Source organism: Ambystoma mexicanum, chromosome 6p (assembly GCF_040938575.1).
Source record: "Ambystoma mexicanum isolate Mex_15411 chromosome 6p, UKY_AmexF1_1, whole genome shotgun sequence".
Lineage (NCBI taxonomy): Eukaryota > Metazoa > Chordata > Amphibia > Caudata > Ambystomatidae > Ambystoma > Ambystoma mexicanum.
This window is the reverse complement of record NC_090935.1, coordinates 302506425-302578513: the sequence shown is the minus strand read 5'-3', so window position 1 is coordinate 302578513 and position 72089 is coordinate 302506425.

Below are 72089 nucleotides of genomic sequence, written 5' to 3'. Positions count from 1 at the left end.
GTGGGGGCCTGCTGGCAGGTGCCCCTGACTGCTGTGGGGTGGGGGTGCTGGGGGACATGAGTAGGGGCCTGCTGGCAGGTGCCCCTGCACTGCTGGGGGGTGGGGGTGCAGGGGGACATGAGTGGGACATGAGTGGGGGCCTGCTGGCAGGGGCCCCTAACTGCTGGGGGGTGGGGTGCAAGGGGACATGAGTGGGGGCCTGCTGGCAGGTGCCCCTGCACGGCTGGGGGGTGGGGGTGCAGGGGGACATGAGTGGGACATGAGTGGGGGCCTGCTGGCAGGTGCCCCTGATTGCTGGTGGGTGGGGGTGCTGGGGGACATGAGTGGGGGCCTGCTGGCAGGTGCCCCTGACTGCTGGGGGGTGGGAGTACAAGGGGACATGAGTGGGGTCTGCTGGCAGGTGCCCCTGACTGCTGGGGGGTGGGGGTGCAGGAGGGCATGAGTGGGACATGAGTGGGGGCCTGCTGCCAGGTGTCCCTGACTGCTGGGGGGTGGGGGTGCAGGGGGACATGAGTGGGACATGAGTGGGGGCCTGCTGGCAGGGGCCCTGCACTGCTGGGGGTGGGGGTACAGGAGGACATGAGTGGTACATGAGTGGGGTCTGCTGGCAGGTGCCCCTGACTGCTGGGGGGTGGGGGTGCAGGGGGACATGAGTGGGACATGAGTGGGGGCCTGCTGGCAGGTGCCCCTGACTGCTGGGGGTGGGGGTGCAAGGGGACATGAGTGGGGGCCTGCTGGCAGGTGCCCCTGACTGCTGGGGGTTGGGGGTGCTGGGGGACATGAGTAGGGGCCTTCTGGCAGGTGGCCTGCACTGCTGGGGGTGGGGGTGCAGGGGGACATGAGTGGGACATGAGTGGGGGCCTGCTGGCAGGTGCCCCTGACTGCTGGGGGGTGGGGGTGCAGGGGGACATGAGTGGGACATGAGTGGGGGCCTGCTGCCAGGTGCCCCTGACTGCTGGGGGGTGGGGGCGCAGGGGGACATGATTGGGGCCTACTGGCAGGGGCTCCTGACTGCTGGGGGGTGGTGGTGCAGGGGGACATGAGTTGTTGATCATATTGCAAGGTGACATGTGCCTTGGCTGGGAGGCATGCCCATGGTGGATGGGCTGCCTGCGGGACATGACCAGGGGTGCAGGGTAGTCCCCTGTGGTGTGGGCTGCATGCAGGTGTCGTGGAGGGGGTAGAGGGGACACATGGGGGACCCACACTGCCAATTCACGTGTAGGACTCCACGCGCACCCCCGAAATACACGTTCCCCGCTCTGACAGCAAAATCGCGTGTGAAACTTCCCACGCACCCCTAAAATACATGCACCCAGGCCAATCGCGTGTGAAACTTCCCACGCACCCCATATTTACACGTACCTCGCTCGCCCAAGGCCAATCGCGTGTGAAACTTCACCCGAACCCCTGAAATACACATACCCCTCTCGCCCAAGGCCTATCGCGTTTGAAACTGCACGCGAACCCCTAAAATACACGTACCCCGCTCGCCCAAGGCCTATCGTGTGTGAAACTTCCCGCGCACCTCCGAAATACGCGCACACACTATTTTTCACACAGCGGGTGTCAGTGTTTGTCGCGTACCCTTTGCATGTCATTTGTCCTAGAGGGCCACAGAATGGGATATTCATCATGGCTGTATATACGTCCTTTTTGTTAGCGCTCATTTTGGCGCACATTTCTTTCATGTGCAGGGACGCTACCACCTGCCTTCGTGTGGCGGACGTGTTTAGGCCTGTGCGCGTCTTTGCTGTGCGCTGGTTTGCCCTATTCAATTCCATGAATACGTGTTGTAGGCGAGCGTGTGGGCGTTCCGCGCATTTGCCTCCTGTACTTCCCCCGTGACGCCCTCATTTTCACGCATTGTTCCCCATTCCGCGTGTTACGCCCCGTGTTACGTCTACTTTTGTTGTGTGTGCCGCGCTATGTGCACTTTCGCTGTGCGCTTAGCGTATGCGGTTTGAAGACGTGTGCGCCAGCGTGCGCCACGCAGTATTTTGGCGCACATCCTGGAATTTCCTCGCGCACAGACTTCCATGAATCGCTGTGCGCGGGTTTCGCTTCGACTTTCGCACTGGCACTGCAATTTGCACGCTTTCGCACGCTTGCGCCGAAAATTTCAGCGCACATTATTTCCATGAATCGAGTCACAATTAGAGTCACATAAATTACCTGCAACTGTAAAAAGCAGTAGGATCTGTCACCCAAATATGTAGGCAGTAGGACTGCTTAAAAAGCAGTAGCCTACTGCCTAAATCAGTAGGGTTGGCAAGTATGAAATATTAGCATGGGAGCAGCTGTCCGGATCCAAGTCCACCTCCCCTTTCTCCTCACCTGAATCCTCCGAGGTACGTACACAAGGATCCGTCTCAACCTTGCCTGGCTTCTCCTTAGTCCTTGGAACCTTGCCTTTCTGTGTTCTGGTCTTCTTTTCGTGAAGATAAGGTCTGGCCCCTCCAGAGGCCACCTTGACAGAAGAGTGGACCTATCACCGGGGAACCCCGGGGGGCCAGCCTCAGCTCTAGGAAAAAGCCTGAAGGCAGAAAAAACCCTAGTCCATAGATGGGTTCGGAAGGCAGGTCTTTTAGATGGTACAGATCTATAATTTGCAGTTCCAAGATGCCAGGGGTGATGACGTAGTCAGTGTAGCTGAAGGCAGGAATCTTAGAGGCTAAAACCAAGATACGGAGTAAAGGGGTAGCAGACCCTGTGATAAGGGTAGGAAAGGGAAGGTATAGAAAAGAAAAGGAATACAGAAGTTAGAAGCAACAGGAAAGGGACTACCGTACCAAATCAGGGAGAAGGCAACAGGAATGCCTCAAGTAGTCTGAAGCAGTGCTAAACCAACGCGGTGAAACGGAAAGGAACAACTTGCCAGAAGGTATTGCGCCGAGAAGGTAGAAAAAGGTAGAATAAGCAACAGGGGCTTAAGAAACGCCGAGGCGGCAAGCACAGCGCTTCCGCGTCTGTTAAAGAAAGCAATTACCAGTCAGAAGGACTGAGAGAACAGCCGATAGCAAGTCCAGTAAGGAAGCTCCTGTTCCCGGACGCGGAACACGGTGCGAGAAGCACCCTCGCGGCCGGGGTACCAGGTAGAAGTAAGGTAGATATGAAAGTTTAGAGCAAAGGAAGAAATAGGGAAGCGGAGAGGCACCGCAGCAGATATAACAGTGGCACTCGTGACCACAGAGCAGAACTGTAGCGAGCACGAGGACAATAGAAAGGTAATGGACAAGGGATACAGGGAAGGAACAAGGTGAAATAAGGACTAGGAGGGTAATACACAGGGTGGCGATAATTCAAAGTCGGAGCGTTGAGAAAGTGAAACAACAGATAAAACGCGCCGAAAAGTGGGAGGAGCCGGATTATATAAGCTCCAGCGCCATGTTGGGTAAGGACTAGACCGCTCACCCTCGGAACCGCCAGCGATACCAATGTTTCCAATCTTGAGTCCTGACAGTGTACCCCTTTCCTCTCGGGGTACCCCCCGGCTTGCCCGGGTGAAGGCGATGAAACTTTCTCAAGAGCCTAGGGGCATGAACATGGCTTACTGGTTCCCAAGACTTCTCTTCCACGGGATAGCCTTTCCAGTGAACCAGGTATTGGAGCCGACCTCTGTGGTATCTGGAGTCCACTAGGTATGCTACTTCATACTCTTCTGGAATGGAATGTACCTGGGTTCGACTCTTGCGGATGGGTCTAAGGAACGGGTCCACCTTGTACTCCTTGAGCAAAGAGACGTGAAACACCGGGTGAACCCTTTTGAGATAGTCAGGAAGTTTGAGCCGAAAGGCAACCGGGTTGACCTGTTGGAGAATGGAAAATGGTCCAAGATAACGGGGGGAGAACTTTCCAGCATGAACCCATCTAGGAAGAAATCTAGTTGATAACCAGACTAGTTGTCCTGGTCCCCATGTAGGATTGGAAGCTCTGCTCCTATCTGCCCATCTCTTCTGTGATTGTTGACTGAGTTGGTGTGCCTTCTTGGCGAGATTATGAACCTCCTGAAGTTCCTGTAAAACGCCGTCCAAAGCTGTTATCTTAGTGGCTAGGGAGCCAAACCCTGGTAGGTGTTTGGGATGAAACCCGTAAGTGCACAAAAAAGGGCTCATTTGGATAGTTGTATGCAGGGTATTATTACAGGCGAACTCAGCTTGAGAAAGGAAACAATGCCATCTCTCTTGTTGTGTACTGCAGAAACACCTTAAGTACTGCTCCAGGTTTGCGTTTAACCTCTCGGTTTGTCTGTTACTCTGGGGTGGTACCCCGAAGAAAGGGCTCTGTTGATACCCAGGGCCTGGCAAAGCGAAGCCCAGAATTTGGACGTGAACTGGGGTCCCCGGTCAGATACAATGGTCTGGGGTAGACGGACTATATCTCGGAGGAAGTTATCAGCTGTCTCAGAAGCAGAAGGAATTTGTTCAAAAGCTGAAAAATGGGCCAGTTTGCTGAATGAATCTATTGTGACCATAATCACTGTCATACCCTCAGAAGGGGGAAGATCGACGATGAAATCTGTAGAAATATGTTCGCATGGTCGTGACGGTAAGGTATGTTGTTGTAGGAGTCCGAGCGGTTTACCGGTTCAGTATTTGTTAGAGGCACAGATTGAGCAAGAGGTAACATACTGATATACATCAGTCTTCAATTTTGGCCACCAAAAGCCTCTTTGCAAGAGTTCATAGGTCTTTCTGATGCCCGGGTGACCCGACAGGGGGGTATCATGGCACCACGAAAGGACGAGCTTCTGGAGATCCTTGGTGGGAATGAATAGGACGTGATCATGATAGTACAGTCCATCCTTGCCTTGGATGACTGTGGCGGGTAGTTTTGCACCGGACTGATAATGAGGTATCAGATCTCGGAAAAAGGAGACAGTGGAGGCTAAGACTTTGAGATTTGGAAAAAGGCGGTCATGTTCATTGTAGGTTCCTGAACTGTCCCCGATACTTCGTGATAAGGCGTCTGCCTTCTTGTTTTCTGTGCCTGGGATATAGGTTATTATGAAGTCGAACTGTAAGAAGAAATATGCCCATCGAGCATGTCGGGCATTGGTGCACTCCATTTGTTGTAGAACTCGGAGATTGCGGTGGTCAGTTCTGATCACGAAGGAATGGGTTGCACCTTGTAAGAGATGCAGCCATTCTTGGCAGGCTAACTTGATTGCTAAGAGTTCTCTCTCTAAGACGGAGTAGTTCCGTTCACTACTGGTGAGGGTCTTCGAGAAATACGCCACCGGGTGTTCGTAGCCATCAGCTGTCTTCTGTAATAGGATGGCGCCTACTGCTCCTATCGAAGCATCCGTCTCCAGGATGTATGGTATGGTCTGGTCCGGCTGTATCAAAATGGGAGTGGAGGAGAAACATTCCTTAAGAGTCTGAATAGCTCTCCTTTGTTCATCACCCAAGGCAAACTTGACTCCTTTCTTGAGCAGGGATCTGAGAGGAAGCACTAGGTTGGAGAAGGTAGGTATAAATCTTCTATAAAAGTTGGCTAACCCTAAGAAGCTTTGTAGCTCTTTGATAGTGCTGGGTTCTCTCCAATCCATGATAGCCTTGACCTTGGCTGGGTCCATCTCTATGCCTTCACCTGATAAAACAAATCCCAGGTAGGATACGGACGTGGTCTCGAACTTGCATTTTTCCGGTTTCACCAAAAGCTGGTGTTCAAGAAGTCGTTGGAGTACCTTTCTCACCAGTGACCTGTGTTTGGTTAACGACCGAGAGTATACCAGGATATCGTCCAGGTACACCACCACCGAGACGAACAACATGTCTGTGAACACCTTATCCATATACCTCTGAAAGACAGCGGGGGCGTTGACCAGGCCGAATGGCATCACCCGGTATTCGAATAACCCGAAAGGAGTGCGAAACGCGGTCTTCCACACGTCGCCTTTTCTTATTCTTAGGAGATGGTAGGCGCCTCTTAGATCCAGTTTGGTAAAATATACAGCTCCTTGCACTGCCTCCAAGATGTCTCGGATCAATGGCATAGGATACCGGTCTCTGATCGTCACCTTATTAAGCCCTCTGTAGTCAATACATGGACGCAGTTCGGCGCTGTCTTTCTTTGGTATAAAGAATAAGGAGGCTCCACAGGCTGATCTCGACTCTTGAATGAGCCCATTTTGGAGATTAGAGTCCAGATATTCTCGTAGGACCTTCCTTTCTGGGAGTGACAAAGGGTACATCCACCCGAAAGGAATCACTGCTTCAGGTACTAAGTCAATGCCGCAATCTTCTGGTCTGTTGGGGGGTAGATCACGGGGTTGAATGTCTATGAATACCTCAGAGAATTCGAGATATTGAGGTGGAACTGAGGCTATGATTGTCGAACTCTGAGTAGGAAGTGGTTCTGCTTTGGGATGAGTGGAGGAAATCATGTTGCCCATACAAGTTGACTTACAAAAGAGTGAGTTGAAGCTCACTCTATTAGCCTTCCAGTCGATGTGGGGATTGTGTTTCCTTAGCCATGGAATACCGATGACCAGAGGGAAATGGGCTGCTCTGATCTGATCGAAGACCAGATATTCCAAGTGATGGCTCATCTCCATTCTTAGTTGTATTGTTTCTGTGGTGATAGGACCAGATGACAGTGGTCGACCGTCTACGCCCTCTACCGGAATGGGAGTCATCTTAAGTTTGGTAGCTATGTGATGTTCTATAGCCCAGTTCGCATCCATGAAGTTACCTGCAGCTCCACAGTCCAGCATAGCAAGTACCTCAATGGAACTCGAAGGAGATAACCATAACCTGACTTGGAACACCATCAGGCTGTTTTCCTCAGGGTTGTTCATGGTTCTTGAGTGGTTGCAAGGGTACTTGGCACTTCCCCCGAGACTTCCCTTGCTGTAGATCGGGGGTTGAAGTTTTCCTTCCTCCGGGGTGGCACTTCCGGACAGTTTCTCAATAAGTGTTTAGCGGAACCACAATACATACATAACCCGGTCTCTCTTCTTCGTTTACGCTCTTCCGGTGTAAGGGGTCCCCGGGTAATTCCGACTTGCATGGGTTCTTCAGAAGGGGCGTTGGTCCGGGTTGCAGGAGAAGGGTTTGGTAGACTAATAGACTGAGGATTGCTCCTGGATCGTCTCTTTTCTTGCCGTCTTTCTGTTAACCGAAACTCAATCTGTAATGCCAAGGTCATCAGTTCTTGACAAGATACTGGTCGGGCTACACGAGCTAACTCGTCCTTGAGCTCGTCGTGGAGTCCTCTCCGGAATATAGTTTGTTGAGCTGAATCAGGCCAGTCTGCCTTAGCCGCTAGTCTCTGGAAGCGGGCGATGTAAGTCTGGACGTCTGTGTTCCCTTGTTCGACATACAGGATAGCTTCTAAGGAGGAGTAGAATACCTCTGTTCTGTCGAATCGTTCCTTGAAGCCTTCTATAAAATGATCATAATCAATCAAAGAAGGGTCGTTTCTGGCAACAAGAGGAGTGGCCCAAGTCAGAGCATTTCCTGTTAGATTGGCAATGATGAATCCAACCCTAGATCTTGCCGATTCATAGGCATGGGTACGGAAGGCAAAATACACACCACAGGCATCAAGGAATTCCTTCATTCCTCCCGGGTAACCATTGTACTTGCCGAAGGAAAGGGGCATCGCAGGTAGATCTCCACGGTCGTCTCTATGTAGGACTACCTGCTGTCGGAGCGCTATGTTCTCTGTCCTCAAAGCTTGGACTTCAACTGTGAGGTTCTGCATTGCCGCCACCAGCTCTTGATATTGTTCCAAGGAAGCCATGTTAGGGTTCGGGCGTTGTATTCTGTCCGGATCCAAGTCCACCTCCCCTTTCTCCTCACCTGAATCCTCCGAGGTACGTACACAAGGACCCCTCTCAACCTTGCCTGGCTTCTCCTTAGTCCTTGGAACCTTGCCTTTCTGTGTTCTGGTCTTCTTTTCGTGAAGATAAGGTCTGGCCCCTCTGGAGGCCACCTTGACAGAAGAGTGGACCTATCACCGGGGAACCCCAGGGGGCCAGCCTCAGCTCTAGGGAAAAAGCCTGAATGCAGAAAAAACCATAGTCCATAGATGGGTTCGGAAGGCAGGTCCTTTAGATGGTACAGATCTATAATTTGCAGTTCCAAGATGCCAGGGGTGATGACGTAGTCAGTGTAGCTGAAGGCAGGAATCTTAGAGGCTAAAGCCAAGATACGGAGTAAAGGGGTAGCAGACCCTGTGATAAGGGTAGGAAAGGGAAGGTATAGAAAAGAAAAGGAATACAGAAGTTAGAAGCAACAGGAAAGGGACTACCGTATCAAATCAGGGAGAAGGCAACAGGAATGCCTCAAGTAGTCTGAAGCAGCGCTAAACCAACGCGGTGAAACGGAAAGGAACAACTCGCTTGAAGGTATTGCGCCGAGAAGGTAGAAAAAGGTAGAATAAGCAACAGGGGCTTAAGAAACGCAGAGGCGGCAAGCACAGCGCTTCCGCGCCTGTTAAAGAAAGCAATTACCAGTCAGAAGGGCTGAGAGAACAGCCGATAGCAAGTCCAGTAAGGAAGCTCCTGTTCCCGGACACGGAACACGGTGCGAGAAGCACCCTCGCGGCTAGGGTACCAGGTAGAAGTAAGGTAGATATGAAAGTTTAGAGCAAAGGAAGAAATAGGGAAGCGGAGAGGCACCGCAGCAGATATAACAGCGGCACTCGTGACCACAGAGCAGAACTGTAGCGAGCACGAAGACAATAGAAAGGTAACGGACAAGGGATAAAGGGAAGGAACAAGGTGAAATAAGGGCTAGGAGGGTAATACACAGGGTGGCGATAATTCAAAGTCGGAGCGTTGAGAAAGTGAAACAACAGATACAACGCGCCGAAAAGTGGGCGGAGCCGGATTATATAAGCTCCAGCGCCATGTTGGGTGAGGACTAGACCGCTCACCGTCGGAACCGCCAGCGATACCAATGTTTCCAATCTTGAGTCCTGACAGCAGCAGTCCCAGATGGCACCCAAGGCGCCAAAACAGTGCACCTTGAATAGGGCTTTGGCAGATTCACCGCCGCATACATGCCAATATTCAGATGCACCTGGGAGGGAGATTTTCACAGGGGAATCGGGAGACTCATATTTCCCCATAGGAATGCATTGGGGATACAGTCATTTTAGGCGGGAGACTGCGAAAAATAGCAATATTTTTCACCTCAAAATCGGGAGGGTTGGCATGTATGCCTCCGCCATACCTCTCAACTCACACGTTTTTGGCAGGTGGCACCCGCCACTTAGGCAGCTTTCTCACCCACCAAGCTCCCTAAACGCCATGGGAATCAGTGGGCTTTCACCTGCCAAATACTAAATCGGGTGTTTTCACCCGCTCAAGGGCCATGAAAGGTTGAGCTATGCCTGCGCACACAAAGAATTAGCACACACCAGAGACGGTCAGGCCTCCATCTTTGTTTTTGCTTGGTGACGTGTTCCAGAATCACCACGTGAGTACCTGCGTGTGGACGCATCTGTGCGTGGCATCTGTTACATTCAAGAAGCAACGCTGAACAACTAGAGCACTAACACATGCTCTCACATACATGTCAACATTCTGAGGCACCTAGGAGGGAGATTTCACAAGAGAATTCGGGAGAAATTAATTTCCCAATAGGTATACATTGGGGCTAGAATTATTTTAGGCGTGAGAATGTGAAAAATAGCAATATTTTTAATTTCAAAATCGGGAGTCTCCCGCCTAAATCGGGAAGATTGGAATGTTTGCTCTCACATCCTGTCTCTTCTCACAGAACAATAGCCTCTGGAAGCTTGCCAGTTAATCAGTCAGATATATAGTCAATCAATTTTTTTGGAGCTCTCACCATTCTCTGAGGCCGTCTGGTTGTGGTGACATCTCTCACTTGTGTCATCTGGACTTCTTCCCCCAGTTGTATGGATTGTGGATCTTGGTCTTCATAGTTTAAGACCACATTGGCTTCCGTTTGCATGCTCCTCCTCCCTTGCTGCCGAAGGCTGTGGCGTCGCCCTTGTTGGTTTTTCTGGCTGGCTTGGCAGCTATTTAACATTAAATGAGAAATGTTTTTGCTAGTAGACTCAGCACATACATGCCAACATTCCAAAGCACCTGGGAGGGAGATTTCATCAGAGAAATAGGGATACATAGATTTTCCCATAGGAATGCATTGGGGCTATAATTATTTTTGGCGGGAGAACGTGAAAAATTGCAATAATTTTCATAGAAAAATCATGAGTTTCCCGCCTAAATTTGGAGGGTTGGCATGTCTGCCTCTTTGCGCAGTGACCATGCATCCATTGAGGAGGGAGAACCAGAACGTGCCTTGCATCCCGGAAGACCCTTCAACCAGAAGAAGAATCTGCGGCAAGATGGCCGTCGCTCATACAAACTTGCACCCATTCCCACTGCTCCCATGATAAACAGTTACCATGTGAGATACCCGCCCAGCAGACCTTATAACCCAGCAGTAGAGTGAATTCTGCCCAGAGTAAACAAAGAGACACAAGACGGAGCTGGAGACAGTTACATGGACAGACATGACTGAACAGCAAGACACCAAGCCACTTATCGTTAGAGACGTCATGACGACTTAGCCACGTCAGACATGAAGCACACGTGCCATCCACACACTTTGTACACAAACACACATTCAACTACACACAGAATACTGGTATACAGTTCTATAGTTAGAAGACGGTGACATATACATACTGCCTGCACGTTTATTATTTTGCCATTAGGCCTGCTAGAGCACTGCTGTAATGCAAGTGTTAAGTGACTTCAATTCAGCACTCCAACTAAGTCAATGCCTCGTCTGGGATGGCCAAGGGAAGCCCTTATTTATATATTTTTATGACAAGTTCATAGATCTGGATGATAAACCCTTGTATAACGGCCCTCTCTTTGAATCCCCCTGACCTCACTGAGACAAGAAGTAGGTTTGTTTTGCAAATTAAAAGATTTATTTGAAAAATTAAACAATATATATATCACACTTTTATGAATAAATTAATATTTGATAGCACACTTATGAATATGACAGTTATCAACAATGGATAATATTACACTAGCACACTTTTTTAAAATCACTTAGGAGTTGGTATAGAACGGATAAGGTAGCTGAGAATACTTTATGGTTTCAAGGAAATGCAATGATGGAAAATAATGCAGCACAGGGATAAACTGATATGGTTTCAACAAGAGATAATAATAATAATAATAATAATAATAATAATAATAATAATAATAATAATATAATAACTTTTCCCCTTGTGGCGATTCACTCCCCCCATGCAATATAAAGAGATGGAAGGGGAGAACACAATTTTCAGGAATATAATCAAATGCAATACAAATTCTAGTTCCCCCCTAGCAAGCTTAGAGCAACCGGTATGCTTTTAAAACATGCAGAAATACTTTTAATGTGATTTTCAATGCAGTGAAAAATATGCTAAAAATAATTTCAATTCCCTATAGGAGATTCAGGGTGGGTGACAGCTACTTTGAATTAGTTCAGGGCAACACTAGCAATGATTCATGAGGGATTATCAGGTTGGAAACGAATTTCAGCAATGGAAGCAAAAGACAGCTGTTTTTGACAGGTGAAGAAGTTTGAGTCAAATTGCAATTCGCAGCACTTTTTCTGACTGCGTCGAGCGCGCTTACGGAAAAACTATTAGGATCTTAGCTTTAAAATGAAAGTTACATCTCATTCCTAGCACATATGGTTCAAAAGATAGGGACGATTTAGTGGAGGTAGTTTCTCAAATTAAAGGAAAGCTCAGAATGACAAATGACACTTTCACAGGTTTGAAATCACAGAATGGACACACGATTTCTATGTGGTTCTAAATAGGTTGAAATGGATGGGATGAGATTGGTTCTGCACAGTTCTGGCTGGATACTCACACTACAAATTTGAAATAGGCCGTCAAGATCTGGTCAACAGGTTTAGACTGGATATCTGGCGGGTGGTTCTGAAGTCACAGCTATCTGGGTCAGCTCTTCCCTGCTGGTCTGGATCTCTGGTTCTGGCAAAAGTTCTTGGCACTGCCAGCGGTCTGGTATGGCCTCTCTGCAGTTCTGGATACAGTTCTGCTTTCTGGGTCTGGTTCTGGATACAGCACTGCTTTCTGGGTCTGGCACAGGGTTCTAGGCCAGAATCAAAACAGCTCGCCCGGCTGTTGAATAGTTTGGTTAGGTTGCTGGATTCTGCGGCCTCTGAAGGATTCAGATTGTGGACTAGGCCTCTCTTCTACAAGTTCTGAAGTCTGGATTCTAAGTTCTGGTTTTGGAGTCTTCTGGCAAAGCGCTTCACAAGAAATCAGTTTGAAGTGGAAAGTGAATGTCTCTACCTGGGTTTCAGTGGCTCTTTTTATTTCTTTTGAAAATGGGTGGGAAGGCTGACTTTCTATGCCCAACCCTCTGAGGATCCTGATAGGCTAGAGGATTCTCTGTCGCCTGACTGGGGAACTGAATTGTGAGTCATCCCGTGTCATGAGACATCATTTTTATGGCATACAGAAAGAACACTCCCCTTGTCACTTTGCACACAAATCTATTTTTTTGACTTAAATGCATATTTATCTATGTACAATTTGTCTAACATTATATGTCCAGTTAACATATTTTCTGTAGTGCCAAACCATCCGATCCCTGTCTTTGTAAGATGTTGTGTTCACTTCTGACACAATTCTGCCCTTTTCATCCAGAACACAATCTCTAAACTTTTCCAGAATTTACACAAATCTGCGCAAGGAATATGGGCATCAGATGATGAAGTGTCAGATTTTTAACATACAGGCATTTGGAGTAATACCCTATTTTCCGCTACTACCCCCCAGAACATACCACAGAGTCCTAACACCTCTTAAAATGTGCACAGAAAAATCACAGGAATAATGATATTGTTGATATAATTTTGACAATTTTGTACTATGAATTATCCATCTTTCTAAAATTATGCTCTGGCCCAGATGGGTGTGTTTAGGTCCCAAAGCACATGGGGGAATTTCTGGGTTGTCCCCGCCTCCAAGCACAGCTGGCTCACAGAGGCAGTGCCCCTTCCATTTCCTTCCAAGAGGAAGCCATTTACGACCCCTGATTTAGCAATTGCTTTGAGCAAAGGGAAGTTCATTGTTCTGTTTTCCTGCAGTCCCAGGCACCGCTCCCCTGATGCAATCAGAGCGATGTGATCTCCTTTTGGTGGGGAAGCAGAAGGCAGGCCAGGCCTGTGAATGCAGTTGCTGGGCAAGTTTCAACTCCTGTCAGGGTAGTTGCCGGGCAGAATTCAATCCCTTTAAGCCAGGCTTCAGCCAAAGGTCACTTTTGTTCCCATTTTTCTTCATTCAAATCAAACTTACAATTTTGACACATGCAGCTAGAACACTGATTCTAAGTTAAAAACTATGACATTTAAACAGTTGCAACCTATGTGACACTCAAAAGTAGGTCACTCATTTATTTTAAACATTTCGATTTTAGTGGCTTTAATCCCATCTCACTTAAGCTGCTGACATCCACAGCTCAGCCAGTTTTGTTATGAACAATTATTTAGGCTCTTCATCTTTCCAAATTTTGTATGCACACAAGACTTTATTCTACCAGACATCTGCTGGTGTTCAGTAAGATTTTTGAATATCTTGCAATGTTTGAAATAGGAATTTTGAGCTTGCATTCAGAGAAACAAAGGTGATTTCAAAGCGTTTTTTGAGCTAACACGCACTGCTGTATTTCCTTTGGCAGCACGTTTCACTCATGGTGCTTCTGGCCCATCACGCTCGCACTGGTGGGTGGCGGGTCAGGCGACCATTTTGGTGTCTGCAAAAACTGTGCGGTTTTCCTGGATTCTGGCGCAATTGTGGGCTTTTCGGCCATCTTGGATTTTCTAAGCCCACAGCACAAAATGGTGCAGCAGAAGAACTTGAACGTGGGTTGATACACCTGACAAGCCTCCCCGCCCGACTGCACTTTGATTTCGAGTCGAGGGGGAGTCGGGTGTAAAGGATGTTTTGACCCATTCGCTGGGATATCCGCATCATCTTCTTCCGATTCCACAGATGGCACAGTTCAGCATCTTTTCCTCCATCAGCGTGGATCGATCGGTTCTCCTTGCCGGTCCTGATGGTTGTATTGGGCGGTACCCCGGGCCCCTCGGATCTTTGCTCCCGGTCCCAGGGTCGTCCTCCTTGGTCAGTCTCCATGGTTTCATCTCTACTAGGATGACAAAGCAAAAGCGGCAGAAGCATATTCGTAGACATTTCCCCACCACTATTAATGGTGGGGCGAACATATACATTTTTTTGAAATCAGGAGACATTTGCATTCAAGAATCATAGAATTTTATAGGCTATATGTGGAATATTTTAGGGTTGGACTTGTATTACTCTGGAGCAGCCCCCTTTGGGATTGCAGAGGACTCCTCCAGTTGCTGCAGAGTGTGCCTGGGATGGTAACACTTTAGCTGATTTATAAGGACCCAATTGTCTTCCCCTTCCGCCAAACTGCCTTTGGGGATGCAGATCTTGTGGGCGACTGGGGAGATCTTGTGTACAATTTCAAAAGGTCCCTTCCATGTAGGCAGAAATTTCCACTGTTTGGCCTGGTTCCTTTGGAAATTGTATAGATAGACCCGGTCTCCCACATTGTATTCTTTCCTAGTAGTCTTTAAATCATAATGAGTCTTCATGCTATCGGCTGATCTTTCTAGGTTTCGCTGAGCATAGGCAAAAGCATGTTGGAGGTGTTTCCTTAAATTTTCAACGTACTCATGCGTTGTGGAGGCATTGATCAATGTTTGCTCGTGGGTCCTGTAAAGCAAATACTGGGGAAGCACCATCCTGCATCCAGTCATCAGCTCAAATGGTGACATTTTAGTTGCAGATGAAGGGGTAGATCTGATGGCCATTAGGACCAGAGGTAATCGGATATCCCAACTTGGCCCAGAATCTGCCACAAACTTTTTTAAGATGCTCACAATGGTTTGGTTGTAACGTTCTACTGCACCAGAAGAGGCTGGCCGGTAAACAATGTGTAGCTTCCTTTTAACCCCCAGTATCTCCCACATCTTAGTCATTACTTCACTGGTAAAATGGCGACCTCTGTCTGACTCAATCCTTTGGGGTAGACCAAAACGTGAAAAGATGTGGTTGAAGTTAGGCAGAAACCTGTGCAGTTCCCTCTGGGACCACTGCAAAAGTTTTAAGACTACAGGTGTTTGGCAGTAAACCCACTTGGTAGCAGTCTGTACCACACAGATTTACTTGGTAGCTGTGGCCGAGCAGTCAGACTTCCCTCAAGAAGAGTTAGGCAGTATACAGAGTATTCACAATAGGTCAGAAGAGCACAGTAGAGCAAGTAAACACTGATCAGAGCTTGGTATGAAAGAGATATAATACTTTATTTAAAACCACATCTAGAAAAACACACAGGCACTAATGGAAAGCAATCCAAAAACACGGTCACTAAAAGATATACACTCCCTTAGATGAATTTTAGACAAGTCTTAATTAAAGCCCCACTTATTTTCAGACAGCGGTGAGCACTTAACGTAGATGGCACTCTAATAATTTGTTTTAAAAGGGAGAGAAAAGCAGAGTATAAATTGAAACAGATCCCAACACTTTCATAAGAACAAAACAAGAGAGGGAGGCAAGTAAAACCGTGAAGTTAGAGTTCAGAAGGCCGGATCCACTTTAAGAGGATCAGAAGGAAATGTGTCCAAGGTCACACGGTTGAGGTGCCCAAGAGTCTTGAAAATGTTCAAAAAAGAGTTGGACCAAAAGAAAGGGACCCGTTAGAAGGTCAAGGCGGCCAACCCAGTCCAGAAGGTTAAGGCATTATTATTACCTTGTAGCAATCTTTAGAAAGGGAGGCCTGGCGGACACGGTACCTTAAAGTGGTGAGAAGACTCCAGCGGGGGTAGTTGTTCCTGGCAGCAGATGCAAGTCGGTGCTTCATCTGGGGGAAGAGGGGATCTCGTCGGGAAGGAAGACAGGAATCCGTTGCACTGCCAGGGTAGAAACCAGCCGTGGAGTTCTCAGGTAAAAGGAGCGGTCCTTTTGTTCGCGGTCCAGTGGTAAGTGGCTATCCGGTTGCCGGGGTGCTTGGCACGGGCAATTCGACCACAAGACGGCCTGGGATGCGAAGAGAAGAAGGTAAACTGGTTGTGCCCACCAGTCAGGGGAAGAAGCCTCTCCAGTCGGGAGATCTTCTCTGTCGTCGGGAAGTGGTGAGTCGGTTCCGCAGGGCTCCACCGGTGGTGTCGTCGTGGTAGGTCGGCTCAGCTTCTCCCTCGTCAGATTCTCAGGTCCTGTGGCGACTTCTGAAGTTCCAGTACCCAAAGCCCTGCTTTTATGCAGCACACCCCCATTCACTCAGCCTAGCTGTCAATCAAACATGCTAAGTGGTGAGCCGGCCGGCTCACCACTTGGGCCAATCACACAAGAGTGCGACTTGAGTTACCAAGGTAACTCAGTCCAGGGTGCCTAAACCCCCTCCCACACCCCATGTGGTACCCAGACAGAGTGGCACCACTTTTGGAGGCTTCTGTGGAGAAGCCCACCAAAAAGTGGAACAAAGGGCTCGACTTGGGTTGGAGTCACAGAAGAGAACACAAACGCCATTTTAGAATCGAGTCCTGGCAAAAAATACCAACCGGCGAATTAATATTAATTAAATAAACCGGCGGTATGTTCGAGGCTATGAGAATTACATAAGTAAAGTTGGTAGCCTCGAACAATGGGAAAATCCCATAGGGTTATATTCGCGGTCGAATATAAAAAGTAGTATCCACTGCCACCAGCCAAAACTCGATCAGGGCGGACGGAGACGTGCCCCCTCGACTAACAGACCCCGGGGCAATCGAATTGCACCGACCAGTACGCCCACAATATGATGGTTTGTACCGGTTTCTGTTAATAATTTGGGACTAGTAAAGCCAATGGTGACTTTACATGCCCTGGGAGACAGTAGTCAGTCCCAGGGTATGGGGTCTATGGTGGGGTGTCACTATGACACCCCTGTGTCACTGCATGGAAGGTGCTGTGTAACACACATAGTAAAAACACATGAGACCCTATGGAGTAAAGGACCCCATAGCCCATAAACCACATTAACAGTGAAAGGAAACCATAAATCATATCCAAGAGTCGGAGAAAAAGAGTCTCACTCTTGGCAGGAGAAAAAACAAACTCCAGAAATCCAGCAAAGCTGCTTGGGGACTCACTAGGTTAGGAAATTCAGCCTAAAGAGAGAATTCTCCCTAACACTCGCCCTCCCTCCCCCAGACTAAGGGACAGGAGGATTTAATCCACTCCTGGATGAATCTCATACCTCTAGTCAATGACATACATCCTAGAGAGACCATCAGCATTTTGGTGGTGACACCCTGACCTGTGCTCAATGGTGAAATCAAACCCTTGTAGGCAGATTGACCATCTCAATAGTTTTGGGTTTTCCCCTTTCATTTGCATTAACCATCTCAAGGGTTGGTGGTCAGTCTGAATGACAAAAGTAGAAACATACAAGTATGGCCTAAACTTCTTCAGAGCCCACACAATAGCAAAACACTCTCGTTCACTGGTTGCCACCTTGTTTCAGGATCCTTCAGTTTTCTACTGATGAAGCAAACGGGGTGCTCCCTACCCTTCCCATCCAGTTGATTGAGGACTGCACCTATTCCTACATTTGAAGCATCTGTTTGCACAATGAAAGTTTGATGGTAGTCAGGAGCTCTGAGTACTGGGGCTTGGCAAAGAGCCTTTTTCAGGGTTTCAAAGGCCTGATTGCATTCCTCATTCCACCTAACCTTTTTAGGGAATTTAGGAGAGGAGATGACATTCAGTGGAGAAGCTATGGACCCATAGTTCTCAATGAAATTCCTGTAATACCCAGTGAAGGCTCTCACTTGAGTCTAAGTAGTAGGTGTTGTGCAATTTTGCACAGCTTGTAACGCTCACCTGGCTCCCATGGAGGCGCTGGTCTGGTCTGGGTTGCTGTGGCCTCTTCAAGCGTGAAGCGCATAATTCGGACCACCGATTGAACAGGTCCCCCAAATCTTGCTTGTCGGGCCCGTAGGATTATCCTTCTGCAGATGAGAAAGGGGATTAACTGTCTGCCGAATAGTGTGCTTGCTCTGCCCTTCCCCCCTTCGTTCTTCTCTGATTCCTCCAAAACCCCCGGTTTAAGCTCACCTTATGGTTTGGAAGGATGAACTCTCCATCCTGCTTCTGGTGCATGGGCGCGCGTTCCTCCAGTTACTTCACTGGTTTTCAGAATGGCGCTGGCACATCCACTTGACTTTTCTGAGCAATACGCCGTAAGTATGAAGATACAAAAGTTCAAGTGTGAGCCTCCTTTTATGTTGTCTTTTCTGTCCTTTATTTCAGGTGCAGAACAAACGCGATGCGTTGAGAGGTTAAATTGCCGGTGGTAAAATCAGGTGAGTTAGTGATGAGGGCGACCCCTCTAAATGTCTTTATAATTCCCCAGTAATGTTTTTTGTCCTTTCCCCATAGGGGCCGGGGTGCGGTACTTGCCAAAGATACAGCGCCGACCCGAGATGTGGAATGATTCACCAAGAAAAGCCGGTAAGTAATATGGCTGAAAATGTCCTTTCCCCATAGGGTCCGGGGTGCGGTACCTGCCAAAGATGCGGCGCCGACCCGAGATGTGGAATGGTTCACCAAGAAAAGCCGGTAAGTAATATGGCTGAAAATTCGGCTTTCCTCTTGTGTTCCCTTGCTCACCTTTTGTCTCTTTTCTCTCCCCTAGGGGCAGAGATGTGGCGACCGGTGCTGAGAGCCGCGATGGAGCCGGGCGGCGTCTCGGGAACAGGTGAGTGAAGCGCGGCGCTGCAGAGAGCAACGCGGTGCTTTTAAATGGAAGTCTTCCTTCAGGAATGCTGGCGTGAAGATTCCGGATGCAGGTAGGAAGGTTGAATAAGTTCTTGGTTTTCACCTTTCTCTTCTCTTATTCCCTTACAGGTGTTCCAGGTTCGAGGCGGGCGTGGCTGGAGTCCAGGTGCAGGAGCAGACACAGTGAGCGTTCAGCTGCTGGGATGCAGAACAACGCGAAGCACGTGTGGCTGTCCGGGCGTGGCTTAAATAGCTTTGGAAGAAGTTCCAGGTGAGTATTCTTCCACAGCCCCACCCAAGTAACAAAATAGTTCCATCAGAAAAATAGTTCCTCCTAAGCCTCATTTGGCTTGGTTCTTCATGCAGCATGGTCTGCATCAGGTGAGTGTGCAGCATGGTCTGCTTCAGGTAAGTGCACCCAACACTTCCCCTTATGAGCATATGGCGCCAGGACTGATGTCCAACATGAGCCTGGTGCCAACGGCACCAGGACAGAGTCCAAAGAGCCCCTATAAAGATCTGCTGGGCTTTTACCCGGGGGCGTGATGCCTGCTCCCGGGGGTAGGCATCATGACAGCACTCCCCCCCAAGGCCCCTCCCAAGGTCTTTTCCCCAGGAGGTTTTGGTTTGTTCGGGAAATTCCGATGGAACCTTTTTACTAGCCGAGGTGCATGTACGTGGTCGCTGAGTTCCCAAGATCTTTCCTGAGGCCCGTACCCCTTCCAATCAATTAGATAGAAAAGTTTTGATTTTGAGATCTTAGAGTCCAAGATGTTCTTCACCTCGAATTCAGGCTCCCCATCTATCTGGACTGGCTCTGGTGGCTTTATTAATCTGGTTTCTGGTTGCACTGGTTTCAAAAGCGACACATGAACAACAGGATGAATCCGCATGTTAGCTGGTAGATCTAGCTTGACTGCCACTGGGTTAATTATAGCTTTGATCGAATAAGGGTCTAAATACCTTGGATTAAAAGTCCGGGGTCCCTTGAGAGATAAGTGTTTGGTAGCCAAACATACTTGATCCCCTATTTGGTATGGAGGCGCCTCCTTTCGATGCAGATCCGCATTCTTTTTGTATTTCCCTTTCGCATGTTGTAAGTGTGCAGTAGCATCCTTGAAGGCTTGAGTAATCGTAGAATGCAAATGGTCCACTGCAGGCATTTCGAGGCTCAAAGGTGAGTCCAAGTCTGAAGTACGAGGGTGATGTCCATATAGGGTGTAAAAGGGGCTCTGACCAGTTCCAGAGTGTATCGAGTTATTGTATGCATATTCAGCCACCCATAAAATATCCTTCCAATTACCCTCCGATTGGTGCAACATACATCGTAGATATTGTTCAAGGGTCTGGTTCGTTCTCTCCGTTTGACCATCAGTCTGTGGGTGGTAGCTGGTTGAGAGTCTTATGTCGATTTGTGCCAGTTGACAACACTTTTTCCAAAAATGAGAAATAAACTGGCTTCCCCGATCGGAGATTAGTATGGACGGGAATCCATGCAGACGGATGATATTTTCTAGGAATTCCTTGGCAAGAACAAAAGCTGAAGGTAATCCTTTCAAGGGAATAAAATGGGCCATCTTGGAAAATAAATCCACCACAACCAGAATAGTATTGTATCCATTACAAGAGGTTAGGTCCGTGATAAAATCTAGTGACAAGGTGTGCCAAGGTGCTGGTGGAATGTCTAAGGGTTGAAGAAGATTGGCGGGTTTTGTTTTTTGACCTTTGTTTTGGGCGCAAACTCCACAGGACATCATGAAAGATTTAATATCCTTTCGCCAGGACGGCCACCAGAATTGTCGTTTAATTCTTTCCTCTGTTTTGGCAATGCCAGGATGTCCTTCCATCAGAGTATCGTGATGATGGGAAATAACCAGTTCTTGCAATTCCTTTTCTGGCAAAAATAAACGTCCTTGGAAGTAAGGTAAGCCATCGTTGATTGAAAAGGCAGATCCCCTCTTGATCCAATCCTGCAAGGCTGAAGAGTCCAGGAATAGTTTTACCCGTGCTTGAATGTCTTCAAGGGTTTGTAAAGTGGTTATCCCCAAGATTCTTTGTTCGGGAATTATCAACACAGGTTCTGAGTTTGTGTCCATTTCTCCCATTCCAATTCGAGATAGCGCGTCCGCTTTGCAATTCTTACAGCCGGGACGGTAGGTGATTACAAAATCAAACTCAGCAAAGAATAAAGCCCATTGGAGCTGTCGTGAAGACTGAGCCTTGGCAGTTTTTAAATATTGTAAATTTCGGTGATCAGTGATCACGGTGATGGTATGTATGCCTGGCGCCAAGAAGATAATGCCGCCAAGCCTTAAAGGCGGACTTAATGGCTAATAATTCCTTATCGGTGATTGCATAATTTATCTCCGGCGGCGAGAACTTTCTGGACCAAAATGCTACAGGGTGCAGTTGGTTGGTTTCGGGGTCTCTCTGAGACAGGACAGCTCCCATGGCTAAGCTGGATGCGTCGGTTTCGACTATATATGGGAGATCAGGACGCGGGTGTTTCAAAATAGGTGCGGACGTAAATTTAGCTTTTAATTCCTGAAAGGCCTGTTCAGCTTCCTCGGTCCATTCAAAATGTTTATTCTTCCGCAAGAGTGCAGTGATGGGTTGCAACACCCGTGAAAATTCCGAGATAAACCTGCGATAAAAATTGGCAAAACCAAGCATGCTTTGGACAACTTTCACCGAACTAGGTGATGGCCATTTGAGGATGGCATCCACTTTCCGTGAGTCCATTCGGACCCCTTTAGGTGTCAGGATGAATCCAAGAAACTCAACCTTGGTGGTATGGAAAACGCATTTTTCCAGCTTTGCGAACAGTTTGTGCTGGCGCAATTTCTCAAGGACGGCCCTGACATGTTTTCTGTGATCAGATTCCGAAGAGAAGTACACCAGAATGTCATCGATATACACGACAACACAGACATCGATGAGTTCCCGAAGGACATCATTCATGAAGAATTGGAAGGCAGCAGGCGCGTTGCACAACCCGAAAGGCATCACCTGGTATTCGAATAGTCCATATTTTGTACGGAAGGCCGTTTTCCATTCGTCACCTTCTTTTACTCGTACCAGATGATAAGCCCTCCGGAGATCTAACTTGGTGTATATGCAAGCGTCCTTCACCTGGTCAAGGAGTTCAGGGATCAAAGGCAGAGGGTAACGATTTTTAACAGTTATCTGGTTCAATGCGCGGTAATCGATACATGTTCTAAGATCGCCTTCTTTTTTTTGGCACGAAGAACAAAGCCGAGGATGCCGGAGACTTTGACGGGCGAATGAAACCATTGGCTAGGTATTGGTCTAAATATTGTCTCAAATGCAGATTCTCCGGCTCAGTAAGGGCATAAATCCTGCTACAAGGGGGTTGTGCACCGGGCACCAGATCGATTTGGCAATCGTACGATCTGTGAGGAGGTAACGTGTTGGCCTGTTCCTTTTGGAAGACGTCCTGAAAGTCTTGGTATTCCGGATTTAGTTGTATGGAGACAGAGGTTACTGATGCTAGACTGATCTTCAGATTTTCTGGGTAGCAGGTTTGTGCACACTCCGGAAAGTTTATTCTCTTCGCTCGCCAATCAATTCGAGGATTATGTGTCTCTAACCAAGGGATTCCGAGAATAACCTGAAACTGTGGAGCCTTGATTACATCAAACACAACTGCCTCCCGATGGCCGTCCGGACCTACAAGTGTCACCTCAGCTGTGGAATGTGTTACCGGTCCCAAGGCAATTTCGGTTCCATCAACTGTGGTGATGACATCTTTGCTGGTTTTAAGACGCAGGGGAAGGTTAATCCTGGAGACCAATTCACGATCCACGTAGTTGCCTATTGCCCCACTATCGATGTATGCCTTTATTGCATGCAACCGCTTAGGCTGTTCCGGATCTACGAGGACCATTGGCACAGTGAAATGCGAGGTCTGAGAGTTTGTTTTCAAGCCCGGCAAGCGGACCCCTACGCTTGTCGGGCGGGGTCGTTTCCCGATACAGAGGTTTCATGGATTTTATCAGCGGCTCCTACCACCTTCCTGGGCGGCCTTGCCGGGCAATCTCGTAGAAAGTGTCCAGAGGATCCACAATAAAGACATAAGTGCATCTGCCGTCTTCTTTCACGTTCCTTTTGCGTTAAAGGTCCTTTAAGTCCTCCGATTTGCATTGGCTCAGAAGCTTCAGCCCCTTGAGGTTAGCGTGGGCCTTGACTAACACCCGGGTCTCAAACTTGGACCGATCAGCTTTTCTGTTTTGCAGTCTGTGATCCAATTGGACCACTAAGTCTATATATTCTGAGCATTCTTGGGGCAGATTTACAACTTGGGCCAGGACATCTTTCAGTTCTCCGCGTAGACCTCGATAAAATAACGTGATTCTTTTATCTTCTGGCCACCCAGTTTCCACAATTAGTCTATTAAAGGTTGCAATGTAGGAAAGGAGGTCTTGATTGCCCTGTCGCAGAGATAGAAGTTCGTCATCTAGAGCCTGCCCCTGGGAGTGACGAGCAAATAACCTTTCCATGCTTGCTTGAAATCCTTGAAAATCACGAAGAATTGGGTCATCTTGAGTTACCAGTGGAACTGACCAATCGGCAGCACTGCCGCTGAGATATGACAATACAAAGGCTACCTTGGTCTGGTCATTAGGGAAGACCCCAGGTCTGCACAGGAAATACAAACGACACTGAATCATGAATACGGCGAATCGTTTGGGGTCCCCAGCAAAGCGTTCGGGTGGGGCCAGCGGCATGTTTCCAGGTAGATTTATCTGCACCGGGTTACTGGAAAGCACAGGAGCGGGGTTCCCTCCGGAACGGGGTAAAGGGGTTTGTCCAGCTTGACCTTGCAAAAGCTGTCTAGCCAGGTCATCAGCTCTTTCCTTGGTTACAATCACTTCCCTCCTGAGAGCATTAGTTTCTTGACGAGCGGCGTGTACTTTGGCCTGTAATTCCCCCAGTAGTTGGGCCAACTGGTCAGTCTCAGACGTTTCCATAGCGCCTGGGTGGGAATTTGTAGGAAGGCTTCCCGTTCTGTAACGCTCACCTGGCTCCCACGGAGGCGCTGGTCTAGTCTGGGTTGCTGTGGCCTCTTCAGGCGTGATGCGCAGAATTCGGACCACCGATTGAACAGGTCCCCCAAATCTTGCTTGTCGGGCCCGTAGGATTATCCTTCTGCAGATGAGAAAGGGGATTAACTGTCTGCCAAATAGTGTGCTTGCTCACCCCTTCCCCCCTTCGTTCTTCTCTGATTCCTCCAAAACCCCCGGTTTAAGCTCACCTTATGGTTTGGAAAGATGAACTCTCCATCCTGCTTCTGGTGCAGGGGCGCGCCTTCGTCCAGTTACTTCACTGGTTTTCAGAATGGTGCTGGCACATTCACTTGACTTTTCTGAGCAATACGCTGTAAGTATGAAGATGCAAAAGTTCAAGTGTGAGCCTCCTTTTATGTTGTCTTTTCTGTCCTTTATTTCAGGTGCAGAACAAAGGCGATGCGTTGAGAGGTTAAATTGCCGGTGGTAAAATCAGGTGAGTTAGTGATGAGGGCGAACCCTCTAAATGTCTTTATAATTCCCCAGTAATGTCTTTTGTCCTTTCCCTCTTTGGTACCTGCCAAAGATGCGGCGCCGACCCGAGATGTGGAATGATTCACCAAGAAAACCCGGTAAGTAATATGGCTGAAAAAATGTCCTTTCCCCATAGGGGCCGGGGTGCGGTACCTTCCAAAGATGCGGTGCCGACCCGAGATGTGGAATGGTTCACCAAGAAAAGCCGGTAAGTAATATGGCTGAAAATTCGGCTTTCCTCTTGTGTTCCCTTGCTCACCTTTTGTCTCTTCTTCTCTCCCCTAGGTGCAGAGATGTGGCGACCGGTGCTGAGAGCCGCGATGGAGCCGGGCGGCGTCTCGGGAACAAGTGAGTGAAGCACGGCGCTGCAGCGAGCAACGCGGTGCTTTTAAATGGAAGTCTTCCTTCAGGAATGCTGGAGTGAAGATTCCGGATGCAGGTAAGAAGGTTGAATAAGTTCTTAGTTTTCACCTTTCTCTTCTCTTATTCCCTTAGAGGTGTTCCAGGTTCGAGGCGGGCGTGGCTGGAGTCCAGGTGCAGACACGGTGTGCGTTCAGCTGCTGGGATGCAGAACAACGCGAAGCACGTGTGGCTGTCCGGGCGTGGCTTAAATAGCTTTGGAAGAGGTTCCAGGTGAGTATTCTTCCACAGCCCCACCCAAGTAACAAAATAGTTCCATCAGAAAAATAGTTCCTCCTAAGCCTCATTTGGCTTGGTTCTTCATGCAGCATGCTATGCATCAGGTGAGTGTGCAGCATGGTCTGCTTCAGGTAAGTGCACCCAACACTTCCCCTTATGAGCCTGGCGCTTTTGGCGCCAGGACTGATGTCCAACATGAGCCTGGCGCCAACGGCGCCAGGACAGAGTCCAAAGAGCCCCTATAAAGGGCCGCTGGGCTTTTACTGGGGGGCGTGATGCCTGCTCCTGGGGGTGCTGGGCCTGGCCTGGTGCTCCGGGGGTAGGCATCATGACACAGCTTCAATCTTACTGGGCAAAGGCCTTATTTCGCCACCTCCTACCTCATGTCCAAGGTAGACCACTTTACTCTGTCCAATCTGGCATTTACTCGCCTTTATGGTCAGATTGGCCTTTCCAAGAGCCTGCAAAACATATCTCAGATGGCCAACATGTTCTTCCCAGGAATTGCTGAACACTGCTATGTCATCCAAGTATGCCATGCAGAAGTCCTCCATCCCTTTCAGAACCTGGTTTACCATCCTTTGAAATGTAGCAGGTGCATTTTTCAATCCAAAAGGCACAACCTTAAACTGGTATAAGCCAACTGGGGTAGAAAATGCAGTTTTCACCTTGGCATGGTCTGTCAGGACTATTTGCCAATAGCCTGACCTCAAGTCAAATGTGCTGAGGAACTTGGCTGCACCAAGTCTATCCACCAACTCATCTGTCCTTGGCAAAGGGTGGCCATCAGTCTTAGTGACTGCATTAAGAGCTCTGTAATCCACACAGAATCTAAGTTCTTTAGATCCTGCCTTTGGTACTAACACAACTGGGCTAGACCATGGACTAGTAGAGGGCTCTATTACCCCGAGATCAAGCATCTTGCTGACCTCACCTTTGATGTGGGTTCTTACATTTTCTGACATTCAATATCCTCTGATTTTGACTGGCAGACAGTCACCAGTGAGTATATCATGCTGTCCCCAAGGGGTCAAGCCTGGTGAAATTGAGAACAGGGAGGCAAACTGATTCAACATGGATTTGCACTCTTCCTGTTGTTCAGGTGTCAGATTTGAAGAGAGATTTACTCCTTCAATCTTTTTGTCTAAAGGTAAGCCTCTGAGGCTCTCTTCTTCTTCCTCTGATGATGCTAGAAGCAAAGCTCCTACATCAGGTCTGGAGACATACGCTTTTAGTCTATTGGTGTGGAAGACTGTTGGAGCCTCCTTGGGATTGCCCAAGTCCACCAGATAGTTGACCTCTCCAAGTTTACCCACAACTTTGAAGGGTCCCATCCATTTGTCTTGCAAGGCCCTCTGCCTTGTGGGAATCATAATGAGAACGAGCTGGTCCTGAGTAAACTCAACCATGTTAGCCTTTTGGTCATGCCAGTGCTTGACCAATGCTTGTCCAGCTTTCAAGTTGTCACTTGCTTCTGCCATTATTTGTGACATTCTCCTTCGGAGACCTATCACATAGTCAGTCACTCTGACTGGCTTGGGGGAAGGAGCACTCTCCAACCCCTCCTTGATCAGGGCCAATGGACCTCTGACCGGATGACCATCAAGAAGTTCAAAGGGAGAATAACCTACTCCCTCTTGAGGGACTTCTCTATAAGCAAAGAGAAGGCATGGCAGTAGAGGGTCCCACTTTCTTTTAAGGGGGTCCTCTAAAGCACCTATCATGCTCTTCATGGTTCTGTTGAACCTTTTAACCAGTCCATTTGTCTGAGGGTGGTATGCGGTTGAGAACTTGTAAGTAACTCTGCAGGTTTTCCACATGGCTTTCATGTAGTCGGACATAAAATTCGACCCCCTGTCAGAGATTACTTCCTTAGGAAACCCAACCCTGGTAAAAATACCAAGGAGGGCCTTAGCCACAGCCGGAGCTGTAACAGTCCTCACAGGAATTGCCTCAGGGTACCTAGTAGCATGGTCTACTACAACAAGTATAAACCTGTTGCCTGAGGAGGTTGAGGATCAAGGGGACCAACAATGTCAATCCCTACTCTCTCAAATGGGACTCTCACTACAGGGAGAGGCACTAAAGATGCCACACTTTGGGAGCCAACCTTACCAGAAGTCTTGCAGGTGTGGCAGCTCCTGCAGTATTTATCTACTTCAGCCCCCATCTTTGGCCAATAAAAGTAGAGTGAGAGCCTTTCCTTAGTCTTCTTGAAACTCAAGTGACCAGCCAAAGGAATCTCATGGGCTAACTGCAAGAACTGTGGTCTGTTCTCTGGGGGTACTACAAGTCGTTTGTTGTCCCCAGGTGCAGACTCCATTGGTTCACTGTAGAAGAGGCCATCTTCCCAGTGTAACCTATATTTCCCAGGCTCTTGCCCTTCAGCCTGAGCATCTGCCTGGTGGCAAAGACCTTCCAGAGTTGGACATTCTCTCTGTCCCTTACTGAAGTCTGCCCTGTTGGGTCCACCTTCTGCCAGTAAAGACTGCACCTCAGGATGGTCAACAGGACCCAGATCTGCAATGAGTTCCTGGCCTTCCACTAGCTCTTCTTCAGAGTCTAGTTCAACCACACAGGGTTGTACCTCCCTCTCAGCCTCAGCTGGAGGGGGAGTTACTGGTGTAACTTTGGACAACCTAGGGGATGTCCTTGTTGGCTACACTGGAGTGCTGGCTGTGAGGTCCTTTTTTAGAAGTTTTAGGTTTCCCTTTTCCTTCTAGTTTCTTAGAGACAGCAGCCGACATCTCCAGTGGAGTAGGAGTGATCTATTTCTGTATCTTCTCCTTGGGAGTACCTCTCATGGTTCTCTCCCTTGCAGGTCTGGTGAGCTCCTGTAACCTTTTACTAGGAGGTCTGGGGGTATGTGACACTACTCCAAGAGTTTTTAAGTCATTACCCAGCAGAAGCCTTCCTGGCACCTCACTTTGTATGCTGACAGGTATCTTCACAGGCATGTCATTACACTGGATGAGAACTGGTAATTGGGGAAGCATCTGCACAGGCCCTACAGCTAACTTGGTGAGGCGTTTGGGTGCCTTAGCAACATCCTCAGCCTGAAAAAAAGATTTGTCCACCACAGTTATGCTGGCCCCAGTGTCCCTAATGGCAGGAGTCTCCTGACCATTCACCTGGGCACTGTCCTTATAATACTCTTTAGTATTATCTGGGAAAGTTCTGTTGTTCCCACAACCCCAGAGACACTAAGAAAACACTGGCTGAGACTCCAATGGGTTCATCAGCCAGCAATAGAAAGTTTCTACCTGCCATTTGTACTTCCTCCTCTGGAGTGAAGGATAAGGAGACAAGCTGGAGCCCTGAAGGTTCACCCTTGCATCTGGTATCTCCTTTCACATGGTCAGTAGAGCCACAAACAAAGCATTTACCAAATAGTTTCTGGAATGGTGGCTTGTTCTGACCTTCTTCTGGTTTGGCACCAGGAGGTACACTAGCCTGATTTGGTTTCCCTTGTGGCTTACCCTTTTGGTTTTGTTTGGGGCCCTCTTTGGAATTGGAATTATTAGAATTCTCTTTGGAGTCCTTTTTTGGCTGTTTTCCCTCTTCCTTTTTCTGAGTAGCCCCAGAATCCTTGTGAGTGGCCCTGTTGGCAAGCCACAAGTCAGCAGCCTTAGCTAACTTCCTGGAATCTAATTCCTTTGAATCAGCCAAGTGCTGTCTGAGCTCAGGAGAGCAGGCATCATAAATTGACTGCAACATGACAAGATTCTTCATTCCTTCATAAGTGTTAACTCTGTAACCCTTAATCCATCCCTCTAAGTTTTTCAAACTTTCACTCACCCAGGTAGCCCAAGGGGTACCATCATGCTTTCTGAGAGTCCAAAACCTCTTAAGGTACTGGGAAGGGGTCTTCCCAAATCTAGCTATCAAAGCTAGTTTCACACATTCATAATCCTTCTTATCCACCTCTCCCAACTCCATTACCACATCAGTTGCAACAGGGGGAAGCCTAGAGAACAACCAGGGAAGTAACTCATTCCCTGTGATGTCCTGGAGCCCATGATTATACTCAAACATTTTTAACCAATGCAACACATCCAACTTAGGTTCATACATACCCACTAATTCCTTAGGCATCCGGGGTCTTTTGGGACTGGAACTCCTAGAGGAACCAGAGGAGAGAGAAGCATTTTCCACAGACAACTTCTTCATTTCTAGTTCATGATTAAGCTCTATTTCACTGAGTCTTAACTCAGCTTGCTTCTGCTCAGCCTTGCCATTCATTCTTCTGAACTCTAGCTCTTGGTTTCTTTCTGATTGAGCAATAAAACGTTTGTACTCTAATTCAAGCTTCATTTGTTCGAGTTCAAAATAAGCAGGGTTACATGTAGGACCTGGTATAGGCCCAATAGGTACAGCAGGTAAGGCAGACAGAGGCTCAGAGTGGCTAACTTCATTAGGTTCACTTTCCTCTTCTGACTCATTATCAAGACTTTGATTCAGATCAATACCATCACTGTTTTCTACATTTGCTGGGGGGGCGGGGGGTAGATTCTTCTGTACCTCCCAGACTTTGGTTTTCTAACAATCTTTCTATAAGTTCCATTTTCTTGCCCTTCTCAGAGAGATTCTTATGTCTACACAATAATTTTAAGCAATCAGCAGTTTTGGCAGACAATGATTCTAGGGTATAACTCTCCATAGCAGACATAGTTAGAAAATCAGCTTTTTAGTGCTAAGCTCTGTGGTTAGTTGTCCTATAGTGTTCAAAAAGCACTCTAAAGTGTATACCCAAAACAAATCTCACCGCTGTACACTAGTGGTAGGCAGAAACCTGTGCAGTTCCCTCTGGGACCACTGCAAAAAATTTAAGACTACAGGTGTTTGGCAGTAAACCCACTTGGTAGCAGTCTGTACCACCCAGATTTACTTGGTAGCTGTGGCTGAGCAGTCAGACTTCCCTCAAGAAGAGTTAGGCAGTATACAGAGTATTCACAATAGGTCAGACGAGCACAGTAGAGCAAGTAAACACTGATCAGAGCTTGGTGTAAAAGTGTCAGCACCAACTTCGAATACAGTTGTAGAACCCTTTTTTATCTCTTCAACCTCCTCACCTGTGGAGTCAAAATCCTCCTCAACTGGGCTGAGCGCTCGATGTGCCGTGTAGTCCTTTTCTTTTTTCCGAGGCTGAGCGTGTCTCCCACAAGAGGAAGCCACAGTGAGAGCGTGTAAATGCGCCCTGACCGTGTCCCCCTCCCGGGAGGGACAAGAAAGGGGGAAAAAAGCCAGAATAGGCAAAAAACCCCTGGAACCGGCAGGTATCCTGATGGTAGCTGGGCGTGTAAGCAGATGATCAACGGGAGAAGGCAGCAACAGGACCCAGTAGGAAATGTACACTCCAGCATACACCGGAAGCAAAAGTAAACAAAGCCAAAGGCAGAAAGCCGGGCACGAAGGAGGGAAAGTAGGAAGGAGGGAGAGAACAGAAGGCGGGGACCTGAGAAGGACCAGGAAGAGTAAGAGAGGTGAAAGAGGAAAGGCTCGAGGAGCAAGAGGAAAACAGCGTGTAGCAAGACCGCGGCCGCGAGGAAAAGCAGCTGACCGTGGAAGGTTGCAACGCGCTGGACCCAGGGAGAGGAGTGGTTAAATACCGCTACGGTCATCCTAGCGGAGAAAGACTAGACCGTTTATTGAACGTAGCATCAACGTGACGGAAATCAGGAAGTCCGTAAGCGGCAGCGGGGCCAAAGACGCCAGGTGAGAAAGCGGCGCATGACAGCATGCCCCCCGCCAAGGCCCAGGCCACCCGGTTTACCGGGATGTAAACGGTGAAACTTCCGGAGAAGGACAGGAGCATGGATGTGTGCTTTTGGTTCCCAAGAGTCCTCAGCATGGGAAAAACCCTTCCAATGCACCAGGTATTCCAGGCGCCCTTTCCGGTACCTGGAGTCCAGCAACCTGGATACTTCATACTCAGGTGTATCAGGTGAGTGAGAGAGAATGGGAAAAGGGCGAGCCCTTAGTGACTGTTCGGCACTCTTCAACAGAGATGCGTGAAACACTGGGTGAATTCGCCTAAGAGAATGTGGCAGCTTTAGGCGGAAGGCCACTGGATTAATCTTGGCAGTAATGGGATAGGGACCAATAAACCTGGGGGACAGCTTAGACGGGCGAGACCATCTAGGAAGGTATTTGGTGGATAACCACACCTTGGAGCCAACGTCCCAACCAGGTACTACCTGCCGGTGCCAGTCGGCTTGCCTCTTATATGCCTGGAGGCTATCTCTGAGGTTCACCTTAGCTTTGTCTTGGATGTCCCTTATACGGAGTAGTGCCTCCTCTACCGCCGGAAGTGCAGGTTTGCAGGAAAAATGGGGAATGATGGCTCGGGGGTGAAATCCATATGAGCAATAGAAAGGAGACATCTTGCTTGCGGAATGACTGGCATTATTATATGCGAACTCCGCCGTCGGCAGCATATCCACCCAGTTGTCTTGTTCCAGATTGGTGTAGGTGCGCAAATATTGTTCCAAGGTAGCGTTTAACCGCTCTGTCTGCCCATTGGTATGGGGATGATATCCTGATGATAATGCACGGTGAATATTAAGAGCGGCACATAAGGACTTCCAAAATTTGGAGACGTATTGGCTCCCTCGGTCTGATACTATCTTGTCTGGGAGACCATGGAGTCAAAACACATCTTTAATGAAAACCAATGCCATAGCATCGGCAGTTGGTATACCAGGGAGTGGAGAGAAATGAGCCATCTTGGTGAGGGAGTCGATGGACACCATTATGCATGAACATCCTTGAGACAAAGGTAAGTCCACAATGAAATCAGTAGATACATGACTCCACGGACGCTCCGGGATGGAATCTTGTTGCAGCAAACCTATGGGTTTTTTTGTGTTATTTTTACTTTGACAGCAGACTCTGCAGGACCTGACGTAACGCTTAACATCTCCCGACAAACTTGGCCAGTAAAAAGCTCTACTGATCAAGTCCAAGGTACTCGCCTGTCCCCTATGGCCTGCCGTCTGATGATCATGGCACCAGGACAATATGTCTTTCTGAAGAGGTTTAGATGGTACCCAGATCCTCTGATTCTTCAGGAACAAACCATCCTTTTGAATCATGCCGCGGGGTTCTGGATGTAAAGAGACGGCTTCTTTTATCCGTTGAAACAAGGAGGAGATAGTGGCAACAATGCGGTTTCTGGGAAACAACTTCTCCGGGCAGGATGGGGCAACCTGGGAGGAGAGAGACTTCCTGGACAGGGCATCTGCCAAAGCATTTTGGCTTCCAGGAATATAAGTGATGGTAAAGTCATATTGTGAGAAAAAATGCGCCCATCGGGCTTGTCTGGAATTGATGCACTCCATAGACTGTAGAACTTGTAAATTCTTATGGTCAGTCCGGATTACAAAAGGGTGGCTGCACCCCTGTAGGAGGTGTCTCCAAACTTCACATGCTTTTTTCATGGCCAGAAGTTCACGTTCAATTACGGAATAATTCCGTTGAGAGTAGTGAGAGTCTTAGACAGATACGCTATTGGGTGTTCCGCGTTGTCATGCTCTTGCAGTAGAACAGCTCCTATAGCTGCGGCAGATGCATCTGTCTCAACGATAAAAGGCTTGTTTTGGTCCGGCTGGCATAGGATGGGAGCGCTGCAGAAGCTCTTCTTCAAGAGTTGAAAGCTCTCTTCAGCCTGAGGGCTCCAGAGGAAAGGCACAGATGTCTTCTTCAACAAGTTTGTAATTGGTAGAACAGTGTTGGAAAAACCTGGCACGAAACGCCTGTAAAAATTAGCCAGGCCCAGGAATCTCTGAACCTCTTTGACTGAGGAAGGAGCCTGCCAATGGAGAATAGCCTCGACCTTCTTTTGATCCATTTGCACTCCTTGTGGTGAGAGGATAAACCCCAAGTACGGGACCGAAGATGCCCCAAATACACATTTTTCACGTTTGGCCAATAAATGATGTTTCTTAAGGCGCTCCAGGACCTCTGTGAGATGCAGTAGATGCTCCGACATAGACTGTGAAAAAACAAGTATGTCGTCAAGGTAAACTACTACTGAAATAAACAATAAATCTGAGAATATTCGGTCTATGAACCTTTGAAATATTGCTGGAGCATTGACCAGTCCGAAGGGCATAACGTAGTATTCGTACAGACCAAATGGTGTCCTGAAGGCCGTCTTCCATTCATCTCCTGGACTTACTCTCAGTAAGTGATAAGCATTGCGCAGATCCAATTTGGAGAAAACTGTCGCTCCCTGTACTGATTCCAATATGTCAGGAATGAGGGGCATGGGATATCTGTCCTTGCAAGTTACCTTATTGAGTCCCCTGTAATCGATGCATGGCCTGAGGTCCTTGGAATCCCTCTTTGGAATAAAAAATAAGGGAGCACCCGCCGGGGATTTAGAGGGTCTGATGAGACCGTTGCACAAGTTGTCATCCAAATACTTTCGTAAAGCGTCCTTTTCAGTCTTGGATAAGGCAAACATTCGGCCAAATGGCACTAGGGCATTGGGTATCAGCTCAATGGAGCAGTCCTCCGGTCTGTGAGGTGGTAATGCCATGGGGGCGGATTCAGCAAACACCATAGGGTATTCTTCCAATATCTTGTCAATGGAATGCACCCCTATACTCGTGGGGAGAACAGTGGGAGATATTTTTACCTCCTGGTAATGTGCCTCTTGAAAGCAGTGTGTCTGGCAATAACTGGAACAAAAATGCAAACTATTGGACTTCCAGTCGACATGGGGATGATGTTGTCGCAGCCAGGTAATCCCCAAGATTAAGGGAAAATGGGCTGCTCGAATGATGTCAAAAGTAATGACTTCTGAATGCTGAAATATAGTTAGAGGAAGGGGTTCGGTAGTCTGAACAATGAGTCCTGAGCTCAAAGGTGTGCCGTCTACTCCTTCTACTTTCTGGCCGTGTCCGCGATCTATCCGTGAAGCCCCTACTTTGTCAACCCAAAGGGTGTCAGCGAAGTTCCCTGCGGCACCGCAATCCAAGAGAGCCAGCGTCTCTACCGGGCTGCCATTGATAGTAACCTTAACCGTTATAACCATCAGGCGGGAATCTTCTGAAGGGTTCGAGGAATCAATAGACATAGTAACGTAGGGACTGGAAGACTGCCCTCGATAACCCGTCCCAACTAGGTTCGAGGGTTTGCGTTTTCCGCCGGTTTCTTGGTAAGTTCAGTACAGTTATGCACCGTGTGGCGATCAGAGGCACAATAGGCACATAGGCCCTGTTCCCTTCTCCTCCTTCTTTCTTCAGGCGTAAGAGAACGGCGAGTAGTGCCGATTTGCATGGGCTCATCGTGAGGTTTGAGCGCTGTTGAAGGTGGTGAGGAGGTCCTTGAAAAGGAGGTACGTGTCTTTCTTCTTTCTTGGCGTCTTTCTTGCATCCTGAACTCCATCTGAAGGGCGGCCGTCATCAGATCCTGCAGGGAAGTAGGCCGAGGAAAATGAGCCATCTCATCTTTTAATTCTTCCCTAAGACCTCGGCGGAACAGAATAAATTGGGACTGCTCAGACCAACCCGTCTCCATGGCCAATCTCTTAAAGGAGGAGATATAAGACAGCACATCAACTTGTCCTTGACGAATGTCCATCAAGTCTTCACCAGCTGCCATTGAGATTTCGGGTCTTTCAAAGGTTTGTTTGACATAATCGATAAAGGCATCGAAATTCTGTAGGACAGGGTCATTTCCGGTTACTAGAGGGGTGGCCCAAGCAAGAGCGTTCCCTGTCATATTAGACACCAGGAATCCAACCTTGGCATGATCAGAGGCGTAGGTGCGGGTTCTGAAAGAAAAATACACCTTGCAAGCGTCAAGAAATTCTTTCAGGGTCTTGGGGGAACCATCGTACTTCCCCGAAGACAAAGGCATAGGAGGCAGATCCGTGTTGGGGGGCTCCCTCACTGCTACCATTTGTTTTAGCAGGTTGTTTTCGGTTTTTATATTTTGCATTTCTAGAGAGAGGCTTTGTACCGCAGCAATTAGTTCCTGCACTTGCTCAGGAGTTGCCATGGTTGTTGTTTGTGGGCGTTGCAAACTGTCAGCACCAACTTCGAATACAGTTGTAGAACCCTTTTTTATCTCTTCAACCTCCTCACCTGTGGAGTCAAAATCCTCCTCAACTGGGCTGAGCGCTCGATGTGCCGTGTAGTCCTTTTCTTTTTTCCGAGGCTGAGCGTGTCTCCCACAAGAGGAAGCCACAGTGAGAGCGTGTAAATGCGCCCTGACCGTGTCCCCCTCCAGGGAGGGACAAGAAAGGGGGAAAAAAGCCAGAATAGGCAAAAAACCCCTGGAACCGGCAGGTATCCTGATGGTAGCTGGGCGTGTAAGCAGATGATCAACGGGAGAAGGCAGCAACAGGACCCAGTAGGAAATGTACACTCCAGCATACACCGGAAGCGAAAGTAAACAAAGCCAAAGGCAGAAAGCCGGGCACGAAGGAGGGAAAGTAGGAAGGAGGGAGAGAACAGAAGGCGGGGACCTGAGAAGGACCGGGAAGAGTAAGAGAGGTGAAAGAGGAAAGGCTCGAGGAGCAAGAGGAAAACAGCGTGTAGCAAGACCGCGGCCGCAAGGAAAAGCAGCTGACCGTGGAAGGTTGCAACGCGCTGGACCCAGGGAGAGGAGTGGTTAAATACCGCTACGGTCATCCTAGCGGAGAAAGACTAGACCGTTTAGTGAACGTAGCATCAACGTGACGGAAATCAGGAAGTCCGTAAGCGGCAGCGGGGCCAAAGACGCCAGGTGAGAAAGCGGCGCATGACAAAAAGAGATATAATTATTTATTTAAAACCACATCTAGAAAAACACACAGGCACTAATAGTAAGCAATCCAAAAACACGGTCACTAAAAGATATACACTCCCTTAAAGGAATTTTAGACAAGTCTTAAGTAAAGCCCCACTTATTTTCAGACAGCGGTGAGCGCTTAACGTAGATGGCACTCTAATAATTCGTTTTAAAAGGGAGAGAAAAGCAGAGTATGAATTGAAACAGATCCCAACACTTTCATAAGAACAAAAAAAGAGAGGGAGACAAGTAAAACTGTGAAGTTAGAGTTCAGAAGGCCGGATCCACTTTAAGAGGATCAGAACGAAATGTGTCCAAGGTCACACGGTTGAGGTGCCCAAGAGTCTTGCAAATGTTCAAAAAAGAGTTGGACCAAAAGAAAGGGACCCGTTAGAAGGTCAAGGCGGCCAACCCAGTCCAGAAGGTTAAGGGATTAATATTACCTTGTAGCAATCTTTAGAAAGGGAGGCCTGGTGGACACGGTACCTTAAAGTGGTGAGAAGACTTCAGCGGGGGCAGTTGTTCCTGGCAGCGGATGGAAGTCGGTGCTTCGTCCGGGGGAAGAGAGGATCTCATCGGGGAGGAAGACAGGAGTCCGTTGCACTGCCAGGGAAGAAACCAGCCGCGGAGTTCTCAGGTGAAAGGAGCGGTCCTTTTGTTCGCGGTCCAGTGGTAAGTGGCTATCCGGTTGCCGGGGTGCTTGGCACGGGCAATTCGACCACAAGACGGCCTGGGATGCGAAGAGAAGAAGGTAAACTGGTTGTGCCCACCAGTCAGGGGAAGAAGCCTCTCCAGTCGGGAGATCTTCTCTGTCGTCGGGAAGTGGTGAGTCGGTTCCGCAGGGCTCCACCGGTGGTGTCGTCGTGGTAGGTCGGCTCAGCTTCTCCCTCGTCAGATTCTTAGGTCCTGTGGCGACTTCTGAAGTATCAGTCCCCAAAGCCCTGCTTTTATGCAGCACACCCCCGTTCACTCAGCCTAGCTCTCAATCAAACATGCTAAGTGGTGAGCCGGCCGGCTCACCACTTGGGCCAATCACATAAGAGTGCGACTTGAGTTACCAAGGTAACTCAGTCCAGGGTGCCTAAACCCCCTCCCACGCCCCATGTGGTACCCAGACAGAGTGGCACCACTTTTGGAGGCTTCTGTGGAGAAGCCCACCAAAAAGTGGAACAAAGGGCTCGACTTGGGTTGGAGTCACAGAAGAGAACACAAACGCCATTTTAGAATCGAGTCCTGGCAAAAAATACCAACCGGCAAATTAATATTAATTAAATAGACCGGCGGTATGTTCGAGGCTATGAGAATTAAATAAGTAAAGTTGGTAGCCTCGAACAATGGGAAAATCCGATAGGGATATATTCGCGGTCGAATATAAAAAGTAGTATCCACTGCCACCAGCCAAAACTCGATCAGGGGGGACGGAGACGTGCCCCCTCGACAAACAGACCCCGGGGCAATCGAATTGCCCCGACCAGTACGCCCACAATATGATGGTTTGTACCGGTTTCTGTTAATAATTTGGGACTAGTAAAGCCAATGGTGACTTTATATGCCCTGGGAGACAGTAGTCAGTCCCAGGGTATGGAGTCTATGGTGGGGTGTCACTATGACACCCCTGTGTCACTGCACGGAAGGTGCTGTGTAACACACATAGTAAAAGCACATGAGACCCTATGGACCCCATAGCCCATAAACCACATTAACAGTCAAAGGACACCATAAATCATGTCCAAGAGACTCTTGGCAGGAGAAAAAACAAACTCCAGAATTCCAGCAAAGCTGCTGGGGGACTCACTAGGTTAGGAAATTCAGCCTAAAGAGAGAATTCTCCCTAACACTCGCCCCCCTCCCAGACTAAGGGACAGGAGGATTTAATCCACTCCTGGATGAATCTCATACCTCTAGTCAATGACATACATCCTAGAGAGACCATCAGCATTTTAGTGGTGACACCCTGACCTGTGCTCAATGGTGAAATCAAACCCTTGTAGGCAGATTGACCATCTCAATAGTTTTGGGTTTTCCCCTTTCATTTGCATTAACCATCTCAAGGATTGGTGGTCATTCTGAATGACAAAAGTAGAACTATACAAGTATGGCCTAAACTTCTTCAGAGCCCACACAATAGCAAAACACTCTCGTTCACTGGTTGCCACCTTGTTTCAGGATCCTTCAGTTTTCTATTGATGAAGCAAATGGGGTGCTCCCTACCCTTCCCATCCAGTTGATTGAGGACTGCACCTATTCCTACATTTGAAGCATCTGTTTGCACAATGAAAGTTTGGTGGTAGTCAGAAGCTCTGAGTACTGGGGCTTGGCAAAGAGCCCTTTTCAGGGTTTCAAAGGCCTGATTGCATTCCTCATTCCACCTAACCTTTTTAGGGAATTTAGGAGAGGAGATGACATTCAGTGGAGAAGCTATGGACCCATAGTTGTCAATGAAATTCCTGTAATACCCAGTGAGGCCTAAGAAGGCTCTCACTTGAGTCTGAGTAGTAGGTGTTGTCCAATTTTGCACAGCTTTAATCTTACTGGGCAAAGGCCTTATTTCGCCACCTCCTACCTCATGACCAAGGTAGACCACTTTACTCTGTCCAATCTGGCATTTACTCACCTTTATGGTCAGATTGGCCTTTCCAAGAGCCTGCAAAGCATATCTCAGATGGCCCACATGTTCTTCCCAGGAATTGCTGAACACTGCTATGTCATCCAAGTATGCCATACAGAAGTCCTCCATCCCTTTCAGAACCTGGTTTACCATCCTTTGAAATGTAGCAGGTGCATTTTTCAATCCAAAAGACATAACCTTAAACTGGTATAAGCCAACTGGGGTAGAAAATGCAGTTCTCTCCTTGGCATGGTCTGTCAGGGCTATTTGCCAATAGCCTGACGTCAAGTCAAATGTGCTGAGGAACTTGGCTGCACCAAGTCTATCCACCAACTCATCTGTCCTGGGCAAAGGGTGGGCATCAGTCTTAGTGACTGCATTAAGAGCTCTGTAATCCACACAGAATCTAAGTTCTTTAGATCCTGCCTTTGGTACTAACACAACTGGGCTAGACCATGGACTAGTAGAGGGCTCTATTACCCTGAGATCAAGCATCTTGCTGACCTCACCTTTGATGTGGGTTCTTACATTTTCTGACATTCAATATCCTCTGCTTTTGACTGTCAGACATTCACCAGTGAGTATGTCATGCTGTCCCCAAGGGGTCAAGCCTGGTGAAATTGAGAACAGGGAGGCAAACTGATTCAACATGGATTTGCACTCTTCCTGTTGTTCAGGTGTCAGATTTGAAGAGAGATTTACTCCTTAAATCTTTTCTTCTAAAGGTAAGCCTCTGAGGAGATCAGGAAGAGCTTCACTCTCTTCTTCTTCCTCTGATGATGCTAGAAGCAAAGCTCCTCCATCAGGTCTGGAGACATAATCTGTTGGTGTGGAAGACTGTTGGAGCCTCCTTGGGATTGCCCAAGTCCACCAGATAGGTGACCTCTACAAGTTTACCCACAACTTTGAAGGGTCCCATCCATTTGTCTTGCAAGGCCCTCTGCCTTGTGGGAATCATAACGAGAACTAGCTGGTCCTGAGTAAACTCAACCATGGTAGCCTTTTGGTCATGCCAGTGCTTGACCAATGCTTGTCCAGCTTTCAAGTTGTCACTTGCTTCTGCCATCATTTGTGACATTCTCCTTCGGAGACCTATCACATAGTCAGTCTCTCTGACTGGCTTGGGGGAAGGATCACTCTCCAACCCCTCCTTGATCAGTGCCAATGGACCTCTGACCGGATGACCATAAAGAAGTTCAAAGGGAGAATAACCTACTCCCTCCTGAGGGACGTCTCTATAAGCAAAGAGAAGGCATGGCAGTAGAAGGTCCCACTTTCGTTTAAGGGGGTCCTCTAAAGCACCTATCATGCTCTTCATGGTTCTGTTGAACCTTTCAACCAGTCCATTTGTCTGAGGGTGGTATGCGGTTGAGAACGTGTAAGTAACTCAGCAGGTTTTCCACATGGCTTTCATGTAGTGGGACATACAATTCGACCCCCTGTCAGAGATTACTTCCTTAGGAAACCCAACCCTGGTAAAAACACCAAGGAGGGCCTTAGCCACAGCCGGAGCTGTAACAGTCCTCATGGGAATTGCCTCAGGGTACCTAGTAGCATGGTCTACTACAACCAGTATAAACCTGTTGCCTGAGGAGGTTGAGGATCAAGGGGACCAACAATGTCAATCCCTACTCTCTCAAATGGGACTCTCACTACAGGGAGAGGCACTAAAGATGCCACATTCTGGGAGCCAACCTTACCAGAAGTCTTGCAGGTGTGGCAGCTCCTGCAGTATTTATCTACTTCAGCCCCCATCTTTGGCCAATAAAAGTAGAGTGAGAGCCTTTCCTTAGTCTTCTTGAAACTCAAGTGAACAGCCAAAGGAATCTCATGGGCTAACTGCAAGAACTGTGGTCTGTTCTCTTGGGGTACTCCAAGTCGTTTGTTGTCCCCAGGTGCAGACTCCATTGGTTCACTGTAGAAGAGGCCATCTTCCCAGTGTAACCTATATTTCCCAGGCTCTTGCCCTTCAGCCTGAGCATCTGCCTGGTGGCGAAGACCTTCCAGAGTTGGACATTCTCTCTGTCCCTTACTGAAGTCTGCTCTGTTGGGTCCACCTTCTGCCAGTAAAGACTGCACCTCAGGATGGTCAACAGGATCCAGATCTCCAATGAGTTCCTGGCCTTCCACTAGCTCTTCTTCAGAGTCTAGTTCAACCACACAGGGTTGTACCTCCCTCTCAGCCTCAGCTGGAGGGGGAGTTACTGGTGTAACTTTGGACAACCTAGGGGAAGTCCTTGTTGGCTGCACTGGAGTGCTGGCTGTGAGGTTCTTTTTTTAGAAGTTTTAGGTTTCCCTTTTCCTTCTAGTTTCTTAGAGACAGCAGCTGACATCTCCAGTGGAGTAGGAGTGATCTCTTTCTGTATCTTCTCCTTGAGAGTACGTCTCATGGTTCTCTCCCTTGCAGGTCTGGTGAGCTCCTGTAACCTTTTACTAGGAGGTCTGGGGGTATGTGATACTACTCCAAGAGTTTTGAAGTCATTACCCAGCAGAACCCTTCCTGGCACCTCACTTTGTATGCTGACAGGTATCTTCACAGTCATGTCATTACACTGGATGAGAACTGGTAATTGGGGAAGCATCTGCACAGGCCCTCCAGATAACTTGGTGAGGCGTTTGGGTGCCTTAGCAACATCCTCAGCCTGAAAAAAGATTTGTCCACCACAGTTATGCTGGCCTCAGTGTCCCTAATGGCAGGAGTCTCCTGACCATTCACCTGGACACTGTCCTTATAATACTCTTTGGTATTATCTGGGATAGAATTATAGACATCTAAGCTCTGTTGTTCCCACAACCCCAGAGACACTAAAGAAACACTGGCTGAGACTCCAATGGGTTCATCAGCCAGCAATAGAAAGTTTCCACTTGCCATTTGTACTTCCTCCTCTGGAGTGAAGGCTAAGGAGACAAGCTGGACCCTTGAAGGTTTACCCTTGCATCTGGGATCTCCTTTTACATGGTCAGTAGAGCCACAAACAAAGCATTCACCAAATGCTTTCTGGAATGGTGGCTTGTTCTGACCTCCTTCTGGTTTGGCACCAGGAGGTACACTAGCCTGATTTGGTTTCCCTTGTGGCTTACCCTTTTGGTTTTGTTTGGGGCCCTCTTTGGAATTGGAATTATTAGAATTCTCTTTGGAGTCCTTTTTTGGCTGTTTTCCCTCTTCTTTTTTCTGAGTAGCCCCAGAATCCTTGTGAGTGGCCCTGTTGGCCACCCACAAGCCAGCAGCCTTAGCTAACTTCCTGGAATCTAATTCCTTTGAATCAGCCGAGTGCTGTCTGAGCTCAGGAGAGCAGGCATCATAAATTGACTCCAACATGACAAGATTCTTCATTCCTTCATAAGTGTTAACTCTGTAACCCTTAATCCATCCCTCTAAGTTTTTCAAATTTTCACTCACCCAGGTAGCCCAAGGAGTACCATCATGCTTTCTGAGGGTCCTAAACTGTAACGCTCACCTGATTCCCGCAGAGGCGCCGGTCTTGACTGGGTGAATGCCGTATCTTCAAAGGTGATGTGTAACACACGGTTGGCTCTTTGGGCTGGACCTCTGTGCACTGTATGTCTGACTCGAAGAGTAAGATGTCTTAGGTAAGTGAACGCCGAGCTCTCCATCTGCCTCGGGGCAGGGTGCCGTAACCAGTTTCTTCACTGGATAAGGGTGCAGGCCTCTTGACCTCAGAGGACTGCTGTCCGTCGTTAACTGCACGAACGGTAAGTTCTGGGCACTTCAAATGTCTTAAAAGTCTTTTGTAATGATATCTCTTGTTTTGCAGGGTTCCGGCGATGGCGGATGGCGGGCTGATGAGAGTTGAGGATCGAACCCGCGTGAGGAATAGAAGCGCCTGGAAGCACGTAAGTAAGCGCTTGTAGCCTGCTTCACGATGCGCACTAACTGTCCCTTTTATCTTTCAGGTACAAGTTCGGAGCTTTAGAGAAGCTGAAGGGTGCTGGAATACCCACTGGATTCGGCGTGGGAAGGAGTAATGGCACATGAGTAATAAAGTTGCCCAAAGTCTTTAAACGCACCTTCTTTTGTCTTTCAGATGCGGGATGCAGCGCCGAAGGCCTCCGGAGCGTGCGAAGAGCTGGTAAGCTTTTGTCTTTCAGATGCCGGAATGCAGTGCGAAGACCTCTGGAGCCTGCGAAGAGTAGGTAAGCCTTTGTCTTTCAGATGCCGGAATGCAGCGCGAGGCGTTGGTGACAGCCGATGGACCAGGTAAGAGATGCGCTGCCACTGAAGAGCGTAGTGCTAACCTGTTCTTTCTTTGTCTTTACAGGTGCTGCTGAAGACTGGATTCCAGGATGGTAAGCCTTTGTTCCCTTAGGCCCATGATCAGAAGCAGAAGACACGATGAGCGTTCTGCTGCAGAGAATGCAGAATAACACAAAGCAAGATTCATCCATCGGGTGTGGTTTAAATAGCCTACTGTAGTGCTTAGGGGTCTCCTTCCACAGCCACGCCTAGGTAAGAAAAGAGTTCCTGCTTTCCAGAAGAGTTCCAGTGTTCTGAACCTAGGGAGTGGCTCCTGCCCCACCCAACAGGAAAAGTAGTCCCAAACAGAAGAGGATCAGGGGTTCAACTGGCAGGTAAGTAAGCAGCATGGTCTGCTGCAGGTAAGTCCTCCCAAGCATTATGAGCCCGGCGCTTCCAGCGCTGGGACTGGGCATCTTTATGAGCCTGGTGCCACTGGCGCCAGGACAGGGTCCAAAAGGTCCCAATTGGGACTGGCTGGCACTCGGAACCGGGGTTATGGGTCTGCTTCCAAGGGAGTCGGGCAAGTCCTGATCTTTTGGAAGCAGAGATCATGACAGCACCCCCCTCAAGGCCCCTCCCAAACCGGGCTTCTCCGGGGGTTTGGGCTTGTTAGGAAATGTTCGATGAAATCTTTTGATTAGACGAGGCGCGTGGACATATTCTGCAGGTTCCCAGGATCTTTCTTGGGGACCGTAGCCTTTCCAGTCGATCAGGTAAAATAGTTTAGATTTGGAGATCTTGGAATCCAGGATGCTTTTGACTTCAAACTCGAGTTCTCCATCAACTAGAATAGGTTTTGGAGATGTAGTTAGTCGGGTTTGAGGTTGCACGGGTTTTAATAGAGAGACGTGGAAGACCGGATGTATCTTCATGTGAGGGGGCAAGTCCAACTTGACCGCTACTGGATTTACTATGGTAGTGATGGAATAGGGACCAAGGTATCTTGGGTTGAATGTGCGTGGTCCTTTTAGAGGTAGATATTTGGTGGATAACCAGACTTGATCTCCTACTTGATATTGGGGGGCTTCCTTCCGATGTTGGTCTGCTCCTTTCTTGCATTGTTCTTTAGCCCTTTGAAGGTGAGAAACGGCTTCCTTAAAGGCTTGGGTGATTGTAGAATGCAGGTGGTCTACTGCTGGTGTTCCAAGATCTTGGAGTGGATCCAACTCCGAGGTTCGAGGGTGACTACCGTATAAAAGAAAAAACAGGGTCTTCCCAGTTCCCGAGTGGACAGAGTTATTGTAGGCATATTCGGCTATCCAAAAGATATCTTTCCAAGTTTTTTCAGTTTGTTGTAGCATGCAGCGCACATACTGTTCCAGAGTTTGATTGGTCCTCTCGGTTTGTCCGTCGGTCTGAGGGTGGTGACTGGTCGATAGTCTCACATCAATTTGAGCCGACCGACAGCAACTTCGCCAAAAATGAGAAATAAATTGACTACCTCGATCCGAAATTAGAACTGAAGGAAAACCGTGCAGTCGGACGATGTTTTCGAGAAATTCTCGGGCCAGAGTTGCTGCTGTTGGTAAGCCTTTGAGTGGAATGAAATGCGCCATCTTGGAGAATAGGTCCACGATTACTAGGATCGTATTGTATCCGGAGCATGGAGGTAGATCGGTGATGAAGTCCATAGAAAGCGTATGCCAAGGGCGAGGCGGGATGTCAATAGGGCGTAAGAGGGCGGCTGGTTTTTCCTTTTGACTCTTGTTTTGGGCGCATACTCCACAGGACATTATAAAGTCTCTGATATCTTTTTTCCAAGACGGCCACCAGAAGTAGCGCTTGATCTTTTCCGAGGTCTTGGTCATACAGGGATGTCCTTCCATTAAAGAATCGTGATAACAAGAGATTACCTTTTTCTGTAAATCTGTGCTGGGCAGGTATAACCGTTCTTGGAAATATAATAGCTTGTCCTTCACCGTAAAGTCCTTTCCCTGCAGATGCCAATTCTGTATGTCTGCTGGAGTTACCAGTAGCCTGGCCTTATCCTTAACTTCCTCTATGGATTGTGTGGCGATTACACCTAGAATTCTTTGTTCGGGAATGATAGGTACAGGTTTAGGATTGATCAAATGTTCTTCCACTCCCATCTGAGAAAGGGCATCAGCTTTACCGTTTTTTGTACCAGGTCGATAGGTAATTATGAAGTAAAACTCGGCAAAGAATAGTGCCGAACGGAGTTGTCTAGAGGATTGAGCTTTTGCGGTTTTCAAATATTGCAGGTTTCGGTGATCTGTAATCACAGTAACGGTGTGTCGGGCCCCCAGAAGATAATGCCGCCAAGCCTTAAAGGCGGACTTGATAGCTAGAAGTTCCTTATCAGTAATAGTGTAATTGATTTCAGGAGGCGAGAATTTGCGGGACCAAAATGCCACAGGATGCAACTGATTGGTTACTGGGTCCTTTTGTGATAGAACTGCCCCCTTGGCAAGGCTCGAAGCATCAGTTTCAACGATGTAGGGAAGTTCTGGGCGAGGATGTTTTAAGATCGGTGCAGAGATAAATCTAGTCTTCAAATTCTGGAAAGCTTGTTCCGCCTCGGTAGACCATTCAAAATGTTTGTTTTTCTTTAACAAGGCGGTGATGGGCTGGACTATTCGAGAGAATTCGGGGATAAACCTGCGGTAAAAGTTAGTGAAGCCTAACATGCTTTGAACACCTTTTACAGAGGATGGCGATGGCCATTTGAGAATTGCATCGACCTTCTTTGAATCCATACGCACTCCGCTAGGTGATAATATGAATCCCAAGAATTCAACTTCAGTCACGTTGAAAACACATTTTCCCAACTTAGCGAAAAGTTTGTGTTGACGCAATCTCTCGAGGACCATTTTCACGTGTTTCCGATGTTCAGTTTCCGATGAAGAATAAACGAGGATGTCGTCAATGTAAACAACAAGACACACATCTATGAGCTCTCTGAGGACATCGTTCATAAAATATTGAAAGGCGGCCGGGGCATTACAAAGTCCGAAGGGCATGACCTGATATTCAAATAGCCCATACTTGGTGCGGAAGGCCGTCTTCCATTCATCACCCTCTTTTACTCGTACCAAGTGGTAGGCTCCTCTAAGATCCAGCTTTGTATATATGCATGCTTTTCTGACTTGGTCCAGGAGTTCAGGGATCAAAGGTAACGGATATCTATTCTTAACGGTGATCTGGTTCAGGGCGCGATAATCTATACAAGTTCTAAGGTCCCCTTCTTTTTTTGGAACGAAGAACAAAGCTGAGGAAGCAGGGGACTTGGAAGGACGAATAAACCCATTCGCTAGGTATTGATCCAGGTATTGTCAGAGGTGAAGATTCTCAGGCTCGGTGAGGGCATAAATTCTACTACAAGGAGGAGTAGATCCAGGTATCAGGTCTATCTGGCAGTCATAAGACCTATGAGGAGGTAGAGAGTTAGCCTGATCCTTCTGGAAAACATCTTGGAATTCTAGGTATTCAGGAGGTAACTGGGGAGCCTCCGAGGAAATTGCTGCCAGTGCAACACCAGGTCGAGGGTGACAAGTAGAGACACATTCTGGAAACTGAGCCGTTCTTGCTCGCCAATCGATCTGAGGATTGTGCTTCTCTAACCAAGGAATTCCTAGAATAATCTGGAACTGAGGGGCCTTGATCACATCGAACACGATCTTCTCGTGGTGTCCATCTTGACTTACTAGCGTCACTTCTTGGGTGGTATGCGTTACTGGTCCGGAGGCTATCTCCGTACCATCCACCGTAGTAATGACGTCCTTTACAGCCTTTGGACAAAGAGTCAGATTCATCCTCAAAACCATTTCATGATCCACATAATTGTCGATGGCACCGCTGTCGACGTAAGCTTCAATCGCATGTAATCGATCCGGATGTTCAGGGCTAATGAGGACCATAGGTATCACGAAATGCGAGGTCACTGAACTGGTTTTAACGCTCGGCAAGAGGACCTCTATTCTTGTCGGGCGAGGTTGTTTCCCTGCTCAGAGTTTGTGACCCTGGTAACTGCAGCTCCTACTGCCTTCTTGGCTGGTTTCACCGGACAGTCTCGAAGAAAGTGCCCCGAGTTTCCGCAATAGAGGCATAATTGCAGCTGTTTTCTCCTTTCCCGCTCCTTTTGTGTTAGTGGTCCTTTCAGGTCCCCTATTTGCATGGGTTCCCCGGAGTCTACTCCTTTTTTTTATTTTTAAATATATTTTTATTTAATATATAAACCAAACGACAATACAACTGAACATAAATAAACACATTTAACAACAAAAAGCACTGCAATCCCCATCCCTCCCCCCTATGAGCCTGTATGGTGTTCGCCATCGGTATCCGCTGTGAACGGGGGGCGTCGTCGCTCTCAGATTCAATTGGAGCCGACCCCGTTCCAAACAGTTCAGCTATCAACAATTTCCATGCCGCGAGGGAGCACATTTCCTCCTCCTCCCCTGCAATACTGGTATCCCGCCACACAGCCGTCTCGGCCTCTGCCCATTTTTGGAGATCCCTCCACCAGACCTCCATTCGTGGCTTATGACACTCCTTCCATCCCATGGCAATCCTACGTTTAGCAAGCACATAAGCCAAATCTTTCAATTTCTCGACATGTCTAAGTTTACGCGCTCTGGGATATCCCCCCAGTAAGCAGGCCCAGGCTGAATCCACTTTGAGCGTGACACCCTTTCCTGCCAGCTTCTGCGCCACTTCACCCCAATAGCCTGCAATTACTGGGCACGCCCAGAACATGTGTATCATGTCTGCATTCTCTTCGTCACACTTGTGGCACGCCTGGCGTCCAACATCCCGAAATTTGGATATTCTCAAGGGGGTCATGTATGCCCTGTGCGTTATATAAAGCTGTATTTGCTTAAACCTGGCGTTTCTCGATACTTTTTTATGATACCCCAGGGCTCGCTCCCACAACCCATCTGCCATCGGGGCCCCCATCTCCGTTTCCCATTCCAGTCTCAAGTGCACTAAATCGCTCCCAACCTTCGTCATCAACATCTCATACAACCTAGAGACCTCATGCCCGCCCTCGATTGTGTCATATAGTATCTCCACCGTGGCGTCCGGTTCATCGGCCAGGGTAGTTTCGGGCCACCTATTCCGGATCTCCTGCACTATCCTGTGATATGTCATATATTGACCCCTGTGCAATCCCGACCCTGCCTCTAATTCTTCGAACTCCAAGATGGTCCCATCCTGCCAAATATCTCCCATGGTGACCAACCCCACTGACTCCCAGTATATCCGGATGATTATTCTGAGCTGCCCATCTCCCTTCGCCAGTGCAACCAATGGGAACTGCGACACACACGGCAAAGGGTTACCCATCATCCGGCAGGCCCGTTTCCACATGTTCCGTCCCAAAGCTAGCATTCTAGGCCGCTCCCTCATGCATGCATTAGTCACCCAGATCACCTCTCGCAGATAAAAAGGGGAGCAATCCCTCCCAAACAGCCTGTGTTCAGGGGTCTCGTCGTCAGAGAGCCACCTGGACACATATTGTAGCTGCGCTGCCACATAATATGCCTCAAAGTTCGGCAGTTTGACTCCGCCCTTCTCGTAGAAGTTCTGCAGCTTCCACAGTGTGACTCTGTTGCGCGTGCCGTGCCACAGGAATTCTCTGCAAACACTATGTAGCCTCACAAAAAACTTCTTAGGAATCATGTAAGGGATGTTGTTAAAATAATGCAGAAGCCTGGGCAGTACCACCATTTTAAGCATAGCTCCCCGGCCCATCATCGCTAGTGGCAATCTTTCCCAGAACCTCATGCATTTCTCGATCTTCCCCACAGCAAGTTCAGTGTTATGCTTGTGCTCTTCCACAGTCGTGTGATACACGTCAACTCCCAAGTATCTAAAGGATCTCGTCGCCCACGGGATCTGCAACACTGGCAACCTCTCTACCGGAGTCCCCACATAGCCCCCTAGCGGAAATAGAGTGGATTTCTGGGGGTTTACCGCTATACCGGACAACCAGGCATACCTACCCATCACCTCTAAGACATACTGCAAATTTTCTTCTGGGTATCTTAGGTATAGCAGCATATCATCTGCATACAGGGATATAAGGTGACACTCTCCTCTTACATCGATGCCGACCGGGTCATATTGCTGCCGGAGGTAAATCGCTAAGGGTTCTAGGGCCAGGATGTACAACATTGGGGACCAGGGGCACCCCTGCCTAGTTCCTCTGCCCAACTGCCATCTCTCTGACACCACTGCACCCGTGCGGACCCTGGCTAGTGGTGCACTGTATAACATCTCGGCCCACCTAACGTAACCTGGTCCCATCCCGTACCATCTCAGAGCCGCCAGCAGCCAAGGCCACCGAACAGAGTCGAACGCTTTAACCGCGTCCAATGCCACTATCGCCATTTCGCCGTCATCACTACAACCCCACTCGACCACCCTGTGGAGGCGTCTGTGGTTGTGAGTAATGTTCCTATTAGGGACATAGCCCGTCTGGTCAGGGTGGATCAACTTGTTGATCACTCTACGCATTCTAGTAGCCAGGACAGCTGTCAGGATCTTGCTATCTTGGTTCAGCATCGACAGGGGCCTGTAGGAGCCACAATCATGTCCCGGTTTATTTGGCTTGGGGAGCGGTATTATGATCGCCTCCCTAAGTGACTCCGGCAACCGTCCCATCTCGTACGCTTCGTTGAGCATTTCCAGCATGGGCGGGAGCACTTCCTCCGCATACACTTTATAAAATTCACTGGGGAACCCATCTGCCCCTGGGGCCTTGCTAGTGGGCAACTGTCTCACAATCTCCTTCAGCTCTTCCAGGGTGATTGGAGCATCCAGCTCCTCTCGCTCCTCATCGCTGACCTTAGGCAAGCCTACATCTTCCAGCACTTCGTCTATCTCCTCCTGGCTGCCCCCCTCGCAATCTTCGTATAAGACCTTATAGTATTCCACGAATGCCCTGTTCACGCCTTCTTGGGTGTCTACCTCCTCCCCCTTTTCATTGGTTACCAATCTGATCGGGGATCGTGGGGTCTCGCTCTTGTACAGCCAGGCTAAGAGTCGGCCCGTTTTATCTCCCCCCGCATGCAGTCTCTCAATATACTTTCTATAGTTCAAATTACAGAGCCTATCCCAATGTTCTGCACACTCCTGTTGCGATTTGGAGACCGCCTCCGCATCTGTCCCACCACCATTCAACTCCTCCTCCAGCTCAGTCTCAGCTCTATGCAGATCCGCCAGGACTCCCCCCATCAATCCCTTAGACTTCGCAATGGCGATCCCCCGCATTACGACCTTAAAGGCCTCCCATAAGGTGCCAGCCGACTTAACGCTCCCTTTATTCACCTCAAAATAAGCAGTTATCTCTTCCCTCATATCCTCTCTGAAGGCAGGTTCCTTGAGCGCCTCCGCCCTGAGGCGCCATGTTGGTATACGCGCTTGTGGGGAATACAGCTGCCATCGCATGACCAGGGGCGAGTGGTCAGAGAGGACTCTCGCCCTGTAGTCTATATGGTCGCACTCCGCGACTATGTCTGGCGTAGCGAAAAAGTAATCAAGCCTCGTGTGCAGTAGATGCGGAGCCGAATAGTGCGAGTATTGCCTCACTCCCGGGTGTTTCGCTCTCCACACATCTACCAGGCCAAAATCCGCCAGCAGCGTCTGCAATACCTTAGCCGCCGAACTGGGCTTAGCCATCTTGTCATCCGACCTATCCTCTCTGGGATTCAACACGCAATTAAAGTCGCCACCCCATATCACCGTTCCCCCCATCCCGACACTGAGCTTGGTGCACAGCGTCCTAAAATATGTCGCCGTTTCCTGGTTAGGCGCGTATGTGTTTACAATGCACACTACTTTGTTCTCTACCAGCCCCCTCACCATAACCAACCTCCCATCCTCCTCCACAACCTCCTCAATTAGCTTAAATGGGACGTGTGGCGCCACCCACACCAGCACTCCTCTGGCATAGGCGGAGTACGTTGATCCTACCACTGTTCCCTTCCACTTCCTCCCTACCAGCTCCAGTTTCTCTCGCTTTAGATGTGTCTCCTGTAGCAGGGCTACGTCTATATTCTGCCTCTTAAGATACAACATGACTTTATTTCGCTTAAGATAACTGTTAAGCCCTCTAACGTTCCACGTTAATATCCTGAGGTCTCCCATGGCCTATCAGTAGTTTCCTCCCCCCATCCGAGGCAATCCCTCCCCACTTTGCGAACACCCAATCCCGGTTTCACCCCCAGGCTCATACAAAAACTAAAACACCCCCCCCAAACCCCTACCCCAAACAACTGCCCAGCTCCATCCCTGGATCTCAGGCATCCCTGTGTTCGGTCCTCCTTGGAAAACCCAAATAGAGAACCCGACAGGGTGTCACCCCACTAACAGTGACTAAACTAAACACAAAAAAGGGGTGTAAAGAGCAGCTTCTGGAGGCTCCTCTACTTCGCAACCATGTCCGTGCTCACGGACCACGTTTCATAACCACTGACGCACGCATGTTCTCCAGCGAGTTCAATGACTATATTCAAGTCCCAATGTTCGTGACCCGACCGGGCCTACAGCGTTACTTATCTCGTCTTTTATTTTCCACCGGCCGTCTGAACATCTGACTCCTGAGGGCAGTTTTGTGCATCCAACCACTCCATAGCATCCTCTGGGGTGACAAAGAACAGCAGCTTGCCCTGAAAGAAAACCTTCAGTTTGGCCGGATAGAGCAACATGTATTTAAGCCCCGCTTCCCGCAATCTCCTCTTCACCGATCCAAAGTTCATACGACTGCGCTGTACCTGCAGGGTGTAATCGGGATAGGCAGTTATGTTCGCCGCTCCTCGTTGTATTGTGCCTCCCTTGCGGAAGTGTTCAAGGATCCTTTCTCGGTCCCGGTAATTAAGGATCTTGGCTATCACTGGCCTGGGCGGGTTTCCCGGCGGCGGCTTCCTAATTAAGGCCCTGTGCGCTCTCTCAACCGCAAAACCCTGCGACAGGGTGCCTCCCGTGATCTCCTGCAGTAGCATGTTTTCGATAAATTCCGTTGGATTATGGCCCTCAGTTCCCTCCGGCAGGCCCACGATACGGATGTTGTTCCTCCGGGCGCGTCCTTCTGCCTCCTCCGCCCTACTCTCCAAATTGCCCACGCGTTGCACCAGGGCATGGAGTTCACGCTTATGCACAGCGCAGTCCGCCGTGGTAGGGCCCATTTCTTTCTCCAAAGTCTCCGTGCGCTCTGCCAGAGTACGCACGTCCTGCCTTAGGAGGTTCACGTCCTCCTGCACTGCCCCAACCTGGAGTTCCATTGCGGTCTTCAGTTCAGCCACAGCGAGCTGGAGCTTGGTCTCCCAGGTCGCTTTCAGGTCTGCGATCGCAGCGAGGACCTCCTGGTTCGCACCCCCGTCGGCCATTTCCTTGGCTTGCGTTTTATCTTTGCTTTTGGCTCCGTCTGGGCCGGGAGGCGTCTTAGCGTATTCGTCGAGCGTGGGCTGTTTGGTCTTCGCTCTCAGGGGCTTGTTAGACATGTCTCCCGTCCTTCTATCCCCACTCGGATCTAGGGCAGGGTGTCACAGTGCGCTCTTCGGGTGCCCCATCGTTATCGCCACATCTCTGACACAAAGTTCCTTTGTCCTCCGGCTCCCCCGGCCATCTTGTCTACTACCTAGCTAAGCCAGGTCGCGTCTCACCCTTTGAGGCGCACTTTAGGCCATGAAGGGCCCGGGGCACAGTTCCAGGTCACACTGCACGCTCCGGTTACAAAGTATCTTCGGCCAGGCCCTGCTCCCTTCCCAGGTCCGCGCCGTCGGCCTCGCAGGACTGGGTGTCTTTAATGACCACGATGCACCCGAGTCATGCACCTTCACCACCACCACGCTCCAGTGCGACCGTCAGGCGCCCAGATCAATCACCCCTTTGTTCCTTCGTTAAGCGGCGGCGGCCATTTTCTCATTCATCGCACTCTCGCCTCCAGGTCTTCTTTTAGCTTCTCGTTGCGCTCTCACGGTGCAGGCCCGTATCGAAACGTGTCCACACGTTCACCTGAGATTCATGTACGCAGTCATATCAGTCTCAGCCAAATTACATCGGTCCTTGCACGGTTTTCAGTCGGATAATGTACGGATCTTCGGGAGCCCCCGTACAGACACGTCCTTTCACATGGCTTCCTAGCCACGCCCCCCCCGGAGTCTACTCCTTTGGTAGGAGTTGGTGGTTTGGAAAATACTCGAGCATCAAACTTGGAACGATCGGCCTTCCTGTTCTGCAGTCTGTGGTCAATTTGAACGACTAAGTCAATATAGTCCGAACAGTCTTGCGGGGGATTCACTACTTGGGCTAACACATCTTTGAGCTCTCCACGTAGACCTCTATAAAACAGCGTAATCCTTTTGTCCTCAGGCCATCGAGTTTCCACTATCAGTCTGTTGAAAGACTCAATATAAGCCAAAAGGTCTTGATTACCCTGTCGCAATGAAAGGAGCTCATTGTCCAAGGCCTGCCCCTGTGAATGTCTTGCAAACAGTTTTTCCATACTGAGCTGAAAAGCTTGAAAATCATGGAGAACCGGATCATCTTGATTAACTAGAGGGATCGACCAGTCTGCCGCATTGCCACTAAGGTACGAAAGCACGAAAGCTACCTTAGCTTGATCAGTTGGAAAGGCTGCTGGCCGGCATGAGAAGTGCAACTGGCACTGATTAATAAATACTGCAAACCTCTTTGGGTCACCAGAAAATCGTTCGGGCGGAGCCAGAGGTACATTCCCAGGTAGGTTGATCTGCACTGGGTTCGTAGAGGATGTTGAAGGAAGATTTGCCCCTGATGCGGGTAACGGAGTTTGTCCAGCTTGTGACTGTAGCAATTGTCTAGCGAGATCGTCTGTTCGCTCCTTGGAAATAATCAGTTCCCTTCTTAGAGCATTCGTTTCCTGACGGGCTGCATGCACTTCTGCTCTTAGTTCCCCAAGTAACTGGGCTAGCTGGTCGGTATCCGAGGTTTCCATAGCGCCTGGGTGGGAGTTTTGCGGTAGGCTTTGTGTTCTGTAACGCTCACCTGATTCCCGCAGAGGCGCAGGTCTTGACTCGGTGAATGCCGTATCTTCAAAGGTGATGTGTAACACACGGTTGGCTCTTTGGGCTGGATCTCTGTGCACTGTATGTCTGACTCGAAGAGTAAGATGTCTTAGGTAAGTGAACGCCGAGCTCTCCATCTGCCTCGGGGCAGGGTGCCGTAACCAGTTTCTTCACTGGATAAGGGTGCAGGCCTCTTGACCTCAGAGGACTGCTGTCCGTCGTTAACTGCACGAACGGTAAGTTCTGGGCACTTCAAATGTCTTAAAAGTCTTTTGTAATGATATCTCTTGTTTTGCAGGGTTCCGGCGATGGCGGATGGCGGGCTGATGAGAGTTGAGGATCGAACCCGCGTGAGGAATAGAAGCGCCTGGAAGCACGTAAGTAAGCGCTTGTAGCCTGCTTCACGATGGGCACTAACTGTCCCTTTTATCTTGCAGGTACAAGTTCGGAGCTTTAGAGAAGCTGAAGGGTGCTGGAATACCCACTGGATTCGGCGTGGGAAGGAGTAATGGCACGTGAGTAATAAAGTTGCCCAAAGTCTTTAAACGCACCTTCTTTTGTCTTTCAGATGCGGGATGCAGCGCCGAAGGCCTCCGGAGCGTGCGAAGAGCTGGTAAGATTTTGTCTTTCAGATGCCGGAATGCAGTGCGAAGACCTCCGGAGCCTGCGAAGAGTAGGTAAGCCTTTGTCTTTCAGATGCCGGAATGCAGCGCGAGGCGTTGGTGACAGCCGATGGACCAGGTAAGAGATGCGCTGCCACTGAAGACCGTAGTGCTAACCTGTTCTTTCTTTGTCTTTACAGGTGCTGCTGAAGACTGGATTCCAGGATGGTAAGCCTTTGTTCCCTTAGGCCCAGGATCAGAAGCAGAAGACACGATGAGCGTTCTGCTGCAGAGAATGCAGAATAACACAAAGCAAGATTCATCCATCGGGTGTGGTTTAAATAGCCTCCTGTAGTGCTTAGGTGTCTCCTTCCACAGCCACGCCTAGGTAAGAAAAGAGTTCCTGCTTTCCAGAAGAGTTCCAGTGTTCTGAACCTAGGGAGTGGCTCCTGCCCCACCCAAACAGAAGAGGATCAGGGGTTCAACTGGCAGGTAAGTAAGCAGCATGGTCTGCTGCAGGTAAATCCACCCAAGCATTATGAGCCCGGCGCTTCCAGCGCTGGGACTGGGCATCTTTATGAGCCTGGTGCCACTGGCGCCAGGACAGGGTCCAAAAGGTCCCAATTGGGACTGGCTGGCACTCGGAACCGGGGTTATGGGTCTGCTTCCAAGGGAGTCGGGCAAGTCCTGATCTTTTGGAAGCAGAGATCATGACATAAACCTCTTAAGGTACTGGGAAGGGGTCTTCCCAAATCTAGCTATCAAAGCTAGTTTCACACATTCATAATCCTTCTTATCCACCTCCTCCAAATCCATTACCACATCAGTTGCAACAGGGGGAAGCCTAGAGAACAACCAGGGAAGTAACTCATTCCATGTGATGTCCTGGAGCCCATGATTATACTCAAACATGTTTAACCAATCCAACACATCCAACTTAGGTTCATACACACTCCCAATAATTCCTTAGGCATCCGGGGTCTTTTGGGACTGGAACTCCTAGAGGAAACAGAGGAGAGAGAAACATTTTCCACAGACAACTTCTTCATTTCTAGTTCATGATTAAGCTCTATTTCTCTGAGTCTTAACTCAGCTTGCTTCTGCTCAGCCTGGGCATTCATTCTAATGAACTCTAGCTCTTGGTTTCTTTCAGATTAAGCAAAAAAACGTTTTTACTCTAATTCAAGCTTCATTTTTTCGAGTTCAAAATAAGCAGGGTTATATGTAGGACCTAGTATAGACCCAGTAGGTACAGTAGGTAAGGCAGACAGAGGCTCAGAGTGGCTAACTTCATTAGGTTCACTTTCCTCTTCTGACTCATTATCAAGACTTTGATTCAGATCAATACCATCACTGTTTTCTACATTTGCTGGGGGGGTAGATTCCTCTGTACCTCACAGACTTTGGTTTACTAACAATCTTTCTATAAGTTCCATTTTCTTGCCCTTCGCTGAGAGATTCTTATGTCTACCTAATACTTTTAAGCAATCAGCAGTTTTGGCAGACAATGATTCTAGGGTATAACTCTCCATAGCAGACATAGTTAGAAAATCAGCTTTTTAGTGCTAAACTCTGTGGTTAGTTGTCCTATAGTGTTCAAAAAGCACTCTAAAGTGTATACCCAAAACAAATCTCACCGCTGTACACTAGTGTTAGGCAGAAACCTGTGCAGTTCCCTCTGGGACCACTGCAAAAGATTTAAGACTACAGGTGTTTGGCAGTAAACCCACTTGGTAGCAGTCTGTACCACCCAGATTTACTTGGTAGCTGTGGCTGAGCAGTCAGACTTCCCTCAAGAAGAGTTAGGCAGTATACAGAGTATTCACAATAGGCCAGAAGAGCACAGTAGAGCAAGTAAACACTGATCAGAGCTTGGTGTAAAAGAGATATAATTATTTATTTAAAACCACATCTAGAAAAACACACAGGCACTAATAGTAAGCAATCCAAAAAAACACGGTCACTAAAAGATATACACTCCCTTAGAGGAATTTTAGACAAGTCTTAAGTAAAGCCCCACTTATTTTCAGACAGCGGTGAGCGCTTAACGTAGATGGCACTCTAATAATTTGTTTTAAAAGGGAGAGAAGAGGAGAGTATAAATTGAAACAGATCCCAACACTTTCATAAGAACAAAAAAAGAGAGGGAGGCAAGTAAAAACGTGAAGTTAGAGTTCAGAAGGCCGGATCCACTTTAAGAGGATCAGAACGAAATGTGTCCAAGGTCACACGGTTGAGGTGCCCAAGAGTCTTGCAAATGTTCAAAAAAGAGTTAGACCAAAAGAAAGGGACCCGTTAGAAGGTCAAGGTGGCCAACCCAGTCCAGAAGGTTAAGGGATTATTATTACCTTGTAGCAATCTTTAGAAAGGGAGGCCTGGCAGACACGGTACCTTAAAGTGGTGAGAAGACTCCAGCGGGGGCAGTTGTTCCTGGCAGCGGATTGCAGTCGGTGCTTCGTCCGGGGGAAGAGAGGATCTCATCGGGGAGGAAGACAGGAGTCCGTTGCACTGCCAGGGAAGAAACCAGCCGCGGAGTTCTCAGGTAAAAGGAGCGGTCCTTTTGTTCGCGGTCCAGTTGTAAGTGGCTATCCAGTTGCTGGGGTGCTTGGCACGGGCAATTCGACCACAAGACGGCCTGGGACGCGAAGAGAAGAAGGTAAACTGGTTATGCCCACCAGTCAGGGGAAGAAGCCTCTCCAGTCGGGAGATCTTCTCTGTCGTCGGGAAGTGGTGAGTCGGTTCCGCAGGGCTCCACCGGTGGTGTCGTCGTGGTAGGTCGGCTCAGCTTCTCCCTTGTCAGATTCTCAGGTCCTGTGGCGACTTCTGAAGTTCCAGTCCCCAAAGCCCTGCTTTTATGCAGCACACCCCCATTCACTCAGCCTAGCTGTCAATCAAACATGCTAAGTGGTGAGCCGGCCGGCTCACCACTTGGGCCAATCACACAAGAGTGCGACTTGAGTTACCAAGGTAACTCAGTCCAGGGTGCCTAAACCCCCTCCCACACCCCCTGTTGTACCCAGACAGAGTGGCACCACTTTTGGATGCTTCTGTGGAGAAGCCCGCCAAAAAGTGGAACAAGGGGCTCGACTTGGGTTGGAGTCACAGAAGAGAACACAAACGCCATTTTAGAATCGAGTCCTGGCAAAAAATACCAACCGGCGAATTAATATTAATTAAATAAACCGGCGGTATGTTCGAGGCTATGAGAATTAAATAATTAAAGTTGGTAGCCTCGAACAATGGGAAAATCCCATAGGGATATATTCGCGGTCGAATATAAAAAGTAGTATCCACTGCCACCAGCCAAAACTCGATCAGGGGGGACGGAGACGTGCCCCCTCGACTAACAGACCCTGGGGCAATCGAATTGCCCCGACCACTACGTCCACAATATGATGGTTTGTACCGGTTTCTGTTAATCATTTTGGACTAGTAAAGCCAATTGTGACTTTACATGCCCTGGGAGACAGAAGTCAGTCCCAGGGTATGGAGTCTATGGTGGGGTGTCACTATGACACCCCTGTGTCACTGCACGGAAGGTGCTGTGTAACACATATCGTAAAAACACATGAGACCCTATGGAGTAAAGGACCCCATAGCCCATAAACCACATTAACAGTCAAAGGAACACCATAAATCATGTCCAAGAGTGGGAGAAAAAGAGTCTCACTCTTGGCAGGAGAAAAAACAAACTCCAGAAATCCAGCAAAGCTGCTGGGGGACTCACTAGGTTAGGAAATTCAGTCTAAAGAGAGAATTCTCCCTAACAGTTGATCATCAGGGCAGCTGTTGTTTCTGCCTTGACGTTTGGGGCCGGGAGACATTCCACCCATTTAGTAAATAAGCATGTCACCGTCAACATGTACTTATTCCCCCTAGAGGAGCGAATCACGGGCCCTATGTAGTTGACTTGCAAATCTGACCATGGCAGTGTCATCCCCCTCTTCTGGAGAGGCGCACGGCGTGTGAGGGATGTTGGCTGAAATTGTGCACACACAAGACACCCCTTCAAGTATTGGTCGAGGTCCTGCCACATGTGTGGCCAGTATGCAACCTCTCTTAAGATTTCAAGTGTTGTATGAAACCCCCTATGACCGGCTGTGACCGCATCATGGGTATGACTTAACATCAGGCTTCGGAATGAGGTAGGAACCACCCACTGATCATGGCCAGCCTGGGATTTCCTTACCAACAAACCGTCTTGGATTCGGAACATTTTTGGACATTTCATCAACACTCTGAGGTCCTCTTTCCCAATGTAATCGGTATCCGTCAGGGGAAAGTTCTCAGGGTCCTCAATGTGTTGGTAAAACTTACCAATTATTGGATCCACCTTCTGTGCCGTAATCAAATCAGCATCTGGGGTCTCCTTACTCCATTGTGCAGTTAAAAGGTCATTGTGAGCATTTGTCTGGGACCTAGTGATAGCAGTGACATGGATTTCCCCCAACAGGGACTCAATCTCTATTTGTTCCCCTTGGATGGCCCCGGTTTTGGCCAGCTGATCAGCTAAGTCATTTCCAGTTTTGTCTGGTTCCTCTACTTTGGAATGACCCTTGATCTTCTTCCAGTAGATGGTCATCCCATTCACGGTGACCAGATCATCAATGTTTTCAATTAACTTCCCATGTTTTAAGGGTTTGTTATTAGCACATAACATGCCTCTGGTTTTCCAATTAACCAGGTGCTCCACGAACCCATTCCGTACATAATCCGAATCTGTGCTTATGACCAGTTCGTGGAGTTGATGTTGGACAGTAGGGAGGATGGCTTGATACACAGCCATCAACTCTGCCACCTACCTACTTTGGGGACCAATCCTGTACCCAGCGGAGGGTTCTGGGGACTCATTCACCTATGCATTCCCTACGCCGGCCACAAGTTCTTTTTCCCCGTTGTTGTCAACATGGTAAGAGCATCCATCCACATAGACAGTGGGCATTCCCTCACACTTGTCTTCTTCAAAGACTTTGTGGGGGGAATCAAGGTATGCCTCCATGTTGTCCTTGATTTTTAGACTTTCGTCCTCGAGACAGTCTTCTCTGGCACAATCATGCAAGTCAGCCAGACCTTGCGCGAGGGGACTCTTCTTGTTTTGGCCATATCTGACCTCCACAGGAAAGCCTTGCATTGACATAATCCAGGAAGTAATTCAGGAATTACTGACATTTCTGGCCCGGATTCTATCACTTTGGAGATATTGCAGAGGCTGGTGTGGAGTCTCCACTATGATGTGTTCCCCCTGCATAAACGGGCGGTAATTCTTCAATGCCCACACCGTTGCCAGGAGTGCCTTCTCACAATCGTTGAATTTTTCCTCCACAGAGGATAAAGTTTTGCTCGCATAGGAGATTACTTAATTGACCTTGTCATGCTTTTGATATAATACTGCAGTCAAGCATGTTTTAGAGAACCCTGTCTCCAAGAAAAACTCTTTGTTTCTGACAGGGTAAGCTAGGCAAGGCGCTTGTGAGAGGCTTCTTTTGAGCTGTCTTACTGCCTCGGATTGTTCTGGACCCCATTCCCACTTGACCCCCCCCACTTCAAGAGATGAATCAGGGGTCTGGTGATCTCTGCATAGCCCTCAATGAACTTTCTGCTGTAATTAGTCGTACAATGAGGCTCCTTAGTTCCTGCAGAGTTGTGGGGTCTTTTAGTTTCTGAAGTGCTTCCACTTTCTTTTCCTGGGGACAGGGACCCTCAGGAGTAATCTTATGCCCCAAGAAATTAACACGGGTTCTACACCACTGTGCTTTCTGAAATGAAAGTTTTGCTCCGGCGGCCCTCAACTGTGTCAGGACATAACGGATCTCCGCTATGTGTTCTTCCACAGATGACATTTTGATGAGGACATCATCTACATAAGCCAGGTTACCCCTTGCACCCAGGTCGGGCATGGCCTTATGTAGGAAAATGTTGAATTCATTGCCGGAGTTGAGGTATCCGAAGGGAGTCCGGGTCCATGTGTACTGCTGGCCCCCAAAGGTAAAAGCCAGTTTGTATTGGTCCTCCATACTGACAGACACAGTCCACTATCCATTGGTCAGGTCTATTGCAGTGAATACCTGTGACCCCTGGATCTGGGCCAGCCCTTGGTCAATGTAGGGAAGAGGCCATCGGGAAGTATGGACCAGTTTGTTGAGCTCCCTAAGGTTGGCGCAGAGTCTCCACTGGTCATTTGGCTTCAGTATTCCCAGCACCGGATTACTGAAGGTGCTGTGAACTGGACGGATTATCCCCCGGGACTCAAGGTTCTTAATTATTTCAGTAAGGGACTTCATTGATGCGAGAGGCAAGCGATATTGCTTCACAAACACTGGCCAGGGTCCGTGGGAATTGTTGTTGTGTGGATGTTGGTTCAACCACAGTCATATGAGTCTACTGCATCTTGGAAATCCAAGAAAACTTGTTTCAACTTTTGCTTCTGTTCCAGAGTCACACAGGCATCAGCTAGTTTGACTCTCTCTTCCACCATCTGCCTGAAGCCTGGAAAGACTTCTGGTTTCGCTATCTCAGCAGCCTCCTCCAGCTGGGTGGAGAAGTCCCTGGTCAGAGTGCTGATTTGGACTGGAGGCTTCAGGTGGGAAAGGCAGCCCTCATGGACCTGGAAAATCACCTCATCCCTCCTGAAGTCACAAGTCACATCTTCCTTACCATACGGGCAGGAAGTGTACACCAGGAAGTTCCCCCCATGCCGGGTAAAGACCCTGTCTGGTGTTGTATTGTCTTCACTGTCACTGTCAAAACAGTCCTTGGGGATTGGCCCTAACAGTTCATTTCCTAAATCAATGGAAAAATGTCGGTCATCAACCGCCATTCCAATAATTGTGCCTGCGGCTAGAGTAATACTCTTTAAATTGCTGTTATCCACCTCTATTGGAATGGTGTCATGTTCTATGTTGACTAATGGTGTTGGGTTTACCCCTAACCCTTGATGTTGGAGAAAAGCATTTAGATGAATATAAGCATCAGGGTTTTTCAATTTTTGTCCTCTTTTAACTTTCACTTCCAGGGAGAATTGTCGGGTCTTTTCTGGGATGGTGACTTCCTCTTTAATCTGAATTTCAACTGCATAAGGTAGCAATTGAGCTGACCTAAGTGCTTGTTCTGGATCATCAAAACCCATGGGATTATCCACTAATCGGGACCAAGCTTGGAAGTTTATTAGGTCCAAAGTAATGGCAAAGCGATTGAGAATGTCACTGCCTAAGTAAAAGGCGGCAGGGATGCCTCGCACGACCCATCAGTTATGGACTGTGCTCTTGTTGCCAATGGAGATTTTGAGCATACACCTGCTTGGCAGGAGATGTTTGGAATTGGGTGTTTCCAGATCCATTTCCCATGTGTCTATCAGTTTGAATGTGGGAATGGCTGGATCTTTTGGGAGTTGGCCGAACATGGCTTCGCTGATGAAGCTCTTACCGTTGTTCACACACACTCGGGCGAGAACAGAGTCCTTCACATCATTTACCTGAACAGGGATGAACAACTGCTCTCCAATTTTCTTTTTTTTTTTCAAAATATTTATTTTAAACAGGCAGGATAAAACAGTACAAAATATGATCATTCACGACAAATGGCATAAAGGAGATACAGTTGGTTGCTCTTCCCTTCCCTCCCCCGGGTCTTAACTTTCTTCTTCCTGTCCCCTCTGAGAGTCATCGTTCCGTAACGTTCTCCTGGCTAATTGGGGCTTGTATGTCAGGGCTGGATAATTCTGATCAAAGTCTAAGATTGGGCCCCAAATGTTCTCGAAGCGATGTAGGTGGCCTGCCCCGGCAGCCGTAACCTTCTCTGCGATTAAGATGTCCCAGATTTTTGCCCACCAAAAAGGCATTAGCGGTCCTTCTGCGGTTTTCCAAGTGCGAGCTATTACGTTTCTGCCCGCCAGTAGGCATTGGGATAGTAGTTTGGCCGTAGGGCCAGATCTAGGGTAGATCCCGGGGACTGGGGCTCCCAGCAGGATGGGTTCGGGCTCCAGGGGAAGTCGCACCTGGGTGATGTCTGTGATTGTTGCTAGGCATTGTTTCCAGAAGGTCTGGGCCCTCGGGCAGGACCACCACATATGAAAGAAAGTCCCTACTTGGCCGCATTGCCTCCAGCAGTTCGGGTTGAGTGTGGGGTTCATATGGTGTAGTCTCAGGGGAGGATAATACCATCGAAGGAGGATTTTGTAGGCGCCTTCTCTGTTCGTAATGCAGGATGAAGAAGTGTGAGCCCGCGACCAAATGTCGACCCATAGCTGGTCTTCGATCGGGTGGCCCAGGTCCGCCTCCCATTGGGCCATGTACCGGGTTTTAGAGATTAGGAAGTCATTTTGGAGGCGTTTGTATAGGGTGGAGATGCTCCCCCTGGCTGGGAGATCATTTAGGGTCAGTTCAATGGCCGTGGGGGGACGGGTGGCGGCTTGACGGGTCTGTGGATGGGAGCACCAGTGGCGCAGCTGAATGTACGTGAATCTGTCCTGTTCCTGAAGTTGGAAGAGTTCTTTACATCGCCTAAAGGTGCAGGGCTGTCCCCCTTCGAAAAGTTGCCCCAGGGTCTCCAGGCCTCCCGCTATCCAGGATCTGAAGTTCCGGGTGGACCAGCCAGGTGAGAAGGCCGGGTTCAGGAACACCGGTGAGGAGGGGCTGAGTCCCACTGGGGTTTTCTTTTGTTTCAGTGCTTTATCCCAGGTAGCAATAGAGTGTTTGGTGGACCTTAGGAGGTTCCGCCACTGGCGGCGCTCAGAGGGATTGATATGCGGGAGAAAACGTAGTGGGAGCGGCAGTTGTGCCTGTTCGAGGTCCACCCATCTCGGGCGGTTGGTGAGTATCTGCCATGTTCGGATGCAGGCGAGTTGGGCCGCCATCTGATATTTTTGTAGGTCTGGAACTCCGAGGCCACCCAGTCTAGCATTTCCCAGCATCGTGGTCCTAGGGATTCTGGGCTTCCTCCCTTTCCAAATGAACCGTGACATTTTCTTTTGTAGATTTTGAAGGGCCGGTGCCGGGATTGGTACTGGAAGCGAGGAGCAAGCATATAGGAACCTTGGTAGCAAGTTCATTTTACAGGCCGTGATACGACCCATCAGTGAGATTTCTTGCGCCGCCCACCGTTTTAAGTCCGCCTCGAGGTCCGTGAACAGTGGGAGAAAGTTTGCCCGATAGACTTCCCCTGGGTCAGCTGGGATCTGGACACCCAGATAACTGATGCTCTTGGTTGTCCATTGTATCGGACATAGTGGGGCCAGCACCTCCCGGACTTCTCGGGGAAGGGCCACCCCCATGGCAGCTGACTTCTGGAAGTTGATGGCAAAGCCGGTAACCTTTCCATAGCTCTCTATCTCAGCTAGGGCCTGAGGGAAGGAGGTGCGGGGTTCTGTGATGGTTAGTAAGACGTCGTCTGCATATAGGGCCAGTTTATGGTGTGTTGTGTTCGTTTGGAAGCCCTTGATCTCCGGGTTTCGCCTGATCCGTTGGGCGAATGGTTCCATGATTAATGCAAAGAGCAGTGGGGATAGCGGGCAGCCCTGTCTGGTTCCACAGGTCAGGTCAACAGGGGGAGAGAGGATGCCATTGACTCTGAGAAAGGTCTTGGGCGCAGTATAGTTAGCCAGAGTCATGGCGCAGAACTCTGGACCAAAGCCAAAGGCCTCGAGAGTAAGCCTCATGAAGTTCCAGTCCACTTTGTCAAAGGCCTTAACTGCATCCAGGGCCAGAAGCACCAGCTCTCGGGAGTCTCGGGCGGCAAGTTCCACCAGATTCAAAGCTCTACGAATGTTATCAGCGGTAGAGCGGTGTGTGATGAAGCCACTCTGGTCGGCGTGCTCTCCAATTTTCTGAATATCAGCCAGGCTCTGAGCTGATTTCACATCTTTCTGGACTATTGGAGTGGGAATGTCTGATTGTGGATTAGTAAAGAATTTCAGAGTGTTTCCTTCCAGTGTGGAATACCACCTTAAACTGGAAGGAAGGTTGATTTTCAGAAATAGAGAGGACCCCCATCACCAGTCTGTTGTCCTACTGATATTACTGTTACGTCTGGAATTTGGTTGTTCTGGAAGTGAAATTCTACTTGGTCAGATTTTTGTTCAACCATGTGGCATGTGCCGTTTAAACTAACATGGTTGACACTCTGTTTTAATTTTATTGGTCGGATAGTCTGGGTCCAGAGGACCTTGTTTACGCAATCTATTAGGGGTGACAACCTTCTCAGGAGGTCATTCCCTAGTAAACAAGGGGCGCCCTCTGGAGTCACTACTATGACCGGGTGTTTCACCTTGTGTCGCCCAATTTTAATGTCCAAATCTGCAGTCCCCTCGATGGGAATTTCCTTCTCGTCAAAGTTCTGAAGTTGTCCAGGAAGAGAGGTGAGGGGAATTCGGTACCTCTACCCCCTACCTGAATTTAGTTAATCAAAGGCCCTTTTGGACAGAAGGGTAGCTTGGGATCCAGTGTCCACAAGTGCCAAAATTGTACCCTGCCCTTGTACTTGTATGGGGCATAGTATCTTCCATCCTTCTCCTCAAGGGGGCACATATAATGCACATTTTTGGACAACTGGTGGGCCAATTTTCTGGTTTTGGACATGCAAAGAGAAGAGATATGGGCAGAATTCTGTGGAGAGTCTTGGGAATCTGCAAGAAAAAGTTGGCAACTGGAAAACAGAGCCGTTGTGGGTTCCCCTGGTTCCGGTTCTGGGACGCCCTCCCCTTTTTGGAGGCAGTTACCAGGATGGGTTTGAACCAGGGGATTTTGATGCTGTTGGTTCTGGGATGAGATGATGGGCGGCGCTAGCTCAATCCCCACATCTACCCTGTCTGGATTTGGATCTCTTGGGACCCATTTTTCTTTTGGAGGAGTTCCCCCATCTCTGAAGGAGAAGATCCTTTTCCCAGGATCCTCTGAGGAACCCTCTCCCTCAAATTGGAAGATCTCTACCTCCTCCACAAAATGGGTCTGTTTGGGTCCTTTATTTCTCCTACCTCTCTCTGCTCCTTGGGTGGTAGACTTTCAGGGGTAGGAGATTTTGTTTCCGGTTCCTGGGTTTCCAGGGGCTGTTTACAAGTGGGGAAGGAAGCTTCCTCCAAGGCCTTACACCCCCCTTCCCCTTGTGCCTCCTCCCTGGGAACCGGTGGGTTTTGGGGGTGCTGCCCCCGTCATTGTTCTGGAGCACCAGGTTGGGGCATTCTGCGCCGGCATGCTCATCTGATGGTTCTGTTGAGCCCTCAGCATTTGACCCAGATCCCGTGCCATATTTTGGACCTGGCGCTCTAACTGTGAAACCCGCTCAGGTTGATAAGGGGTTCAGTTTTCTCCGCTGGGCTGATCCCGGGAAGGGCAGCTATCCCTTCTCTGGTAGTACCCCGGGTTGGGAAGATTTGGGTACCCCTCCACCCTTGGCCTCCCCTCTCCTGGAGTAAGTGGTCTGGGCTCAGGGAATTGGGGAAAGAAGGATGGATGATTCTGGGGTTGGAAATTGGATGAATACCTGGGAAAAAAGTTCTGCCCAGTATTTGGGCAATTTCTGCCCTCCTGTGGGAAGTTAGGAGGGGAGTTCCCTGGGTTAGGTGCTTGGCTGGATCCCCCCCTTGGGCCGGAGGAGTCCACACATAACCCAGGATGGGTCGGTTTCCCTTGTAACGGGGACTTACATAATCAGAGGAATGAGGGATCCCATTTGTGGGACTACCTCCTTGACTCCCTGTTTGTGACTGGCCCGAGGGCCTTCTGGGCTTAGAATTATTCGATGCAGACAGATTTTTAGCCCCCCCCCCCCATCTCCAATCTAAAATGGGGGCAACCTTTACCTCTGCCACCTTGGCAGCAGCAGGGGTGCTGGTCGGTTTGGGACTTTTCTGGGTGTTATTTTTATTTTCTATGGGCTTCTGCACCTCATAGATCCGGGTGGCCTGTTCAATGACCCAGTCTAGGGACCTTTTCTCATGAAAATCTCTCACTAGCTGGGTCATTATGTATTTGGGTAAGGCATGGAAAAACGTATTTACAAACTCTTTACTGTCCGTGCGCACCCTTTTGGTAGTCTGCGCAAAGGCACGCTTCAATTCGTGCACACATTCTTGTGGGGCCTGATCCTCCCCACATTGCAAATTGTAGGCTGCCTTACAAGCCTCTTGGGGATTCCGGTGAACAGAAAAATGTTTCAAGATGGCCGCCCTATATGTGGACCATCTTGAATGGTTTTGGTCCTCCAGCCCTGCAAAGAAACTGGAGTATTCTGGGGAGAATGTCCATTTTACATACTGAATGCAGCTCCTGCTGTCTTTCAAATGGAAAGTCTCCATCATTTGCTCGTAAATCTCCAAGTGTTCCCAAACAGAATACTTGGCGTTCTTGTGATAAGGGGTAATGACACTCCTTATTACCTTAATCTGTTTTAAGGGGTCCTTAAGCAAGGCCCTTTTTGCCTTATTGGCCTTTTTGGTTTGGGTAACCCTGGTCCATTCATCCTCTGACTCAGAAGCACTGCTCCCAGAGGTGCCCGTCTGATCTTCCAGGTTTTCCCGGATTCTGCGAGCCTGGGAATGGCTGGCAGAATGTGGGGACCTGGTCTCCTGTGTCCTGTGACGTTCAGAGGAGTTTTCAGATTCCTCCTTGCTGCCAGGATTTGATGAGTACCCCCCCCACTGACCTAACTGGGTAGAGGTTTTCAGGATGCCATTAGTGGGCCTACTCTCCTGGGGTTCCCCACTAAATTGCACTGTACTTAGGTGCCCACACCGGATGCCCGCCCATCCATTCCTGGGTGGTACTAGCCTATGAGCCCCATACTTTTGGCTGGAGAGTAATCTGCCATCACTGTGGCCCTGTGCTCATGTGCGCCAGGGGACATGGGGGTGGCAGAGTCCAGGGACTGGGAGAGGTGAAGTCCTCTGGTACTAGGGCTCCTGAGGTTATGCTCAGGTGTTTCCCTTTCCCAGCGAACCTCATCTCTATCAGCCCCTGCTCCCTGTTGCCATGCAAGAGCCTGTGCTTTCAGTTCCTCAGTCAAGGCCTTATTAGACTCTATCAGTCTCTCCTGCGTGGCTACCTGTTGCTGGAGCCTATCATTGTGCTGGCAGAGAGCCTCATTCTCTCTCTGTGCTTCCTGGTTAGTCTTGGAGTACTGGGCCAGTCTTTGCTGCAGGATGGTTACCTCCTGAGTCCCATCCCTAGTGGCCTGCTCCATTCTTGCCAGAGCATCTTCCACCCTCCTGGTGTGCTCCAACAAATTTTGATGTTCTTTTTGGAGGTCACCCAGTCCCTGGAGGGCCAGGTGATTTTCTTCCATTTTTCTTTTTAAGTGGCAGACTTCCTGGCCTAAGGTGTCCCTTTCCTGACTAAGAGCCTGCCTCTGTGCCGCCAGGTCGTCACTTGTGCCTTTGAAGGGCACCAGCTTTCTGGCGCTCTTCCTCAAATTCTATCTCGGTATCCAGGTCTTTCAGAATCAGTTTGTTGCTCTCTGCCTTCTCCCTATCTAGGTGGCTTTCTAGGTGGCTTTGCAGGGTGACTATCTGCTCTGCGCATGCCCTATTGAAGTCCAGTTGTTGCTCCAGCTTTTTCTGGCTCTGCAGTAGGGAGTCCAAACCTTGGTACTCCTTCTGCAGGCCAGAAATCTGGTATCCTAGTCAGATTTTTCCTGTTGCAGGATACCCATATCCTCTTTGATTTTAATGAGATACTGTCTACTCTCATTTTCTGACTCCTGGCTCCTGTGCAGCCCCTGCTCAGAAGAGACCAGGTCAGATTGGGCCTTCTCTAATGCCATTGGTTGCCTATTTGCCAGATCTTGGCCTTCAGCACATTTGTCCTGTATGGCTCGCATATATAAATATAAATATGCCGCTATCCTGACAATCTTGTCGTGATCATCTTTGGCTTTACAGGCCATATATAGTTCACTCAGGGCCACATGCAATGGACCCTGTTCTCTTCATATGTCTGACCCTGTTGCAGTGATCTGGGGTGCGATTGCCTGCAACCACACCGTCTGGTCCTGTTCCATCCATTCGCCTCTCACAAATAGCTTATGTAAGAGGTGCTCTCTGGCTATTTTGATATCTACTAAGTTCGTCATTTTGGAAATTGATTTCCTTCCTGACTTACAGAAGTTAGTATTTTATTTTGCAAAACAGACCGTCTCCTTAGAGCGTCCTTCTTTTGAGGGGTGCTTTTACAGTGTAACACAGCGTGGTGATCCAACAGGATTTATGTATCCTGTCAGTTAGCACACTGTATTAAGATGCACAAGTGGTAGATCTAATTCAGACGTCCCGGCTCCAGCCCCCACTCTGTTAAGTGACTTCAATTCAGCACTCCAACTAAGTCAATGACTCGTCTGGGAGGGCCAAGGGAAGCCCTTATTTATATATTTTTATGACAAGTTCATAGATCTGGATGATAAACCCTTGTATAACGCCCCTCTCTTTGAATCCCCCTGACCTCACTGAGCCATGAAGTAGGTTTGTTTTGCAAATTGAAAGATTTATTTGAAAAATTAAACAATATATATATATATCACACTTTTATGAATAAATTAATATTGGATAGCACACTTATGAATATGACAGTGATCATATAGCGGATAATATTACAATAGCACACTTTTTTAATCACTTAGGAGTTGGTATAGAACGGATAAGGTAGCAGAGAATACTTTATGGTTTCAAGGAAATGCAATGATGGAAAAGAATGCAGAACAGGGATAAACTGATATGGTTTCAACAAGAGATAATAATAATAATAATATAATCACTTTTCCCCTTGTGGCAATTCACTCCCCCCCTATGCAATATAAAGAGATGGAAGGAAAGCACACAATTTTCAGGAATATAATCAAATGCAATACACATTCTAGTTCCCCCCTAGCAAGCTTAGAGCAACCGGTATGCTTTTAAAACATGCAGAAATACTTTTAATGTGATTTGCAATGAAGTGAAAAATAGGCTAAAAATTATTTTAATTCCCTATAGGAGATTCAGGGTGGGTGACAGCTACTTTGAATTAGTTCAGGTCAACACTAGCAATGATTCATGAGGGATTATCAGGTTGAAAACGAATTTCAGCAAGGGAAGCAAAAGACAGCTATTTTTGACAGGTGAAGAAGTTTGAGTCAAATTGCAATTCGCTGCACTTTTTCCGAGTGCGTCGAGCGCGATTACAGGAAAACTATAAGGGGTAGAAAGTTTGGGCTTGTTGGAAAGCTGAGGATCTTAGCTTTAAAATGAAAGTTAAATCTCGTTCCTAGCATGGTTCAAAAGATACAGACGATTTAGTGGAGGTAGTTTCTCAAATTAAAGTAAAGCTCAGAATGACAAATGACACTTTCACAGGTTTGAAATCACAGAATGGACACACGATTTCTATGCGGTTCTAAATAGGTTGAAATGGATGGGATGAGATTATTTTAGACTAAGAGATTGGTTCTGCACAGTTCTTGCTGGATACTCACACTACAAATTTGAAATAGGCCGTCAAGATCTGGTCAACAGGTTTAGACTGGATATCTGGCGGGTGGTTCTGAAGTCACAGCTATCTGGGTCAGCTCTGCTCTGCTGGTCCGGATCTCTGGTTCTGGCAAAAGTTCTTGGCACTGCACAGCGGTCTTGTCTGGTCTCTCTGCGGTTCTGGAAACAGCTCTGCTTTCTGAGTCTGGTTCTGGATACAGCACTGCTTTCTGGGTCTGGCACAGGTTTCTAGGCCAGCATCAAAACAGCTCGCCCGGCTGTTGAATAGTTTGGTTAGGTTGCTGGATTCTGAGGCCTCTGAAGGATTCAGCTTGTGGACTAGGCCTCTCTGCTACAAGTTCTGGAGTCTGGATTCTAAGTTCTAGTTCCGGAGTCTTCTGGCAAAGCGCTTTGCAAGAAATCAGTTTATAGTGGAAAGTGAATGTCTCTACCTGGGTCTCAGTGGCTCTTTTTATGTCTTTTGAAAATGGGTGGGAAGACTGACTTTCTATGCCCAACCCTCTGAGGATCCTGATAGGCTAGAGGATTCTCTGTCGCCTGACTGGGGAACTGAGTTGTGAGTCATCCCGTGTCATCAGACATCATTTTTATGGCATACAGAAAGAACACTCCCCTTGTCACTTTGCACACAAATCTATTTTTGACTTAAATGCATATTTATCTATGTGCAATTCTTCTAATATTATATGTCCAGTTAACATGTTTTCTGTAGCGCCAAACCATCCGATCCCTGTCTTTGTAAGATGTTGTGTTCACTTCTGACAGAATTCTGCCCTTTTCATCCAGAACACAATCTCTAAACTTTTCCAGAATTTACACAAATGTGCGCAAGGAATATGGGCATCAGATGATGAAGTGTCAGATTTTTAACATACAGACATTTGGAGTAATACCCTATTTTCCGCTACTTCCCCCCAGAACATACCACAAAGTCCTAACACCTCTTAAAATGTGCACAGAAAAATCACAGGAATAATGATATTATTGATATAATTTTGACAATTTTGTACTATGAATTATCCATCTTTCTAAAATTAGGCTCTGACCCAGATGGGCATGTTTAGGTCCCAAAGCACATGGGAGAATTTCTGGTTCGTCCCCGCCTCCAAGCTCAGCTGGCTCACAGAGGCAGTGCCCCTCCCATTTCATTCCATGAGGAAGCCATTTACGACCCCCTGATTTAGCAATTGCTTGGAGCAAAGGGAAGTTCATTGTTTTGTTTTCCTGCAGTCCCATGCACCCCTCCCCTGATTCAATTAGAGAGGTGTGATCTCCTTTTCGTGGGGCAGCAGAAGGAAGACCAGGCCTGTGAATGCAGTTGCTGGGCAAGTTACAACTCCTGTCGGGGGTAGTTGCCGGGCAGAATTCAATCCCTTTAAGCCAGGCTTCAGTCAAAGGACACTTTTGTTCCCATTTTTCTTCATTCAAATCAAACCTACACATTTGACACATGCAGCTAGAACGCTGATTCTAAGTTAAAAACTATGACATTTAAACAGTTGCAACCTATGTAACACTCAAAAGTAGGTCACTCATTTATTTTAAACATTTCGATTTTAGTGGCTTTAATCCCATTTCACTTAAGCTGCTGACATCCACAGCTCAGCCAGTTATGTTATGAACATTATTTTAGGCTCTTCATCTTTCCAAATTTTGTATGCACACAAGACTTCATTGTACCAGACGTCTTCTGGTGTTCAGTAAGATTTTTGAATATCTTGCAATGTTTGAAATAGGCATTTTGAGCTTGCATTCAGAGAAACAAAGGTGATTTCAAAGAGCTTTTTGAGCTAACAGGCACTGCTGTTTTTCCTTTGGCACCACGTTTCACTCATGGCGCTTCTGGCCCATCACGCTTGCACTGGTGGGTGGCGGGTCAGGTGACCATTTTGGTGTGCGCAAAAATGGCGCGGTTTTCCTGGATTCTGGCGCAATTGTGGGCTTTTCGGCCATCTTGGATTTTCTAAGCCCACAGCACCAAAGGTTGCAGCATAATAACTTGAACATGGATCGATACACCTGACACAAGAAGCAAGAAGAGTTTGTGTACATGCTTGGAGATGCTCATATGCAAATAACCCCATGGTGTGGCAAGAGTACCCAAGGGACCTGACAGCCATAACGCACTAACTTAAAGACTATTAGAAGGCGTGTATAGTAGCAGCCAGACCACGGCTCAATAAATCTAGCAGGCCGTGATCTGCCTAGAAACGGGCCCCCTAAGCCTCATGGAATCATGCATAGCAGGACTACTGTGGCAGCAACGAAGCCACCACCAAGGTCGCAATATTGCAACTGACATTCTTGGCTCTTAACTTCAGTAACACCATCTACATGCAAAGCGAACACTCCAACAAAATATGGAA